A 72089-nucleotide genomic window follows, 5' to 3' on the forward strand; every position below is an offset into this window, starting at 1 on the left:
TATATATATATATATATCATACAAGCAAAGTACTTCGAAGGGTTGTAGTACTTGAACTTATTATCAACATACTAAAAGTCCACTAATATTGACCTTGAGCTTCGGCTGCCATATTGGAAAATGGCTGTCGATTTTCAGTTTTTCGCCGAGCTGAGATGGCGTAAACTATAAAGAGTGATGATATGTAGAGAATGAAAAAATACCCATTTCGGTATGCAATACATTTCTTTAGTTTTATTCGTTCAGGATTTTCAAAAAGTAAAGGCACATTTGAAAAAACTGTACTTATTCTAATGATAGAAAACTGAAACATAATTTATTTTCCTATGTAACGTCCCTGGACTTCTACTTTATTTTTCTATGTAACCTCCCTGGACTTCAATGCACTCTTCCCAACGTTTCACAGATGTTTTGATTCCGTCACAAAAAAGTTTTTTTTTTTCGGTTGCATCTAAAAAGTAATACACCGCAACAATGGCTAGCTGATGGTTGACGTTTAAATCTCTTAACTTCTAGTGATGATGGGCGTTTCCAAACAATGATCGCAGCCTGATTTTCCGGTTCGGGATGATGTACCCACGTACCTCAGTCGTTGAGTTCGATGGCCTTCCGGATCCTTCATCGTCACATGAAGAAGTTCTTCCCTGCTTGAAATGCTCTATCAATACGTAGATCTTTCTTCGCGATAAACAGTTGGTACCATACTGTGCTTGCATTCAACGAACAATGTCCGCAGGTTTCACACCTTCCGTATATAAAAAGCGAATCACTGCTCTCATTTCCTCTTTGGTGCAGATCGCCAATGGAGCTGATATGTTTAACGGTCTGCTACACTCCAACGACTGATGCATGAATACGAGCGACACGTTGTCTCGAAGTGTTGCCAACTACACTCACTCAGCGCAGGTTACTAGCAGTGTTGCCAATCCCTTGAAAGAAGAATTTCAAATGTGCCTTTGCTTTTTAATTCCCCTCGAGTGAAATTTTGTGTTATGGGAACTTTGTTATTTTGTGCAGATAATACGGTTTCACTTTCAGAAACTGATTTCTAAAGATTGCATACTTACTCAAATTGTGCAATAAAATGAAAAGGATAAAAATTCAAATTTTGGTGGATGATATGTTTATATAATTCTATCAGAAGCTTGTAAATCACACAGTAATAACACATTTATCCTAAAAGGCTCACCAAGCTCATTAGTAACTGAAATCGTCCAAGCCTGAGAATAACAGATGATGACCTCGACGGATCGTCTGTTTCCGTCGAGGTCACAATTTCACAACCCTTTACATATATAACTACTGGTAGAAAGTAACAAAACATGGTTTCTTCATGTCGTTGCATTCAGAAACAGCATAAGATAGAGCAAAATGCAGAGATACTAGTTTGCTTGGGTTTTCGTTAATAAATGGAACTGGCAAAACACGTAAAGTTTGAAATGTTCGTGTTTCTTTCTTAGCAGTTTGCATATACTCATTCCAGCTGGGAAGTGGTTTGCTTGAATATATGAATCCATACATTTTCACCGAGCTTGGTTATGACTCTCGTTCAGCAGTTGAACTTCGTTGGTGCACATGGCCACAAGAGACATTATGCCTCCCCACACGGGAATACTGAACCAAAAGGAAAACGATTATATTAGACAATGTTTCTCAATTAATTTGTGTTCTCACATTTCGACTTATGAGATGCGGGAGACCCGGGTTCGATTCCCGGCGGGAGCTCATGTGGTTCGGATTTCACGTTAATCAGTAGGTCCACGTCTCACATAGCCTCGCTGCTAAAAGAGACGCTAAACTGAAATTCAACTCAATTCAACTCATTTCGCCTTATGAGTGTACGTCCAGGATCACTACTCAAACTCAATCTGCTCTACTTGAAAAGAGAACATAACTCCGCTTCTGCTCGCTTCAGTCCTGATGTTTCTGAGACCACAGCAAAGAATATCGCCAATGTACAGGTTATGGTTGTCACGAAAAGAGAACACCTCAATGCAGTCGACGTGCTACTGTAAAGCGTGAGATTGAGCGTTTGCAGCGTGAGATTGAGCGTCTTAAATTTGTTTGCACTTTCATCTGCTGTTTGACGTCGGTCTCCTCTTTACAGTTGCATAATGCAGCGGTCGTCAGCTTCTGTAGTTGACTGCGTTTAACCACAACGTCTCCCTCGCACACCACTGCTTGCGAATCGGAACACTCCCCATGCACGTGGAAAAATGTTCAGGTCAATACCAATAAATTGAGCCAATCTCTTCACACATATTCTTCCAGTTTAGCACTTATTCTGTTCCATGGAGAATCATTCAAATGTTTTCCCGTGGCATGTTGTTCTAACACCATCAGAATGCACATTGAAAGCACTTTTACTGATACTCAGTTCATCGTCCCTTTCATTTAACTGTTTCGTGTTAGAGAGATTCATTCCCCTCTACTGTTAGACTGACGTTAAGCCGTGCACCGTCTTTTTCAGTGTGCATATGTAGAAGACACCTGGCAATTTGCTGCCAACATAGTTTACGTTACTTATGTCGTCCATTAGGTTTGTAGGTCTGCATATTTCAAGAGCAACAAAATGCAAATTATTATGCTTAAATGTTAGTTATTACAAATATATATATATATATATATATATATATATATATATATATATATATATAAAGCTATCTTGTTTGTGATCAACTCAAGAGACAGATTGATGAATCACTAAAATTAATTAATTAATTTCTGAGTTATAGTTACCAACTACCTCGAACTGGGTTTCTTTCATGCATATTCTAAGGGCATATCAGGGATCAGAGAGTATGCAAAACATTGAATATATCATGACCCTGTCAAGTTTGGAAGATGCAACATGATATATAATACGATATTAAATGCAAATAGACACATGTCCGTGAAGTTTCGAAAATTTCCATTTAAAGGGAAGGAATGAAGAGTTTAACCTTCTCAGACCTTCTCAGACCCATATGTGATACCTTAGATTTTGCGTTGTGTAATGAAACGTTGTAAACGAAGAAAGTTGTGTCTATGGTATCACCAACTATAAGACGTGCGCTCTGCAGTTGTGAGCCCTGCAAGAGGTATACGAATGGCAGGAAACGTTGGAAGAACACGTAAGGAGTTCTCGTGGTAAGTTTCATTTCTTTTATTACCTGTAGTAGATATTACTCAATAACATTTACGTTCTATAGCAATACAAGAAATGCAGTGTGTTTTTTGAGATGTCATATAAGTTATTAAATCATAATAGTAACGAATAGTGAAGGTACATAATATAATACCTTAGGTCACAACCGATACAAATGTAGTTACAGGAGGGTTTTTATTGCGTCACTTCTGTTTGCTCTTACGACACTTACTTGCACTGTGATTTTTCTTCACATAAAAAGACCCTAATTGAATGTTAGTAAGATATTGATAGCTAGTATGTTTTATGTTAGGTCCTTCTGAGAGCAAAAAAACAGTTACGGGGTCGGTGCTCAGGTGGAAAATGGGACAATACAACCACACTATTGTGTCCCAGTTAACAAAAGTAGGAAAGAGTACAGTTTTCAGTGCATTATTTAGTGTCTCTTCCTCAGTACACTCCTCAGTGCATTATGAACTGATATTGTAAAGACGCCAGTGTTGCTAATATTGGTTGGATAGTTATCTTACATGATACTAAATTGACACATACGTTTTCTTTATTGGGTGTATTTAATTTTGCTGGTGAATTAACAATTCTCATTACATACTCTAGCTTTTCATTTAATAGGAATACATGATTGAATTTGAATGTGTGCATGTGTAGCTTTGTACATGTGTAGCTTTGTGCATGTGTAGCATGTTCTTTCATGTAATACAAGTCGTACCTCAGCAATATTTTTTATTTTATGTAATCTATAAAAATATATTTACTGAGGGAATGGATTATAGGAATTCTAATGTACTGACATGAGTAATTTCTCTTTTACAGCACTCACAGGAGAAGATATAGGATTAGCACTGCGTTTGAACCCTTCTGACTCCAAATTTAGAAGCAGTGACGACGATAACAAATTTGAAGAGTAGGGTGTTCACAAAATCCAGAGACACTTGATGTTGGTGCACGTGTCGTTCTTAAATTGACAGTTTACAATATAACACAGAATTATCCCGTGACCTATACTTTACATCCATTCCGTTATTGGACATGTTATCTGACAGAAATAATCTGGCAAAATGAACAATAATGAAATCTCGGACTCCAGAATGTGTAAATTTGAAGGCGGACTCGCAACTAAAATTCGGGGGTAGAGGCAGCTATGACAAGGTGATTCGAAACGATGAAAAATTAGTAATAGTAAAATGGTTCGACAATCGATATTAGCTCTATGCTTCTTTCAATATTGGGATGAATCCTGTGACGAATGTCGCCGTTGGTGCAAGGACAAGAGAGAGTGTGTGCAGGTTCCAAGATCAGCAATTGTCAGAATTACAACCTTCATATGGGCGGTGTAATATCTAAGTACCGCATCAAATCAAGGACAAAACATGGACTGTAAGATGTATTTTTCACTTCGTCGATTTTGTGGCAGCAGCAACTTGGATTGAATACCGTGAAGAGGCTAAACACCAACACACGCCAAGAAAATACATTTTTCATTACTATGAGTTCAAGCCATCAATTGCACAAGATCTGATATTTGATACGTGGTCTTCCGCTGAAGCAAGTGCAAGTTCAACACAGGATTCCAGTGCTGAAGAAGACGTTAAAAGGAAAAGAAAACAGAGGCAAATTTTTCCTATACCTCCTAAGAAAACAAAAATATGTCATGCAGAACATATGCCAGAATATAATCCCGAAATACAGGCTAGTAAGTTGAATTTCAGAATTGAAAATTTCAAAGGGTTCACATTTGTACTATACTCATCTAGTCGCCTATACCTTTGTTTTACCAGTTGCTGCAATTTGCCAAATGTAAAACAGTATATTCACGAAGATAACTTGAAAATATAAGACAATAATTAAAATTATTCAGTGTGATCTGATTGAAATAAGAAAACTGCTTATTTTTTCTGGAATTATTATTGGAATACTATTGCAATACATGTATATTGTAATATTTAATTGTGTATTTTATTTCTTTAGAATTTAATCGAAATTAAAATGTTGTATAGATATGTATCCATAACATTGTTTCTTACCATTTTCATTATATACGTACATAACTGCTAACCTAAATTGGAGGCACGAAGCTCATGTATTTGCTTGATTGAGACCTAAGGTATGAAATATGATACCTTACTGTGTGACACACCCAGAGCGTTGATTCACCAAATGACCACATATTCTTACTTTTTTGTCATGAATTGATAATTTAATTACAGTCGTGTAAAGTTTTACCTGCTATCATATCCTCAGGTCTCAGGAGGTTAAATATAATACATCAATACCTGTATTAAATCCAACTCAATAATCTTCGGGATCGCTGATATAAATAATAACACATTCGATGCCATTGAAGTGGAAATTCGGCCATTATTACAAGAGGAGCTAGAAAATATTTTGCGTGGTGATGTGTCTTTGAAATGAAATCTTTGAGTTTTACGTCCCACGGTTATGCCGTTTAGGCTAAAGGAGACGGTGATTATGAATAATGAATGAAATGGTGGAATGAAGAAAGTGGGAGGAAACGGGAGAACCCCGAGAAAACCCACGCACACGGTGTTTGTCCACCACAAAGTTCACTTGGCGGGGGCGGGGATCGAACCCGGGAGCCGAAGCACCAGAGGTGAACGCTCTACCACTGAGCCACCGCGGCCCCCCATGTGGTATTGTGTCAATGTGTCATTTTATGTATATATATATATATATATATATATATATATATATATATATATATATATATATATATATATATATATATATATATATATATATATATATTACACTTTCATTGAAATGAATAGCCTAATTGTATTAAACGGTTAGAAAACCTTCCAGAAGCTTATTCTCCCCATTCAAAGGAATGCCATGTAAGCTAGTAGATAACATTAATGTCAAAGAAAAATGTAGTACTTTAGTAAAACATATTTGATTGATGAACAATAGTTATTGCTGGCAATATGCTAGTTATATTTCATAATATAGCCAATAATTACTGTAGAAATAGAAAAATCTCCGTTTAGCTATATAATATCTCCTGCATTCCACTTCCTGTTTTTCTTTCACTGGAAAATAAAATAAACGCAAACAAACATGGTTCATTTATTACATCCGATAATAAAATCCCCTTTACTGTCATTCTTCCCTTATCACTTCCCTTCCTTGTCAACCAGTTCGTAATTGCTGGACTTTGCCCTCCTAATGGTTTGCCTTTCAATGGCCACATAAGAATGTAGTGCAATTCCAAGAGCAGAAGCTACCAAATTCAGTTCGTACTTTTGAGCCTGACAACACGTTCCATTCATATACAAATCTGAACGTTTTCATCAATACAGTAAGATAGTACTCACCATATATATATATATATATATATATATATATATATATATATATATATATATATATCGATTACCATTTTTGTTTCAAAGCACATTTATTGTACTTGGTTTTACATAGGGGTCTTATCATTTTGCCGGTTGTAACTTGAGGTTTGGAAGGTAGAAAATGGAATGTCAACTGGAGAAACTGGAAAGTTTGCGACATATGCATTATTTATTATTTATTTATATATACCTTAAACAGTGTAAAACTGCAGTTATAGAAGGTTAACAATTAGTGTTTGTTTATGTTCAGTTAAGCAGTCAAAATAAAGATGATAAATGAGTTTAAATACATATTACCAGGACAAAACTAACTTACTAACTCTATAGCCTATGGAACCCGGAGGTAAAATAACGCGTTCACAAAAGCTCTCCACTGACTTGTATCCTTAGCCAATTGGATCCAGTTTCTACTTTGTATTCCTATCTCTGCTAGATCCATCTTACATTGTCCTCCCATCTGCACTTAGGTCTTCCTAACGGTCATTTTCCGACTGGTCTTTCAGTCAAGACTTTCAAAGCGATTCTACTTTCTTCCATTCTAGCTACATGACCTGCCCACCTAAGCCTCCTAGACTTGACGACCCTAACAATGTTGCGTAAACCGTATAAATTATGTAGTTCCTGATTATGAAGTTCCCGCCATTCCCCACTCCCGTTCCTCTTGGGAATGAATATTTGTCTCAGGATCTTGTTCTCAAATACTTTCAGTCTATGTCTTTCCCTGAGAGTAAGCAATCATGTTTCGCAACCATACAGAACAACAGGCATGATTATCGTTTTATATATTTTAAGCTTCAAATTTCTCGACAGAATTATCGACGACGACAGATTTTGAACCGAATAGTGACACGAATTCCCTGCTTTTAGTCGACATTTAATTTCTTCGTGAATATGATTTTCCTCTGTTAATATTGATCCTAGATATTTGGAACTATCCACTTTATCAAAAGTGTTATTTGATATTTTAACGCATCCATAAATTGCTGTACTACGGTCCCAACGCACTTCCATGTATTTAGTTTTCTCTGCATTTACTTCTAAACCCATGTCCCTGCAAGCGTTTAATAAGATCTCTGCACTTCTTTCTATTGTTCTCCTACCATCACCTATTAAATTTACATCATCAGCATATGCCATAATCTGGTGAATACCGTTGAATTCTCGGCCCTGGTTGCTATATTTGATTTTCCTTATAGTGTATTCCAGAACAAAGTTAAATAATAATGGAGACAACGCATTTCTTTGCTTTAGGCCATTTTCGACTTAAAAGCTCGTGGACAAAAATTTTCCTACCCGAATATTACTTTGGTATTTATTTAAATATATCTTAGTCAATCTAATTAGCTTTCTCGGTATTCCAAGTTCTGTAAGAACGTTGTATAATTTTTCTCTCGTAATCGAGTCGTACGCCTTTCTAAAATCAATAAACAATTTATCTACCGGGGTATTGTATTCTCACTTCTTTTCGAGCATTTGGCGAATGGTAAATATTTGGTCGATAGTTGATCGATTTCGTCTTAATCCCCACTGATAATCTCCAATCATTTCATCGGCGTATGGGGTAAATCTTGCTAATAGAATATTTGAAAGTAGTTTATAGGGTGTTGACAGAAGAGAATTGCCTCGATAATTATTACAGTCAGTTTTGTCGCCTTTGTTGTTAATTGGAGCAATGATTGATTCTTTCAACTCTTGTGGCAATTCTTCCTTGTTCCAGATAAGGAGCATGAGTTTGTGTATCTTGTTCCACAATTTTTCGCCTCCAGGTAAAATTAACTCAGCCGGAATTTCATCTATACCCGGAGATTCGCGTTTCTTTAATTTCGTTATAGAGGTTTCTACTTCTATTCGGTTTGGTTCCGGGATATACGGTTCTGCGGTGTTTATCTCCTTTTCTCTACGCAAATTAGTTTTTGTTGCGTGTTAAGCAAATAGTCAAAGAAATCTTTCTATCTATTTAAGATGCTATCCCTATCAGTAAGAACTGTACCGTGAGATTTCTTTAATATATAATCACGACGTTGATAGCATTACTTGAATTCGCTGATCTCCTTATACTTGTCTTGAATGTTTTTATTTTTACTATTGTCTTCAAGTTCCTTCAAAAAATCACGTTTCTTTGTTCTAAAAGTTTTAGAATTTTCCCGCCTGATATCTGTATTTTTTTTCATTCGAAATTTGTAGGCAGCGTAATTTTGCATGTTTTCTCTTCTCTGCTAGTTTAATGCATTCCTGTTCGAACCATGGTTTGTTCCTATGTATTTCCGCGTGACCCAACTTTTCTTTGCTGAAATTTTAATGCTATCTCTAATTTCAATCCAGGTAACCTCAACCCTAATGCACTCCGAATCTTCTAAAGCCGAGAATCTATTCGAAACTTCAATCTGGTATTCCTCTCTTATCTGGCTCTCTTCTAATTTCTTTAAATTAAATCTATCCGTTTTCGGATATTGAATATTACTTTTATTCAACGATAATCTCTCTCTGTTATCGCTGCTAGCAGGTAGTGATCAGTGTAACAATCAGCTCCTCTTAACGACCGGACATCAATTACGCTAGATTGCCTTCGTCTATCTACTAAAACGTGATCAATTTGATTATGTGTTTTTTCCGTCTAATGATGTCCAAGTGTATTTATGAACGTCGCGATGTGGTAATTTTTTACTCCTCACGATTCGTTTTTTGGATATTGCGAAGTTCACGGGTCTAACATCGTTGTCATTACTTTCCTTATGTAGACTTTCGTCCCCTATAATAGGTTTGAAAAATCCTCTCGTCCTACCCTCGCATTGAAATCCCCTAATAGAATTTTCATATGGTATCGCGGGAGTTGGTCAAATATCCGTTCCACTTTTTCGTAAAAACTGTCTCTTATATTGTCATCCTTATATTCAGTTGGGGCATGTACATTTAACACAATATCACACCACCGTCCCTTAAGCGTAATAAAAGAAAGTCTGTCAGTAACAAATTCATCCTGTTTAATTGCTGGTAATATTCGTTTGTGAACGTAAAACCCGGTTCCTAACTGGTGATTTTTATTTCCTTCCCCGTAAAAGAACGTAAAATTTCCGGAATTCACAGATCCATTTACTTCCCACCTAACGTCCTGAACTCCTACTAGGTCCATTCTGTATTTCTCTAACTCACTCGTTACGGATTTTAACGTACCTGCCCTATAAGGACTTCTAATATTTGATGTTCCAAATCTCATGTCCAATTTCTTTGCTGAGGTAGTGCCAAGATATCAGTCCTTGTCCGAGGCTTTTGTGAATATTTTTGAACAAATGCCTTTTTTTTTACAGAATGAGGTTTTTAGTCTTGCCCAAACCCCCAAGCTGGAAAACCAGTCCTAGTCGTCTGTCCGCGACTGCTTATTCAGTATATTCACAGCTAACCTCTATACCTAGAGGCCTTCTCTTCGATCCGCAACCTGAGGACGCTCCATGCCGTGGTGACAGGAACCTACGTTACACGCATAATACCAGGACAAAAGAAACAAAACACAATAAGTGTACAAATAAGCCATACATCATAGGACTTCCAGAACTTAGTTAATGAAGTGAGGTTCTTGGTAGCAAATATATCAAAACAAGAAATCTAAGAGCACTAATTCTCCAAATAGGTGACATATATAATATAATTATTCTCGCTTTCCTGCAAAATAATATATTATTGCTTTTGCACGCGTCTTGAAAGATGGGGCTTGGATAAATAGATTTTGTAACCACACGTGACAGTCAATTTTATTATGTAGGAGTCTAGAGAGAAAAATTAAGTCAGTTATTGACCTTCTTTTTTCCAACGTGCTGAATTTCAGATTTTCAATTAGATTGGTTAAGTGCTCAACATTTGGATTCAGACCAATCTTTTTGAAGGTAAAATATCTTAAGAATTTACTTTGTAATTGCTCAAACTTCTAGCATTTACGTGTGAATTCCAGATAAATGACGCATATTCTAGTTTAGCTATAACACACAAAAAGTAAAGGGTCTTCAATGTAGTATCATTTCTGGGTTTTCCGTGTCGTATCGGTTCTGGGTCTTCAATGTCGCATCATTTCAAGTTCATTATCCACACAGATTACGAATGTTGTTCCTGGAGGTTTAGTTAGTTATTGTTTCTACATGTTCACTGATGGCTAACCTATGACGAATACTACTCCCAATTTTTCCACTAAGTTTGATTTGCTTAAATGTGTCCACTAGTTGAATACGAATATTTACAAGAAAATTCTTTCGTATTGAACATGACAGACAGACGTTATCTACATTCATCTTAAGTTTGTTTGCTTTACACCAATACATTACATCAGTGGTTCTCAAACTTTCCGATTCCCCTTGTAATGCTATCTGAAATTTCACATGGAAATAATATATATGCATATTACATATTACTAATGCAATTAGTAATTTATGATACATGATACTTCCCGAGTGAATAGAATTTCAATTGAAAATACAATAAGTTTCAAGACTGAAAATCAAGCATTTTTATTTTAGGAAATCCACTTGATTAACAATGTTCTTAAATATGAGAAATGAAGTTCATTCTGTTTCTCTATACTTGCATTCAAACCCGAAATAAGTTTTGTCACCATCAATCTCAGGTCCGATTCCACTTTAAAGTTTTAATACTGCAAAGAGAAGAAAAGGTCTGCTCATATAAGTAAGTGGTAGGAAAAACATCAAATGCTGCAATGCCTTTTTAGACAACTCTTCACATTCACAACACACACTCAACCAAAAGCTACCTAGATAATTTTCTTTGAACTTTCAGGAGGGGTTGCCCATCGTTTTCTTTAGAAATCCCAGAACTGAGAGGAAGCTTAATGTTTGTAAGCATGGGAATGACAAACATTTACTTTTTTAATTATGTTTAAAAAAACAAAATCTTTGATTGGTGGTAGTAGTGGAAGTTACCGCCACTTCAAGAGGAAATCCATGAAATTCCGAGGCGTCATGCAGTTAATGTTCAACTGGGTTTGAAAAAGTACCCTATTACAGAATGAATTTCTCTCATTTGATGTAGTCCTATATAACGGTGGACCGGCTTCAGGGCAGAAATTAAATAAACTAGGAAAATATTTAAATTTACAAACGAAGGTATAATTTCTAATTGCTTTCTCTTTAGTAGCTGAAAAAAAATACTTCTTGCATAACAGGTGTAAGTTTCATTTTATTACAACATATTTAAAATTTTAGTCATCGGGGATACCCTGACGAAGTCTCATGGATGCCCATGGGTCCGCTGACCCTACTTTTGGAACCACTGCATTGCATTATGTAAGTCATGCTGTAATAAATGATAGTCTTCTGGTGTTTTGTTTTTTATGTGTTTTCTGATCGTCTGTAAACAACAATTTCTCTGCGTTTGTAATACGATGCGGAAGATCATAAATAAAAATAGGAAGAGAAGAGGACCTAAGTTCGATTGGTGCGGAACTCGTGAAATCGTGTCCACTTTTAAGAAAGAAATTATTTATAGAGATCGGGATGTTTAGGGTTATGGAAATAAGAGGAAAAGAAATTGATCATACCAGGACTAAAGTTAAATGAAGCTAATTTCTGTAATAGAGCACCATGTTGTACATTGTCCAAAGCCCTACTGAAATCAGTGTATATAGCATCTTCCTGATCATTGCTATCAAAAGAAGAAACTCTAAAATCTGTAATTATTCCTAAATTTGTAAATGTCGATCTGCTTTGTAAGAATTCATGTTGATGTGCCGACAGTGCAGAGCGTACGTGGTGTAGTATTCGATCATACAGGACACTTTCAAATATCTTTGACAACACGTACAAAATTGCAACAAAAAGAAAATTTTCAATATTGTTCTGCTATACTGATTTAGAAATCGGGCAAACAATTGAGTACTTCAATTTGTCAGGCAAAAATTGGTTTTCGTTGCAAGATTAAATATCATACTTAGAGGCTATTTAAAAATATTCGTACAATATATGAAGGAATGGTGTAATTTATATTAATTTATCATGATCGGTGTCAATAAAAATACCCTGAAACATATTTTACATTTTATCAACTTAACATCCCCAGTGAAAGTACATATTTGTGGGAAGTACCAGGAAGCAGTGAACCGTGACAACTTGGATATTATCACCCATGTTTCCATTATCTTTCTCATTGTCTTTTTTGGATACGCACTGGACTTTTGTATGATAAATTACCCTTTTGTTCGGGCTCAATATTGCCTTTATTTTATCTACATTTGCATCAAAACATCATTTCTCTGCACGAGTAATGCTATTAGACAGGAATGGTCGCTGTTGGTCACGACCTAATCGATAAGAAGTTTGCAAAGATGTGCATATGGCTGCCCACTAGCTTTTGTGCTTTTGGCTTAGAGCATATGGTACTCATACGTCTCCTAGACCCGATTTTTAATCCTTGCCCATTGAATATGAATATGGTACGATGGTACAATTGTCAAATTTAATCACATTTGTCAGTTCTCGGGTACACTGACGTGAATCGTTGTGGATTAATGCGTTTAAACGGTCTTTATCAAACTCTGAAGTTTTCCCTAAACATGGAGTGTCACTAAGTCAAAATGACCCTTCTTAAAACGAGAAAATCATTCTCTTGCTGCTCTTTCTCCGATTGCATTGGACATAGACGGCGCTATTGTTTCGCTCGCCTTCTCTACATTCGAACCTCTATTGAAATCAAAGGAAAGAGTGTGTCAGAAAGGTCCCGTTTTCTCCATTTGAAACTTCAGTTTCTGCCATCCATGTCACCACTCAGTATCTGAAAAAAAAAAACTATCTAAACTCAAGCATGAGAGTTTAAATTCAAAACTAAAATGAGAGTAGGTTAATAGATCCTGTGCAAATGGAGTACAAACATGCTATCAATTTATGCTCCAACCTAATATACAGGATGCTCCGTTCATTATATCCAGCCATGATAACAGAGAAACCAAAAGGGGGAACCAGCGAAACTTTGCACGAAGCAACTTTAAGGAGGGGACATCTATGCGCATATTACTAAAAAAACAGTATTGCCAACTCAATATAAAGTTATGTATTTTTTAACTGCACCAAGTTAGATTATTACATGTTTAAAACCAACATGTCACACACAAGCTTAAAATACCACATTTATTATTCAGTGTTGCAACCTAAGAATGTTATAGTATCACAAACATCCAAAGTTTAGAATCCTATATCACACATAAGAACAACGGAGATAGAAAGAATAATGCACATCAATTTCAGCTTTGGATACTATGACCATGATACGACTTGCTTCCAATCAATAGGAGCGAGGTTACCAAGACTTAAAAAAATGATTTTTGAATGGGCCTGTTAAAAAAAAAACTTACTTAGGTAAGTATAATTTCTAGTTACGTGTATGTTTCTTAATTTGCAAACAAATCATTTTGTCGTTTACAGCACTTTGATATCTCAAACCCTTGCGTAGATATGATAAAGTTCGCAACACTGCTGAAAATGACATATTTGTAGAAAGTATTTAAAATAATTGATGTTTACCAACTTTCTTATAGCATTACAGCAATATATTTATGTCCTGACCAGCGAACGAGTGTAGGTGACTCATTTTGTAACTAAACTGTAAATAGCAGTGTTTGTAACAGGATTATTTGCTATTAATCTATCATAGTTATTTTTGTCCTATTTGTAATAAGCCACTTTGTCCATATGTTGAAGTTCACACAAATAGTTTAAAAACTTGGGGAAGCTATTTGGGAACCCCGTGCACCAGAAGTAAGCGCTGATTAGGCCGCGTTTTACCATATATATAGCTCACTAGGAGTATCCGTCTCTAGAAAGCTTGGTAGCAACCCTTCAATTTACTTTTTCCCGTGCAGATTTAGCATACTCCTCCGAAACTTACCATTCTGCCCCAAATTTACTATTATCTTTGAGTTTTACGTCCTACCGTTATGTCGGCTATTCTAAAGCAGAAAATGGTGATGAATGAAATAGTCGAATGAATAAAGTGGAAGGAAACGGGAGAACTCCGAGAAAACACATTCACTCGGTGTGTTTCCACCGCAAAGTTTACATGGTTTAAGCGAAGATCGAACCAGTAACCTCATTCACAAGAGGTAAACTCTACATCTGAACCACCGCTGCCCTCCAGCATTTATTATTTTTTATGTTTGATTTGTACAATTTTCAACGAAAGACTATGCCTCGTAAATATTCTCTTTGACGAAACCACGAAGCCATAGAAACTGCCACCCCAGTAGCGTATATGGTTATAAAAAATAACGAAAAATGAAACCCAGAGTTAAGAAGAGAAGGATCATCATTAGAGGTGTTTTCGAAAGGAAATGAAACAACGTTTCCTAGAAAGCATTATTCAGATGTCTTTTTCATCTATTACGAAGTAGTCAAGTGTATTTCAAAGAACATGTAATGAAAATGCATAACCAATGCCAGTTAGGGTAAAACCCTCGATCACTGCTGCTAAATAAAATAATGCGTACAGGAACATTCTCCACTTAACTCAGAGGTAGTAATGTGAAGTGGAAAATTTTCCGTTCTAATAAAATGTCAGTAATCAAGTAACAATTCCTAAGCAATCATAAAATTGGTTAAATTCATGTATAGAAATGTTAAAAAATGAAAGATCGTTTAAAGAATCTGAAAATTTTCATGGCTCAGACAATTTTCAGTACAATGTAAGAACAAATATAACAGTTTTCCATGAATCGAAATATTTTCTCTTATATGGAAAAATTGAATTACTTTTTATAAGTCGGGAAATTTTCATCATTTTGAAGCAAAAAGTAAAACAACTTTTTGTGAATCGGAAAGTTTTGTTTCTCTGTAGAAACAAGTGAAAGAAAATTTTGATAGATCGGAAAATTTTCATCACGATGTAGAAACAAGTGGAAAAAAAATCATAAGCCAAAGAATTTTGGATATTATGTATAGTGATGTTAGGTGGAAATTTTTCCACTATATTTAACTGCACATAGAGCTACAAAATTGAATTTCTGTAGAGGAAAGTTAGTCAGCAACAGATTATAATTTTCCAATTAGCTTTTGGGAACCTGAAAATTTTCTAATATTTCAAGTTGAGAAGTAAAAGTTTAAACAGTGTTTCTCTTTCTTCTTCTTCTTCTGCGAGATCCTTCGTTGCTAAGCGGTTAGCATACGCGCCTTTGGCATGTAAGACCTGGCTTCGATTCCCAGTGGGAGCTCATGTAATTCGAATTCTACGTTAATTAGCTGGTCCCGTCTTATATAGTCTCGCTGTTGAGAGCGACGTTAAACTCAAAATCAATTCAATTTAACTTCTCTCTCTCTTTCTTTCTTTCTCTCTCTGTCTCTCTCTCACACACACGCACACACACATGCACACACACACACACACACAGGAAGTTCAATTTCTCCCTGAATTTTATCTCTTGTTTGTTATTTGCTGACAGCTATTGTATCAGTGTTGTCAGACAGTCTTAAACGTACAAATAGGGTAATTTGCTCTTCATTCGATACGCCTAACACATCAACCATATTAATCATATACGGTGTTGCTAAAATGTTGTAGCTAAATTTTATTTTTAAGCCAAATATGTTATCTTCTGTCAGGGTTTGCCTAAGTGGGCCCTAAGTGGGTATAAGATGGGTTGGACCCACCTGGAAAAACCCATCTTAAAACCCACTTGGGTTTTTGACTTTTTTGTTAGTGTATTATTGGTACAACTCCGGTGATCACATTGAAAGTTATTTTTATCAGATTTTAAACTTTCTTTGGGCGAATTATATGCTTTCATGTTAAGATAGACAACGATATTCAACATAAGACCTTTATAAAGCTCTAAATGCACTGAATGAATGAATGAGTAAATAAATAAATAAAACCCTCACCTTAGCTTGAGATAATTGTAGAACAAATTAATGTGTAGATTATGCTTATAGCCTATGTGAAGTAAAGTAAGCGATTGTATATTTTGGAAAATACTTTCCATGAATAGTATGTTTCCTGATTCGGCACCGCCGAGGGACGTTATCCCTCATACGTTGACGGGTTTAACACTAGAAGGACCGGATGGGTCAAAATGACCCATCACCATATTTTAATATTCCACTGTAAACGTACTTGAAATATTATTCACTTAATATTTCAAGTATGTTTACAGTGGAATATTAAAATATAGTGATGGGTCATTTTGACCCATCCGGTCCTTCTAGTGTTAAGGTCATAGGTGCCGCTACTAACATACAGTATATATACCGGTGATATACCGTCTTACCCGTCCCCCCAGTGATGAATACAAATTTGCGCCGCTGCTGATATCCACGCTACAAAGCGCAATTTTAGGTCTTTCAAGTTGAAATTTTCAAAGTAGAAGCACGAGAGACTAAATTAGCTGTATATATTTTGGCGGCATAAAATTTCAGAATGGCGGCCATTTTTCAAAATAGTGGGTATCCATGCTGTAATACAAGGTGCAATTTTCGGACTTTTTAAGTTGATATTTTGAGGGTAGAAGCACAAGACCTTCTAAATTTGCTGTATATATTTTTTCGGCGATCCAATATAAAATTTCAAAATGGCGGCAATTTTTTCAAAACAGCAGTGAACAGAAAGTTGTTGCAAGTTGTGACAATGACACTCACAAAATGTAAATCATAATTTAACATTTTTACCCCAAAGAGACTGAAATATTTCGAGAAAACCCAATTAAACCCAAAAAACCCAATAAAACCCGAAAATACCCGAAAAACCCACATGGGCCCAGGTGGGTTGGGTTTTTTCAAAAATACCCGGGTTTTTTCAAACCCTGTCTTCTGTCGTGTTTGCTTTCTCTTAATGGCCACTAGTTCACACATTGCCGTAATCAGATATGATGATGCTTTGGGCGCAAACGCCCCCTTTAGCGTTTCAGTAAAATAAATGTTAGTCAAATCAGTGGTGATTTCAGGTGGTTGTTCAGGAGGAATATTCCCCCACAAATATATCTCCAATCATGTTCACCGTGGCTTACCAGCATTTTTGCTACTTTCACCCTTCGTATATTCAAACCCCCCCGGGGTAGGATTACCATAATTTCTGGGTATTTTTAAGAATGATGTGTGTTTATTGAGAAGTTAAGAAAAGTGTAATATTAAGTTCCATAAATTCTTATGCTCATTTTCTATACTTAAAATATATATTTTATAGTATTGTCTTAATTATTTTCCTGAGTAAAGTATTCTTGCGAAGATCACCTTATCGCTATTGATTTTTCTCATAAATATCAGCACAAGACTGAATTGCAAGCCAAGCACTTGATCAAACACAGCGAAATTTCCCAGTCTTCCATTCTCTCTAAAATTGCGGGCATTAGTTAATCCCAGACAATTTTCAGGACCGGGCTTGAATCTAGGATGTATGGTAATCCTACCCGGGGGAAATCATCACTAAGTTTAATAAAGATGAAAAATGGAAATAAATCTATTTCCACGACAGTGAATATACAGTGTAGCATATGTGCTATACAGTCGGTTTGTAGATTATGATGAATCCACACACTAGCGGATCCAGAAGCGTCGTTTGGGGGAGGCAGATTGCTTCCTGGACGAATAATGTAGGCTTTAAAAACGTAAGAGTTTTGCACCAATTTAGAATAACGTGGTGCATTATTTTATACAGAGTGTTTCAAAACAACACCGACAACATTTGGGAGGCAATTACTGACATAGGGTTGCCATATTACCTTACTTTAGCGGATACCACCAGATTGTCTTATATTCGTCCCCCGCTTAATCATCTCTTAATCACGAAACACCAACCGCTTTTTTGGATTGGAGAAAAATATAAGACGACTTTGTTGATAAAGTGTTATTATATTCAAAGTAAACCACTACATTTCTGTGTCAATCTCAATCGCGAGTAGACAGATGACAAAAAAAAGATGAACGTAGAAACTGTCAAATTATTACTACTGGTTTTGTACAATATGAAAGACGTATCATGCGTAGAATTATATGATAAGATTTTATGCAATTTGAGATTTTTTAAAGAAAGTTAAAGGGAATGAAAAATGTAAAAAAAAAAATAAGAAATGGCACAATCATACACATTTTGGTTCAATCCATGAGTAGGGCTTACTAATGTATGATCTCATGGGTGCTTATTTCTTTGATAACATTCTGTCCAGTTCAACCGAACAAGTCTATGTTGTTACGTAATCTATATGTTTAACTAGTCTTTATATAGTCTAGTCTTTAACTAGTCTTCAACTAGTGTTGTACTTAATAAAGCATTAAAGGCAAAAATTAAATTTGCTTTACTTTAGTTTTGTTAGAAAAGTACATTGGAAGTGTCACTTAACAAAGAAATCGCTAAAAGAATGGTCAGAAGGATCATCAGTATTTGTAATAAACAAGTTCACATCAGTACTTACGGTTTAGAATCACCCGCTTTTCTAATTGCAAAATATGGCAACCCTATCCTGAGACCAAGATAAAACAAACAATATAGACCAACCTAGGTGCACAAATGCTTCATTTTGAAGTTAGAGGCTACCGAAAACATGAATAAATGAACTTTATAGGTTCATAGCTTCAATACTATAGGATCTACCGTAATCGGGTCAAGATTTTAATTAGGAACTAGTATGTGCCCTATCCAAATATCCAAGTTTCAGAATGTTCCAAATATCCCATATGATCTTTTCGCTGACATTTTCACTACAGTAACTTAAACACACTTTCCAGCACCGTTTCAGCTTCAATTAGCAGCATAACCATTTTTCCATAGAAAAATCAGCTTACACCAGAACTGCAATGTAATCGCAATCGGTTTCAAAGTCATTGGCTTCTTGTTTCGGAAAAGAAAGAAACAGTGATAAGTAGTGTATTGTACGCAGGACATGACAGGAGAGACAGGGTCTACTGTTTGCAACAATATACGAAACAGCTGAGAGAACTCTTGAGGAAATAATGTTTTTCTTTTTTTCCTTAAGAACTGATCGGAAGTTATTTTAATTTGATATGGAAATTGAATCAGAGCCATTGAAATGTAAGTCAGAGCAGGTGTGTTTTTCTCCGCTTTCCCCTTCATCCCTCTTTCCCCTTCCTGATTCAATTCCCGACCAAGTAAGTTTGTGGTGGACAACATCGTGTCCGTGGGTTTTCTCGGTGTACTCCAGTTTACTCCCACATTCTTATTCCACCAATTATTTCATCAGCATTCACTTGCCTTAATCATCCTTCTCTCTTAGTCTAACGGGCATATACGTGAGATGTTAAACTGGAAGAGTTCATTTCATTTCATTTCATTTTCAATTAGTCTCTGTTCTGTCATATGTAAAGTTCTCCCTTGTGCATAGTACCATGCCATGAGGGCATATAAGGAGTGTGGAGATAATTTTTCAGACCTTCTTGATCTCAGTCGTAGATGAATGTGGTGTTGTCGGCACCACGCTTCGGCCGCATCCCCCCCTCTCAGGTACGCATTGAATCTGATGTTTGTAATGCCCCAGAGCCGCACGGCATCTTATGTACAAAATCAAATATCGTAAAGTAACCAAGAGCGACAGATATCTAACATATGCATTTAGACCAATCCCCTTTAAAATCGGACAATTTATTCGAAAGTTATCGTAGCTTTTACACGCCTACTCTTAAAGTAAGAACAAATACTTGAATTCGGGAAAATTCCCCTTGCCTTATGGCAACCAAAACAATAGGTGTCTGGTGAAAGCAAACGAGAGCATTTTAAAATGAGTTCCATCAAAATCGGACAATCCGTTCGAAAGTTATGGTCGGGTGCCACATACAAACAGACAGACAGGACGGTCTGTAATAGGGAGCTTCGCACCCAAAATTCTCAAGGTTTGTTTCACGAGAATCTCAAACACTCGAAGGCATTCGAGCGCCGGATAGTAAATTTTCGAAACGGAAGTTTGGTAAGTCTTCAGCCTTATCGAATTTCCTTACTTCTACCTATATCAGTAGCTGTCCCTATACAGAACTTTAAATTAAGCCCTGGAAATCATATGTAAAATTATTTTTCTGACTGCCCCGTTAATGGCGCAATCGGTAAAGTGACTATTAGTAGACTAATAATGTCTTGGATTCCAATTCCATTCGGGTGATGCATGTTTCCTCTTCCTCTTTCTCTCTCCTGGCAGACTGCTTAAACCTTGTACAGATCTGTGGGGAAAAACTTTTCCTTCACTTCATTGCTAAGGAGAGAAGTTTTAAAATGTACACCCTGCATATCTGTAATAGATATTATATACAACTATGATAACCTCGAATACATTGTTTCTTTCGAACACTCCGATAATCCAGAACTTTTCAAAATATTCAAGGGACTTGACAAATGCGATCATATTGATATATTTCTGTATTGCTGCTTTCAAATAATTCGAGACTCTGGAACAGTTCGAGTGTCTCGAAGTTGTCTAATGTTTCTTACATTCCGAGTGCCTCGAACACTTCGAGAGTCCCGAATATTCCGGGAGTCTCGAACATTTCGAGAGTCTTGAACATTTCGGAAGTCTCGAAAGTTCGATAACTCAATAAAATTAAATTCTTTATTTATGAAACTGTTTTGAAATTTTAACGAATTGTTATCGGTTACTCGATTATCGGAACAACCTTAGGTGTGTGTTGAAAGTTGTCCACCAGATATTTCTCAGAAAAGTTGAAATCATCAATACAGCAACAATTCACTTTCAGCTGTATTCACTGAAGGTTTTTAAGGCGCTGAACTCACAAAATGCATGTTCTTATGCAGGACAAAACCACTCGTGCTCACATCGCGATATGAACTGTGCAAGCTCTCTATGAGTTGTAGTATGAAAGCCTTTCCCAACCATCATATTACGCCGCTTGCTCTCTCACACATAACCACCATTTCCGGCGACTTAATCACTTCTTGGAAGAGTGGGCGATGCGGGGCGATGAATGGGAGATGCAACGTGTGCGTTTTTTCTTAATAACAGCATCGCGGACAGTTTAGACTTCCACCGCACCATCATGGTGCCAAGAGCAGTGTGCACACCCTGAAATCGTGACATGTGTCTGTATGAATTTCTTCTCACGGGCGATCTGTGAAAGATGGTTGTTACTTTAATGAGACGTGGATTTACTTCACAGATTGTGGTAAAGTTTTTGCCACCTCATACAGAGTCGCATATCCTAACTGAAATATAGCAGCATGACATCCTAGCACTATACGGACAAGACGTAAATCAGATTGAACTGCATCAAGACAACGCATCCAGTCGCAAGGTGAACATATGACTAGAATTCTTACACCGTATGACACAGGAAGCTGGAATTGCGACAATTCCCTTATCTGTATCTCTGTCAAGAGTCCAAATGCCAGCCCAATGGCTCCTTGTATTTGCTGACTCTCCAAGCTACGCCTACACCTTTGTCAAGTCCATAATCTCTCTGCCCTGTAAAGGGGTATGGGATGCGTTACTCATGGTTCAGCCGCAACGCAGTCTCTTGCAATGAAAATTTTGATGCTGACCAATAGTCAGTAGATGTGGCCTGAAGATCGAACGCAATTGGTGGTGGAAACATGGTATTTACTTCTTAAGAGGCACACACAAAATCGGCTCAATGTAACTGAACCTCTGTAAATTTAGAGCATTTGACAGGTGAAAATATAAAATTAAAAATGCATTTATACTGTCGAAAAATTCCTTAGATCTATTTACTTTTAATCAAATATTTTTTGTAAGTTTAATGCATCGATTATGCATGGAATGATAGTGAATAAAATAGTGGAATGAAAAAGGTTAGAGGTAACGATAGAATATCCACGGGTACAATATTTGTCCTTCACAGAAATCACTTGGCGCAAACTGATGTTGAACTGAATACTTTAGCTACATAAGGTACGAATCTAACACTGAGCCAAAGCGGTTTTATATCAAATTAAGTTCGGTGTTTGACATAAGAAATAAAAATAAATAGTAAAATATAGCATGTAAATAATGAAATTTGCTTTTATTATACCATTCACCTGAGTATAATGTGGCTGTGCTCGTCCTATTTCAGCAATAATTAACTTAGTTTTGGCGACTACAACCTTAGCAGAGCGCAGTTTTAAATTTAGGGGTATGGTATATCGTTTTCATAGCAATATTTTGATAGAAGAGAAAATCGGATAAATACTTCCTAGTTCTAATTGTTATTCTAAACAGAAATGTACTGTTTCGTGCATTTCGATCTACATATTATTGTTCAATAATATTAATTTACCTTTATTTTTTACCGATTTGATTTTAGATTCTCCTACCGCAAGAGACAATTTACGTTATCACTGAACATACTTTAGGTTGGGCATTCCTTGATGTAAAATCTTCTGGTCTTCTCATTCCCAAAGCTGAAGAAAGAGGAATTACGAAGAGTATTATAATGGAGGTAGGTAAAAGCTAAAAAACTGAAAGATATTGACAAATGCTCTTGTAAGTCCTTGTTTAATATGCATTTTCAACGAACTTAAAAGTTTCCTTACTGAATTGTCTATGTCTGTGTGGGGAGGGAGGGTCTGTTATTTGCGAATCTTTTAATTTTGAGCCCTCCATTCGATAGAACATCAAAAACTATCTCAAAGAAGTTATGTAATTTTTCGCGTCACTCTTACCATTGCCGAGATATTGAAAAAAAAAGTTCCGATTTCAGGAGATATAAGAGGCCATATCTCGGAAACCATAAGATATAGAGAAATGATATTGGGGTTGATAAATACCTAATAGTGTAATTAGGGATTTATTGCAATTAGACCAAAAAAGGCAAAACCAGGACATTCAAATAAACAAGCTGAAACCTCTTCTAAAATCATTGTTACACTATTCAGTAACTCAGAGAAAGTCCCAAAAATCCCACGTCGGATTTAGTCATATTTCCAAAGACAAAAGTTTTCCTGGAAATCAGAGCATTTACTTAACTGACAATAATACAGGTTGCAAATACAGCAGAAATATAAAATATACCACTTTGAAAACATATTTAATAATTCTTATTATGTGAAAAGTGAGGAAATTTACACTTTCTCAAAAGAAAAAAGGAAATTCCACAAAATTTCTCAGAACAGATGTAAAAAATTCAGTTTTTGGAGCCTTATTGGTTATTACAATATTGTAGGGAGAACAAATATTAAATATGTACAAAATTATTGGCTGTAAACGTCTCAATAAAACATTGAAAATTCATATCAATATATTCTAAAGCTGGGATTTTTAAATATATATATCGTCTTAGCATATAGAAATAGTCGGAAGAAATTAGCATGTGTAAGCAATCATTGGTTAATTCTTCTTTAATCAGAAAGTCAATTCCAAGATTGGGTTTTTCTTCCAGTAGTTGCAATATTGATTAAATTTTTAAACAAGTATATTTATTCATTTAGTCATCATCATCATCCCGTTGATGTTAATGGCAAACCATAATAGGTTCATCTTGCCCAAGGACCTTCGGGTGAAAGACCTGCATTCGGGCAGAACACTACATCATCATAATCAATTCAGCTAATTATCCGCAAGAACTATAATCTATATTACCAATAGGAAAATTTAAGAAGTTTATAAATCAAGAGTACTTTACAATTAGACAAAGTGAGAAGTTCTGGAGCGGAATTTTGAGAGACCTAACCCCGGTAAGAAGAATTTTACCTTCAACATTTGTTACGTATTTTCACCCCATGTCTGCATCTCGAAGAATAGTGGAAACTGTGGAGAAATTCACTGCAATGCTTCCTCCGAACAGCGTTTTGATCTGCGAGAGTCTCCTGAAACTCGCGAATCCAAATATGTTCTCTGTTTCATCAACTGGTTCCTCGAATATAATCCATTCGAAAGATCATCCCAACTTGCATCAATATCTACTAGTTTGCGTGCTGATGAAAGTGTAAAGGCAATATAAGTTGGACTTGCTGCGATGAAGAAGATTGTCCGCAAGAAATTCACCTGAAAATTAAGTCAAGTGTGAAGTCATTGGGTAGCTTAACAAGATCGGTGACTGTGCGTAATGTAGCAATCTGCGTGAACCCAAAGCAGCTTCTGTATCGCATGGTATGCACAGTTAGGTTTGAAGATCAGTTGTCTGAGATTTTCATATACGAATCTACATATCTTCCCTCCTTAGTTGATTAAGTAAGTATCTCCAGAACTCAGGATGCAAGGTACTCCAGGCCAAGGGAGATGCTGATACGCTGATAGTAACCATGGTTATTGCAGAGGCCAAAATAAGGCTTGAAGTTATTCTGATTGGTGAGGTCACAGATTTGTTGGTTCTGCTAGTTTCCCATCCTTATACCATTTTTGAAGATGACTATGACGGGAACGAAGACTCGCGCAGACAAGATTCACCACATTGGGACTACATAAAATAGAATAGATGATATGAATGATTTTCTTTTAATTGTATACGGCTTTACAGAAAGCGATTCAGTTATGTCAATTTACTGAAAATGCAAAATTTCTGCTTAGAAAAAGTCAAAGTAATGAGGATCCAAAAGTCAAATTAAGCATTTTCAATAATCGTATCAATCTTTTCAATCAACTAAGTATCAGCTGAATAAGCAGATGAATATTTCTCTTTATCATTGTATGGCTGAAAAGAGATCAAGAATTTGGACATGTTACGCCACCAACTATACCTGAAGACAATTATTGTGAAACAGCCTATACATTTGCAGTTACACTTAGCTATACTTCCGACTACAATAGTAGCCTTTGGTGAACATTCACTCTGAGTCTTTCATTAGGTGTAGCAATGGTGTGGTGTTAGCATGGACCCTTTACACTGGTGTTGGAAGCTAGTCAGTGATTATTTAGGTTCTATATTGACTTCGAAGTCCGCTGCTCATGAAGTCCTTCCCTATCTTATCTTCTATTCATGTGCCAACGACTGTGAAGAAGTTGTGAGTGCGGGAAAGGTATATTAAGATGCTCAACCACGTGTATGTACTCGTAGGGTATGAATGTAACAACAGGAACATAGAAAATGAAGTGGAAGTGGATGGAGATTTGCTTATTCCTGAAAAGGAAGATGAGAGTAATATCAAAGAAGAGACACTCCAAGATCCCAAGCATTCTCATCCGGAACATACAAAGATTCAAGTAAGAGTAAGTTACTTTTAAATGAAAATTATTTAAGTTTGAAACCGTTTGTTTTAGAACTTTTCCTAGCTCAAACATTAAGAGTTATTATACGTTACTAAAATGATTTTTTTAAAACAATCTTTTATACATTGTCAAATTCCTCCGACTAATCTGGAATCCTAAGAACAAAGTATTTAAAAAATCACTCAAATATTTGGATCTTTCCCTTCTCGAAAAAGTCAATATCGAGATATGTAAGGGATATTGAAGACCTTTCAAATGCCTATTCATTGTAACTTGACTCAAAACTTGTGGGTGCACAGGTGAAAATTTTACAATATTTGGCCAAGAGAGAATTTAAAGCATTACGTGAATCTAATTTTAAAACCCTTGCTTTAGAAGATTTCAATATTATTTACTTTTAATGTTTTAGTGAGAAGTATTTAGCCAACAATTTGCACATATTTTACGTTTCTTCTCCCTACAGTATTGTAAAAAACTAATAAGGTTGAAAAATGAAACCTCTGTTCTGAGAAATGTTATTGAATGTCAATTTTTCCCTCTCGGAAATGTGTTAATTTCCCCAATTTTCACACAAGGACAACTAAATATCTTTTCAACGAGGTATAGTTTATGTCTCTACTGTGTTTACAACCTGTATTATAGTCAGCTGAAGTAAATGCTGTGGTTTCCATGAAAACGTTTGGAAGAGGAAATGTGCTATCCAATATGGCGGCCATAGTGGCCAAACCCGACGCGAGATTTTCTGGGACTTTCTCTGAGTTACTGAATAGAATGTCATGATCCTTTTAGAAAAGGTTTCGGCTTGTTTCTTGAATGTCCGGGTTTAAACCCAATTGCACTGTACTATAAGAGGATGGTAAACATTTTGGTACAAAATAGTAACCACTGGCCACTTGCCAACTGGCCACCGTTCCCCAGATATTGGCCAAGAAACTTCGGATTTCTGGAAACTTAGGGAGCCATATTTCGGAAACTGTAAGTCTTAGAAAGATGATATTTTGTATTTTTTTTTCAATTAAACCCTCCATTTTGAGCATGTCTTCGTAAAGCGACATATCGTAGAACGTTTTAACAGAATACCTGTACAAATCATGTGGGAAAAAAGAGTACTAAAGGAAATTATAAATGTATAGATATATTAGAAGAATTGTTTAGTGAGTATAATAATAAAGTACATAGAAGTATAAAGTAGGTAGAAGTTAATAAGAATAATTATTTTAAGTTCATTCTGGCAATGCTTTTGGAGCATTTTCAACTGGTTTAATTATGTCATATTCTAGGCTAAGGACATTTAAAAGTACAACTTTATGCTTAATATCCACGTTATCGTAGTGCATATCATAACAAATGGATTTCCTAAGTTGATATTTGCATCGATTATAGTTTCACCATTTTATTTATTAGTTTAAATGTTTCGAGAGAAATCGTACTGTATATACGGATGTATCAAAAATTTAGGCTCCATAGTCAAACTCAGCTCTAACACGGGAAGGTCCTACAAGTTGTAATTTCAAATCTGATTGTCACATAACACATGTGATAGAGCATCATGAGATAAGAAAATGAGCAAAATTTAAGATGCTATGGACCAGAAGGATAGGAGCTACGGAGCTTGAAAATTTGAATATCCAAAAAAATTATATCATAGAATCATGTAAGTTTAAAGTAAATATCTTGAAAAACATTAAGGTAATCAAAACAAAAGTTGTACAACGTAATGAGAGAACGAAATACCCTATCGAAAGCCACAAACATTGTTATCATAGGTGAAACAGTGTTACCAACTTAGCGTAAGAATATTTTGTTTGAAATAGCTCCATATACGAGTGTGCCGAGATTTAAAATGCACTATTATCACTAAATATAATAGTGAAGTATAGTTGTACAGTGTTGCACACTGTTGGAGCTACGTGTGCTGAAAATGTTCAACGGAGTAGTCCGATATATGGCGACAGATGGTAATAGAGGGATGCATTTAAAAAAATAAGAATTTTGCTTTATACTTCTGTAGTCCCGGTGAATAAGCAGACAACTCGCGAAAACAAAATGATACACGCGAGGAAATAAACACATGTTATCTAATTTTGTAAACTGGTTCCCCAGATTATCAATATTTGAAAGAGAACTTTCTTGGTTTATGTCTTTCGTGTTATGTGACATATTCGTTTACTTCCTCTCTTACATACTATATGCTTATTTTTGTACACTGTAATATTTCCATATTCACATTGGAATTACAATTATTTTATTACTACCTCATTTTGTTTATAGTCAACCCGGATAGTCGTGTGGTCTAGAAGGCTAGACAACCCACATAATAAGGATCTAGGCTTCCAATCCAGCATCAGACATGCTTTTGTTGCATTTTTCACCTCACATACCATTATTATCTTTCACTTTCATAGTGGTTCGGAACCCACTTTACACTATAGATCCCGTCCTATATAGCTTCGGAGCTGACACAGAACGTAAAAATCGCATCACTCAATGTCGTTCTTCAAATGCATCAATATTTTGTGATGCTGCTGACATTTTGCTATGTTATACTGTCGGTGTTATGCATTTGAATTAAATTCATAGTATAATTCCCAGGTTGCTTTATTACCATCTGTCGCCACATATCAGACTTTTCCCTTGAACATCTTCAGCACTTGTAGCTTCAGCAGTGTGCAATACTGTACTATTACACTTCACTGTTATGTTTAGTGATAATAGTACATTTTAAATCTGAGCACACTTGTATATGGTGCTATTTCAAACAAAATATTTTTATGATGAGTTGGCAGCACTGCTTCACATATGGTAACACTATTTGCGGTTTTGGATAGGGCGTTCTGTTCTCATTACTAGGCTTCGGATTTTTAGGTCCCAAAAAATTCAAATTAGGATTTTAAAAAGTGCATTTTAGGATTTTATAGGTTTTTAAAAACACCGTTTAGAATTTTTAGCGTTATATTACTGAAAATGGAATATTACTACACTTTAAACACTTTGTTATCTATTTCATACTTAAATGGTAACCTTAATTTAGTAAGCTTTATGCTAACCAGTTTTCTGCGTAATAAAAATAATAAAACTCTTCTTACCTTGGACTTTTTTTTTTGATAGATGAAATATAGTTTAACATATGAATGGCCTGTCGTACTATAGTAGTAGTGGTAGTAGTTTTTCTCAGTTTTCTTATATTTGAAATTTTATACAACACCACAAATATCACTTCACTTTTCTAACGATACGAATGTTCAAATATTGTTTTTCCAGCACTTTTCATGTTTTCTATAGAGCAAAAAGTGGCCACTTCACTCTCTGTAATGGCAATGAACAACAAAATATTTGGCAAGAACTTTTTCCTGTCGTCTGACAAAATTCTCTTGAATGCAGAAAAACTGCGTTCCACATCAGACGATGTAAGAGACGCATATTTCATAGTGGCTAATTCCTCGGGATTCCATAGCAAATTTTTTTAGACATTGTCTCCACGAAGAATTTGGCCCACTAGTTGTATTTGTGTGAAATCAGGACTGCGCTTCAAAACCGCCTCCATCTTGTCCGCAATTTTTGTTCCAACTTCCCCAGGTACTTTTTTCTCTTTCACTTCTTCAAGAATTTGAAGAGCTTCTGTTAGTGGAAAATACTTTTTCTGCAATTCAGTGATGGCTTGAGGCAGATGAGAAAAGTTGGCTTTAATGTAACTTAGTTGTTATACAGCAAACTGTAACTTCAGTGCTCTTTATGCAAACGTGATTGAAGCGGCTTCAATCTCGTCGAGCGAATCGATGACCTGAACAATGCTTTCAAAATTATCTGCATAGTACAGTATTTTTCAAGTTAAAAATAACTATAAAGAATCATTTAGGACGTTATAGGTTCTAAAAGCTAATTTAGGATATTTTAAGTCCTAACCCCCCAATTATGACATTTTAGGTCCTATACAACTAATATAGTTCTACTTATAGCAACTTCAAATGTAAATAAAACACGAATTTTTTGCATTCACTGTACAGGAATACAATAGGTTCGAACCTAAGAATCCGGAGCCTACTCATTACATTGTGCAACTTCTATTTTGATTGCTTTAACGATTTTCAAGATATTTACTTTAAACTTGCATAATTGCACGAAATTCAAATTTAGTAGACTAGTAGCTCATGTTCTTCTTGTCCATAGCACCTTAATTTTACTCATATTCATTTCTCTTGATGCTCTATCGGATGTGGTATGTGGCAATCAGATTTGAGCGATAACTTGTGGGACTTTCCCCTGTAAGTAAATAAGAAAAAATGGGAGGAGGCAAAGCCATTTTAGATTGAAATCAACAATTCTGAACAAATTTTGTGTATTTTTGATCTTTTTGGAATTTCTACCCATAACGGAGTTCTCCTATGACCCTAGACTATTGGTATACTCTGTATATCTACGCCTGATGAACCCCTTAAACTCTAACATACTCGTAGCGTTTAAAATAATATTTGATATGATAAAATTTTAAAACGTGAGTTCTTTAAATTTTGACTAAATAATATGGGGAATTTCTGACTGTTTGCAAAAGAATAGTAAATTGATTTTGTACATGTTTTTAGAAATAGGTATTTAGTTAACGACCATGTAATTTATTAATGAAGAAGCAACTGCTTAAAGAATAATACTCTATTTCCGATATGATATTTTCAGGTGCTTTTTTCCCAAAAAGAAATAAATATTAATAAATAAAATAAAATAAACACCTTTGATTATTTTTCCACTAATAAATCATTTATGGAGAACTCAACAACAAGACGTAAGTCATTTTGCATAAAAGTAACTTTCCTCATAACATATATTACACTTGGTAACGAATTCAGCCGCTAGGTGTCTGCACGCGTGTAGTTTGTTGTTGTGGATGGATCGAAATTATTTGAGTTGAGTTGATTTTGAGTTTGGTGTTCCTTTCAGCAGCGAGGCTATATGAGACGGAAACTATTGATTAACGTAGGATCGAAACCACATGAGCTCCCGTCAGGAATCGCGCCGGAGACTTCCACGCGAAAGGTGCGTATGTCAACCGCTTAGCCACGAAGGAATTAATGTTTTTTGTTTGTTTTTTTTTTTATTTGCAGAGAGGATGACCGTCGTTGTGTGAGCGATATAATTGCTCCAAACTTTAAGGCCTTTTGGGAGGGTTACTTTTTGTATCCTTTCAGACTTAACTTGAAGTAATTGCCAAATAAGTAAACAATGAATAAGAAAATGTTTCTGCGTGTCGAAGGAATGGATGAAAAGTGCTTCCAAACGCAGCAGAATGGGCACTTTCGTTCGTAACCTTTAGGACACGAAGTAACTATATTTAGTTACCTACCTTGCAGTTTGCCCACTAAACCTAATTGTTTTTTAACTTTCTGCGTATTAAATATATGCACTTGCATGTTTTATTCAGGGGACATACTAGGCAACTGCTGAATACAGAAATTATGTTGTTATTGTTTTTTAAAGTGAAAGAACGTGACTGTTTGTATTTGTCCTACAAGCTCTTTAAAACGCATTTAAATTTTTAAAGTGCGCAGTTCTGTTCTCAGAGGTTTAACCTTTTGTCACTCGCGCTGTTGGAAAAAAGCAAACAGGTGAATAAAAAGTAATGATTTTTACGAACGGTTGCATTACCGGAGTCACCCTCACTGCTATTCCTCAAGTGGTTCCTCCCCTTCTTCCACCTAAAAGCTCGCTGACGTGCTGCAATTGTAATAGCTTCCAGTACAGGTTGAAGAAATGGTTTCGTCTGTGTTTGCTTTTTGCAAACGCGCGAGTAGTTCCGTGATAAAAGTAGCAACAGTATATTTTTATGGAGTTTGAAATTTTCCAACGCGCGATCGTTAATGTGATAATTACTGTTTATGAGTGAAGTTTTGTTTTTCTAAGCAATATCTCGCTCCTTGAATACAAGTGAGATACAGTAGTGGCTTGACAATGTTAATGATGAGTCTGATGGTAACTATCGAAAATTAGTGGCTGCTGAAAGTGATGCGGATTTAAGTAATGTAAAAGTGAATGAAGATGATATTGATCATGGTAGTGAAGGATATAAGAACAGTGTAGATGCAGATTCAGATGCAAACGATATGGATGAGAGTTACAGTTACAGTAAAAATAGTGAAGATTGTTTCATTGGGAAACACAGGAAAACAAAATGGAAGAAGTAACTGGCAGCATCGGCAAAGACATAGTATAAAAACATTGTGAAAAAGACGCTAGGACCGAAACTTACTGCTAAGGGTATCACTGAGTAAATTGATGCTTTCTGTAATTTATCGATATAGCCATGATTGATGAAACTGTAAAGGATACTCATTAGTATTTGGACAAATTACGAACAAGTTTCGACGACGATCGCACTGCAACTGTACAGCAATTTCAAGAGCGGAATTAATGGCTTTATTTCGTTGACTTTATTTGATTGCCACAAAGAAGGGAGCACGTGATAATGTAAGATCACTCTGGGCATGTGACAGAACAAGAATTCCAATTGTAAGAGCAGCAATGAGTTACACTAGCTTTTTACTGCTACTCAGGGCCATTAGATTCGATGATTTCGAAACCCGACCTCAGAGAAAAGATATTGAGAAGCTATAGATATACCACATTGACTTGACACCTAGTCTTCTTTTCAAAGCGCTGCTCTCAGCCAAGGCTCTCTCGTTTAGCAACAGCTGAACCCTTATTTGCTCAACGCGTGGGTAAGTCGATGGTTTGAGATTTAGTTCGCATTTTTGCCACGGATCAAGACATTTTGACAGCTCTATAGCAGCAATTCGAAATGTTCTAAGTAATTTACTCAAAAATAGCATGCATTACTTCAAATAAATGTTATTAAATATATTGTTTGTATCTCAAAATGTCAATGTTGGAAAAAAGCAAACGCGCGAGTAGTTATGTTACTAAATTTGGCGCGAGTGACAAAAGGTTAACACAACAATAAATTAATTGTTATGAAAGAAAATATAAATAATCAGTCAGGAGACGTTTCCCTTCCAATCTTGGTGCCAGGGACGTAATTGGGAATAGAGGGTGTGGGAGGAGAGGTCTTGACCTGGCTGAGAAAGAAAGATTTATTTCTGCACGTGGTAACAACATAGAGTGATAAAAGTTTGTTTGGGTTTCTGGGTTCCTACAGCCCTTGTAAGACGTAGATATCGTTGTTTCTCTTTTCATATATGTGTTGTTAGTCTGAACTGAGTGTTGTGAGCGCTTTCTTTCCTGCATACGAATTTTAATTTAACATAGAGTAGAATCTACCTTTACGGACCCTAAAATTTGAAAATTTGTTACCATTGGTTTTACTTGTGAGACTTTGGTGTTTCGTGTATAGTAGAAATGGCATCGAGAGATGTTCTCGGTTCAGAAGATATTCGAGACGAGTTGGAAGCAATGGACACAGATTCGGAGTGGGATGAAGAACAAATTGAATTTCCTTCCTCAGACACTGACGAATTTAATTTTGATGACTTTGATGATGATTCTCCCACCCCCTAATCCTTGATTACAGTGATTGGGCGTAAACCATACTAATTATAAAACTTGCATGTATTCTCCGTAAAATGCTTTAACTTTCGTGAGTCTACTGCTATTAGAGCCTGAGCTATGATCATTTGAAAATAACCCTGCATTTTGTCATTTCTGTCCTAATCAGTGGCGTAGTTACATTATAATTTTGAGGTATTTCCTAATTATGCTGTATGTATCTTATGTTAACACTGCTGTTATATGTTATTGAGAATATATCAAAGAACATTTTGATGTACATTTTATACGCATCGTCAATTTCTAGAGCGGCAGAGGGGGGACAGAACTCAAAATTGTTGTTAGAAAAGTTGTAAAAATTGTTTTCCCCCACTCCGTAATCCTAGATTAGAGTGATCGGGAGTAAACCATACTAATTATAGAACTTTCATGTATTTTCTGTAAAATGATTCAACTTTCGTGAGGTTACGACTATTAGGGCCTGATCCACAGCCATTTGAAAATAACCCTACATTTTGTTCAAAATTGGCGTCGTATCCCAGGCTTTATTTTTAAAAAGGCTCAGTAATTAAAAGGTTAATGTTCCATTGAACATTTGAATTGATTTGAATTGAATTGAATTTCTCTTTATTTCAGCGGGCGAGGTTCAGCCGGAGGCTGCTCTGCCACCTAACCCCTGTCATCATTACAAAGAAAAGAAAGAAATAAAAATAAAGACAGAAATAGGATACAAGATACAAATAACAACATAACATGATACATTCAATAACACTAATGATAAATAAAACACTCAGTAAATGTAAATAAAAAAACTATACTCATACTGCTAGTCCAACTTCATACCAATTTCAAACTGTAGTAAACCTGTCATGTGTGCCAATGCTTTGTCTCTGATCTCTAAATAATAATGTTTGGAGTGATGATTTAAATAAATTATACGGTTTGTCAGTAATTGACTTTGGCAGGGAGTTCCAGATTCTTACTGCCGAGATTGAAAATGCCTTCTCTGTTATTTTTAAAGAATGCCGGGGCATATTCAGCTTATTACTTCCTCGGGTATTGTAACGGTGAATTTCTTATCTACATTTAAAATCTAAAAGATTTGAGACCTCCAAATATCTCCGATGGGCTTCAGAATTTGCGTTCGTTTCTGCTTCCTACAATTATACAGAGAAATAACAAGTACAGAGCAAAGCCTTCTAACAACCGTAAATGAGTTAGTGACACATAATATATATATATAGGGTGTAATAATCCGTTTACAAGGCCATCTCGGTAACTATTGAAGATACGAAAAAATGTTAAGAGAGCAATGTTGTTGGAAAGTATGTGTTTTCAATTTAAAGCGTTGGAACTTTCGAAATTAGACTAACCGTTGGGCTCTACACTAGCATAGCACCCAATGGCAAAGAAAAATGCAACGTTCCCATATTTTTGTTAAACAACAAGGAAGGTAATAGCGTGTGGTTCAAAGTATCATAAACCAAGGAGAACAGAATGGATGGCCACAATGAAGGCTATGAAGAAAGATCACACGCAACGTTAATCTAAACCAGTGGCGTCACCTTCAGAACGGGAGGGGCAGTTACAGAAAAGAAATTGAATTGAATTTATTCAAGACAAACTGGTATTAATTGCTTAGTTAAGTCAACGAGATGAGACAAAAGACAATTGAATAAAATCAGAAAGAGCTTAAGTGCCAAAACTCACAAACCAGAAAAAATCGATAAACACGAGTTATTTCAAAATGGGTACTGCGATCGTGTGAATGCTTTAAAAACAGAAGCAACAACTTTTAAGCTAGAAACACCTCACGAACGTATTCGGCTTGGCACTATAACAAATTTGAATGTTACAATTCAATTCTACTTATTCCGGCACTTAAATCCCCTCTCATTATTCAAATGTTGCCTCGTCTAAACCGAAGCGCCAGTTTCCAGACGAGTTCAAACGAGATAGATTAATTATATCCTTCCTCGTTTAACAAATGAATAACATCAAGAGTATGCAAGTCATGTAAGGGGTACCAGTGCTCATGATCTAGATGTTTAATAAATTAAGATCACAGGGGGAAAAGGAGGTAAGTGAAGAAATGGTCGAAAATGTGTTAACAACAGAATAACGTAGCCTGAAAGCTGTAGGTGCATGGACTAAATACCACAGTAAGAAGTAAGTTAGTTACTAAGAAATTGAATGCTAAAGAGTTTGCCTACAGGGGAAGAAATAGATAAATCATTGGAAAGCAGGGCAATTGTGTAAAATCATATAAAAAAAACTGACTTACCTCCGTTTTCATTTATAGTCTTCAAATGAAAGAACATATAAAGGGTATTGGTTCAAAAAACACTGTTACGCAATTTAATAGGAGGGTGAATTCACCTGTACCGCCAAACATTGGAGTGTAACTGAGGTTTGAACTGAGGTTTGAACCATCTCCGCATGAATAGTCTGTATTGTAGTCAGACGCGTTACCGGCTGAGCTACGTCGAACTGGGAAATAGTCGAAATGAAATGAAGAAAGGGAAAGAAATGCCTTAATTGGGACACAGTAACTGTTCGAATGTGCGTTATTTGATGGGAAATTTGTTGAAGGTAGGCAGAAGCAGGAGGGAAGAAAAGCGTCAAGTATTGCAGAAAGCGCCGCTGAACAATTTTCTTAAATGAACATGGTACGCCTATTTTGACCGAGTAGCAGTGTCTTACGTAATCAAGCGCAAGCAAAACGTCATATTTTACTTTGTTTGTACCGTTGTGTGTTGAATTGTATGTTACATTCAAGTGGTATTTTGAATTGGCGTCCGTACGTCTCCGTACCCAGGTAGCACACTGTCGTACAACGTACGAATTTTTAAGGGGTTGTTTGTAGAAACGACGTCTTTCAAGATATTCTGACATTATTTATACGCATCGAATATGGCAGAAGTATGACGTTAACCATAAGACAAAAATAAACGTACATTGTACGGACCATGATAGTGACAAAAATGACCTTAAAAGTGGGACAAAAAGTAAACGTGCACTATACGAATCATAATAGTGACAGAAGTGACGTCGTAAGAGAGATCAAACTAATTAATGGAACACGCATGCGTAAAAGCCCACCTTGGCGCCCGGCATTGGAACGGTCGTGTTTATTTGCGGGTTGTGTGTTTTTGTTGTCATTGAATTCTTATGAAAAGTTACTGTATATATTTTATTTTGAAGAAACATGTATGCTGTAGTTGAAGAAGAGACACCTATGGGAGACAGCAACCCATTGCAGTTATTAATGTGGGGTTGCTAACGCCGCCAAAAATTGGAAGCATTCTGGCCGCCTTACAAGTCGTCATCTAAATTCGAATCAGCTATACAAAACAGTGAACCTCCAAACGAAGAAACGTGGAAATTGTTTGCAGTAAAGAATATATGATACCAAACAGATAACTAATATATATTAACTATCTATATAATACTAGCAATAAAGTTGTTATGATTCAAGTTGCTGGTAAGCTATTAATACATTTCGGCGGGCAATGTCTGTAATGAAGAAATGGGCAATTGTACCCTTCGAGATAATATCGTTCCTAGATGACCATAATATGACGTCCAGATGACGTGATATTTGGTGACATCATGACGTACCATTTGACGTTATTCATGACCTTTAGAAGACGACATAAATGACGTCCGGTGCTACCTGGGTATGGATGAAGAATCTTCACTATGTGTCCACTTGCAAACAAAGCGGAAATGATCCTTCACGCATCCGGTTTGGGTATACGTGCGGCTGCGGAACAGTTTCATTGCCGCTATCCACAGCTCTCATTGTCATCACGTGCAGTGATTAGCAAGTTATTGACACGCTTCAAGGCTACTGGCAGTGTCTTGGACCGATCTCTATCTGGCAACCCGTAACCGACGATGACAAACTCATTGATATTCTGGCTAAAGTTACATGCAGTGAATGCGATCGATGCGAAGGGTGGCGCAAGATGGCAATACTAGCTGAATGGTAGTCCAAAGAATTCTACGCAAGCATCATTTTCATTCCTTCAAGATACACGCAAGACCGACGATGCGAATTATGTGAATGTTTTACATGCACAGAACATACAGAGTATGTCGAGAAAATAACGTAACTTTTTAAATTAAACAAAATGACTTAGGTATTTTACCAACTTTAGTTTTTTTTTAATAAATCCCTTCCGCATGAATATACCACTGGGCACAACCAGCCAATGCTACCCGGAGTTTTTAATGTCCTTTTGCGGAAGCACTTCAATGACCCTTGTATCGGCAGACTGGACGTGTGTAACATTGTCACAAAATGTTTCTTTCATGGTCAATTTTAATTTTTGGAATAGGAAATAGTCACACGGTGACAAATCAGGCGAATACGGAGGATATGGGAGCACACAGCTTCGTTTTCTAGTCAAATGTCACGAACTGCGACGATTCTCTGACATGGTGCATTGTTGCGCAATAAAGACCAATTGCCTGGCGCTCGATACTCGGACCTTACCTGAACGATTCGCTTCCACAAATGCTCCATAACACCCAGATAATATTCACCATTAACAGTTTGACCCTGTGAAACTAATTACCGAAATATAATACCTTTCAATCGCAAGAACAAATCAACATTGTCTTCTCACGTGACCTTTGAAAACGCAATTCTTTCCCTTCCGTAGAATATGAGGACCTCCTTGTAACACTTTGGCGTTTTGTTTGCGTGTAGTACTTGAAGCAACAAGTCTCATGATCAGTTACAAGCGATTCCAGGAATGTTCTGTTCCGTCTCGCTGTTTTAGTTAAGTCCTTGCAATGTTCAATTCGAGCAAGTTGTTGGTCCTCATTTAAGATGTGCGGAACAAATCGTGCACACACTTTCCGCTTCTTTAAATCCTTTGTCAAAATTTCGTGAACTATGTATTTCGTTATACTTAATTCCTCCGTCTTCCATCTCACAGTCGAAAACGCATCGTGGGCGATCATTTCACGTACTCGTATCATCAGCTGATAGCGATTTTTTTCGGTCTGCCTGGATTTGGGTCGTCTCCCAAGAACTCACTATCGTCCCGGAATCGTGTATACCACTCGAACACACGTGTACGAAATAAGCACTCATCACCATACACTTGTTTCATCATTTCCGATGCTTGTGCAAATGTTTTCTCTAGCTTGAAATGAAATTTAATATTAGCTTCTTACTCCATCGTGTTTTTGTGACGAGGTGATATCAGATAACCCTGACTTTTCTTATTATAACTTGACACTCCGTTAATTAATTCTCATGATTGTTGTCCCTATTTTGAGCAGATAACCAGCTTTGCGACGATACGTTACTTTAATAGATGGAGCTAGTGGTTATATGCAAAGAAAAAGAGTTCCGTTACTTTTCCGGCATCCTTTTCAAACAACTGAACCTTCCAATTAACATCATGTTTTCTGTTGAGGCCACATTTCATCTTACAAGCAATACTACTAGAAGCACCTACTACAAGAAATCCTGTAACCTTAGTTGGACAACTTGCCTCTCGCAAATCGCCAGCACTTTTACTTCCAACACAACAGTGTATCACCACATTTCAGTGTCAATGTTCGACAATGGTTACATGCAGCAGTTCGTAACATTGCGTAGGACATCGAGTCCGGTGGAATGGGCACAGAGATGGCCTGATTTAACACTGCTTGATATTTATGTATGGTCACTTAAAATCAATTGTTTACACGGATGGCCCGCGTACAATTGCTGCTCTACAACACAATATGCACGAGGCCTGCGCTGCTGTTCCACTGAGACTCTGCAATGGATTATCACCAGTTTGCGGCATTTTATAGCAACTTGTGCACAACAAGATGTACATCTCTTCGAACATCTTCTATGCTGAGCACAGTTGAATCATTGTTTGCATGTTTCAGGATCTTCCAACAACTAGGTGACATGAAGTAAATGGGTTAAGTTAGGTGCGGTATCCCTTCTGTGAATGTCGCAGTCCTTTCTTCTCATATCATTCATTTGTCAAGGGAACAAGGATGGTACGCCACTGTCACCCATCAGACAAACGCTGGGATGTAACATCTCAAATAGTTGGCTTCCTTTCCAACTATTTTTAATCCTTTCTAATAATATTGCTCACGAGACCTGAACATTCTCGTGCCTCGTCTCGTTTTGGATAGCTCATACACGATACTAGACAATTATTCAACGAAATGAGATGAGGCCACAAGCCGAGACTAGACCTGCAAAGAAATAATGACGCTCACCAGCCGAGAATCTGCATTTATTTATTTGTTCAAGGAAATGACACAAGGAGAGATCGTGCCTCTACTCCAAGGGCACATCGACCCTTTAGGTGAATCCATGACTGGAAAGGAAGCAGTCCTGGTCTAAAAGAAGGGACCATCTTGGCATGCAAACTAGGGAGACTAAATAAAACCAGGACAAACCTTAGTCAGTATAGTCTGACCGAACAGGTTTCGTACAAAGTTCGACCTACCCAAATGCCATATGGCAGGCAGGTACGCTACCCCTACACCAGCGTCAAAGTAGGATTTAATTAATCTATCGAGTTTGAACCCGTCTGGAAACTTGAGCTTCGGTTTCAGGACAAGACAACAATTGATTAATAAGACAGGGTTTGAGTGCCGGAATAAGTTGAATTGAATTGAAACATTCAAGTTTGTCTTAGTACCTAGCAGAATACGTTCGTTCAATTCAATTTATTTTTCGTACTTGCCGCCTCCCCTTCTGATGGTGAAGCCATGCCTTGGATTAACATTGCGTGTGATTCTTCTTCATATCCTTCATTGTGGCCATCCATTCTATTCTCCTTGGTTTAGGATACTTAACACCACACGCACTTACCTTTCTTGTTGTCCAACAAAGATGTGGCAACGTTGCATTTTTCTTTACCATGGGCGCTATGCCAGTGTAGAGTCCAAACGGTTAGTCTAATTCCGATAATCTCAACGTTTTAGATTGAAAACACATACTTTCCAACAGCATTGCTCTCTTATAATTTTTTTCGTATTTTCATTAGTTACCGAGATGGCCGATGTAAACGGACTTACGGAACACCCTATATATATATATATATATATATATATATATATATATATATATATATATATATATATATATATATATATATATTCTTAAAAACTAGGTTATGCATAATACACGGGTCTCAGAACGGATTTGTCCTCCATCTGTCAGTTAGTCTGTCGACAGGAACAGAGCAGAAGCGATAAGACATATCGTGAAGTGGTTTACGCAATCTATAGGTTCAATCTCCTCTGTTAACACTCTATTTAAACCAGAAATTACTAACGTTAATAATGTTCTGTTTCAGCGGTTATAACCGCAGAACTTAAACTGTAACAGATAGGGAGAAGTGAGGTTCTGCAAACGATTCAGCGTCTCTAGACAATATTTAAGACAATCTACAATACTCTATCAGTATCTCAAGTGGTTCAAATTTACTATTACTAAATGTTGCATTACCGGTTTCAACTTGTATTACTAAACAACGAAAATTCTAACAGATAGCGATAATGGGTTTCTCACAATCGATTTAACGTCTCAAGGCAACATACCATTGCAATCGATTATAGCCTTGGAAAACTAGAAATGATTTAAGTTTAATACTACTTCCAGGCTCAACAATGATTTCCGTAGATCAAAAACGGTAAATTATATCTAGATTCGTTTTATTGTTTTCAATTCATTGTCCGAAGAAAACGTTCCATCTGCACCGTTAACCCTCTACTCAATGTGGAAGTGGTTCAAATCAATAATTTTCTGTTTCATCATTTATCGTTCGCCATAGAACAAATAAAAACTAAAATGTATACCGCAAGAAGCATTTTTATGCAAAAGATTCAGGGTCTTAAGGTAGCATATCATTACTATATTTTTAAAAATGCTGAACCTAGAAGTGCTTTATTTTTAGTATTACTTCTGATTTCAATACTGATTTCCGTACAGACAAATACTAATCTTTTCAAGCGATGTAGAGACCCAAGAATAGGTTTAATTTGCTTCATTAACAATTTATTCAAAACGGAAATAGTTAAGATTAGCATTGCTAGTTTGAAAGATTATATATATATATATATATATATATATATATATATATATATATATATATATATTCGAACGATTCAGTGTCCCAATAATACGCTTTAGCAGCCAAGTATACCATAAATTTAAATTGGGAGTGTTTAAATTTTACTGTTTCCAGTTTCAATGATTATCGTCGTAGAACACAGTCCTTAACAGACAGGAAGTTTCTTTTTTTCCACACTATTCAGTGTCTGAAGACAGCATAACGTAACTATCTAGAAAACCGTTCCAAATCCGAAGTTATTCAAATTTACTATTATTTTTGGTCTCAGTAAAGCATTTAATGTTTATAGCCAGAGAATTGAAATGTTAACAGATAGCGAGAAGATTTTCCGTAAACCCTTTAGTGTCTCAAGGCAATACAACATGGCATTTCGCGGCACTCTTCCGCAACGAAAGTGGTTCATATTTACTATTACTTCCGGTTTGATACTGATTTCCGTAGAGCAAAAACGGTATAAGTTATCAAGATTCAGCTTTTTGCAATCGATTCAGCGTTCCAAGAATAGCTTTCGTCTCCAGTGTTGATGCTAAAAATAAACCGGGATTGATTAAACTTATACATCTTTTTCGTTTCAACATTTATTGCCTCATAAGAGGCGATGAAACAGCGATAAACCTTTTCTGCTAACGATCCAATGTTTAAGGACAACAAATCATGACTATTTACAACATCACCCAAATCGGAAGTGTTTCACATTGATTATTATTTCCGGTCTCAACACAAGCTGCTATTAGAGATAAATTCAGTGTCACAATGATATGTTCCATCTTCTCCTTTAGCCCTTTATTCAAACCCAAAGTCGTTGAATAAATCATTTTTGGTTCTAATCTTATATCACAATTACAGTCTTATCGTCATGAAATAAATCAGCAACAAATATCTCTTTGTTTTTGTGTGGATTCAATCCAAGGAACAGGTTATATATTTAGCCTTATTGCTCTATTGTAAACAGTATTCATAGATGCACTACCTTAACTTTAAGTGGTCAATTCGTACAGTTTAGGACGTCTGGCTGGATAGCGCCCCCGACTTTAGAAAATGGAAACAATGGCCAGGTCATTCGTTTATACTACGTTTGTACCTCTTGTACCGAAAATAAAATATTTTCGTTTGTACCATTTTTCTTATAGGGTTACTTGAGAGGTCAACTGGGGGGATCTATTTTGGCGTCAACATAGTCACCTCTATCACAGCACAAAAAATTGAAATACACCATTCGAAAGTAAATCGTTTTTACCGAAAAATTTGGTACCCTGATAGTTTTTCTGAGAAAAATGGGAAAACATTTGGAGGGCTATCTTGGCACCAAGATAGCCAACGTATCACAGCACAGAAAACTAAAATACACAATTAGAAAGCAAAAAAAATCTACCCCTCAAAAAATTGTTTTTAGCCTAATAGTTTTCGAGAAAGAGAGGGTGATATTTGGAGAGCTATCTTTGCGCCAAGATATCCTCTCCGTATCACAGCACAAAAAATTGAAATACACCATTCGAGAGCAAATCGTTTGTACCGTTTGTACCGAAAAAAAGTTTTTTGTTACCCTAATAGTTTTTGAGAAAGAGGGTAAAACATTTCGGGGAGCTATCTTGGCGTCAAGGTAGCCCCCGTATGCCAGCACAAAAAATTAAAATACACCATTGGAAAGCAAACCGTTTGTACCGAAAAAAGTTTTGTTTGTTTCCAGAAAGAATAGATTACATTTGGGGGAAGTATCTTGGCGCTACGGCAAATCTCCCCGTTAGACAGCACCGTAATTGATGAGTACGTTTCGGCTCATATAGATTAATTGAATAAGTTGGTTAATTAATTATGTTGTTGATAATAATGTGGCAAATTAAATTGAATCGGTGAGTGAAAAAAATACTACCAGTCCACAAAACGTATTTTGAGATATTTGAAGAAAGAACTTTCGTTTCTTAATGCGGCAAATGTACAGTAAACATTATAGCATTCTGCTATAGCGTGCGAGGTCTTGCAAATTATACTGCTCCTCATTACAACTTGTTGTTTTACAACCTTAGTGTTATTTTTGCCCTTAGCTCAAAATGGCTTATTTTGAACTCACACTGTTTCTCCACTCGCCGATTCAATTTAAACGTTTAGTTATTGTCAAAAAGTTATTTTCTTTTTTTTTTTTTTTTTTTTGGATATACACAACCAGAGTTCTAAATACGCATACATTCACATGAATAAACACATAACTTATAAATGGGCATGGAAAAAGTACACATTACGTACCTTCCTTGCGTACAAGATGTCATCCCCTCTCTCTAGGTCATCGAATAAATGAATTTCGTTGTGTACTTAGGTGCAAATAACCTTACAGGAAGAAGCTTGTTTGTTTCAATGATCAAGGCTAAAGTAAGTAATATTTGGGCTCTAATTTCAAATGGCATGATAGTGTAGCGGTAAAGTAATGAAGTTGAAAGTAATACAGCTGTCCAGCGTAGGCTCGAATCATGTTTACGCCAAAATTTCATTTTTTACAAAGTAATAGTGAAGAATCGATTTCTCATATTAGACGTGCAAAGCTTAAGAATGTGGAAGCAAACACCTTTATCATGATAGAGACGATTTACGAATGTTGGTTGGGAAAGGGCAAGGGATTTAGCAGTACATTCGAAACACTTCATTGATCTGCAGTAAATATTTTTCGTGTTATCGTTCTCAGAAAGAAATATTACAGCATTTGTTGGACAAAGTTTGATTAAAGCAATCAGTGGTTTAGTGGTAATGTGCTAGACTTCCAAGCGATAAATCGGGGTTCCATTCCCAGTAAGATAGTACAACTTTTTCGCATAAAATAATGACTGCAAACTGAGATTTATCTTCTGTTGGAGAACTTACAAAGCATCGCTGGCAAGAATTCGAATAAATAGTGTGTGTGTTCTTCATCATACACTGTAATGTAAAGTATTTTTCATATTTATATTCGTCTCCCTCTCTTTCTTGACGTTTCCCTATCCTGTCTTTGCAACTTTCACTTCTCCCCCCTCTCTCACATACACACGCACTTCATGTGCGGTTGCATGTTCCAAAGTTAAAACGGAGAAAGAGACTGATAGACCTGGTCTGGAAAATTTAATTAACTGGCAACTTCAGCATCGAGTTTTTAGGGATAACATCTCCAGTCCTGGTCATCTCTGAAATAAATACTGTTTAAACGCAAGGGAATACGCAAAATATCTTTTTTATCATCTGGGTTACCGAGTCTCAGTCAAATTATCGGTCACTACGGCTTTGAATCCTCGACCAAGTGGTGGTCCATAAGCTAACCAACATCATCCGACTGACAGTATGATCAGTTTGAGCTCTAGCGTGTTCATTCTATCTGTGCAAATTACAACGTATATCCGCTAGAGATGAAAGTGATGCTGGATGTTCGGAACATAAATCTTCGGAAAAGGCTAGAAAATGGCAACCTCTTTGGTTATATGAAAACAAAATTTTATTTATACTAATTCGACACAAATTTTTTTCCATCCTATAATTCAATGCGATTTATTCATGTTGAAGTTCGAAACATGCAAGGTCTGCTACATCTATAAGGAACATCCAATGTTCCATTTGAAAATTTGCAACATTTCATTATGATACGGTTTGGACTTTTAATATGGGATATTTCTGATAAATATTTACCAGTAAAGTAGTACTCATTCAATTTTACCTTTCTTTCTTCCTTCCTTTTTCTTTTCGTTTTTTTTCCTTTTTGTTCTCTTTGCATTAGTAGTCTGGAATGGAAGATATGATCTACGCTACCTACTGGGCTTATTAGAATGTGGTTTGCATCAGTACGTCCAAAGAACACTACCGAATTTACAACCAAACCATGCGAAACAAAGGATGTGTTAAACTGTTGACATTATCTTAGATATGTCTGTGAGATCTACAGTTCTACTGGAAATTGAGTATGCTATCCTTTATGAAAAGGACATAATGAATTTCAAGCATCGTCTACATATTCGAATAGTCCTGAAAAATATATAACAACAAACGTTATTTCTATATTACTTTTGGATTTCTGGTAAGGGAACCTTATAATGTTAGGTTGTTTTCTTACTAAAGTATAAAATTCCTCATTTTTATCTGTTTTCCCTTTACTTTTTCTTCTACTCTCGCCATCTCTCTCTCTCTCTCTCTCTCTTTCTGTATCTTCCTGATTTCTGAACCTCTGTCTAATAGACATCCATTGGTTTCAATTTTTCATTGTGTGTGTTTCAGTTTCTCCCCAAATCAACTTATGAATCTTGTTTCGTCTCGGTTTTGTTATTTCATTTTATCGATACTAATACATGTCTAGTTTGAAATTAGAATTTCGTTCATGATGTTAGCTAATTTTAGTATTGGAGAGAAGAAAATAGGAGAGAGGGGGTCTCTTTACCAGACACGATTATGGGATAAAAAGGTGTATATTGGGTGGCCTAGCTGCACGGCGTTATCTGTCGTTTTTTTATGCAAAGTGTACGTACCTTTGACCTTATTTAAGGGTGATGTGACCTGTTTAAATGTAATGAAACACATCTTCAAACTAGTTCACTCATGTATACTAAAATTATTGTAAACATTGTAACATTAATCTTATTTGCAGGATGGTCCGGAAAAATTCAGTACATCACCAGACATTCGAACGACTGCCATAATACCAGACGGTGTGGAAGTAAAGATCACTCTGCCTATGTATACTTTGCGGGAGTTGGCAGAACAAGTTAGTATTGCATGTAGATTCGTTTTCTGTGTGTTCTTGGAGAGTCCGTTATTAGATAACGCATAACAAAATTAACACTATTGCCAAATATATGGAAGAAATTAATAACAAGAAGCCCATGCGCAATCCACTTTGAAACATGCTACTGCCTTTACAAAATGAATATTTATAAATGTGTACAAACAAAGGATTTAAATCTCGTTTTCTTTGAAACTTAAATTAGCATAAAGCCAAAGTGTTCGCGTAATAAATGAAGCTAACAACATCAGTAATTGATAGAAGACATTTCTTGGAAATTGAATAACACTCATAAAATTCCAAAGTATTCAAACAGCAGCGTAATGCGTGATATATTGGAGAATGTGTCCTTCAATGATCTTCCACTGATTACATATTCCTTCTGGTATTAGCTTTGCAGAATATCTTCAAATTTCTCAATGTCATTTCACTAGTTTTGTTAGTGGTCTTAAGCGTCGTCAGATGAACATTAAATAAGCAAATACATGTGTTAAGTAACGCATACATATTGTTATTAAAATGAAGGAACTGCATACATTTTCAAGCATGTAAGAATTGTGTGGTACTAATACTGAGATAACTTGTGCAGAACATCCCTTTTTATAGCTCCCGAAGTAAATATACAGCAGATTGTATTTAAACTACAGGTGCACATGCATGTGTGCTCATGTGTGTGTGTTGTGAGTGTGTATGTGTGTGTTATACTATATTTCTCGCCAGTACGTAGCAGATTTCATCCACCTATGGCCGAAAATGCTATATATGGCGCCCGGGATCGGTAAAGGACAAACTCGGCGAGGATCAACTTGGTTCAACTCGCCTCTTATGTTGTATTTTATTTTTCAATAACAATTGACCGGGTATAATTCAAACTTGATGAGCAAATAGCGGATGGACACAGAAATAAAAATTGCTATATTTGATGTCATGTTCAGCTACGGACGGACTTGGTGTGGCTCGAGTCAGATTGAATACTATATTTTATTTCCCTATAACTAGTTCTCTGGTCTAAACTAAATTTAGTGGGCGAGTAGTCCATCGACTATGGAATTTAAACCGCTATAGTTGGTGACTGAGCCTGTTTAGGGATAAGTTCGACTTGGGTCAGTTGCCTTCTACGTGGTACTTTATTCTCGTTAGCCACTGTCAAGATTTAAAGCAAATTTTGTGGCAAATATTCCATGACAAATGAAATAATATTGCTATGTATGTGATTATTCTCTGCTAGCGGTAGGCTCGTTTCTTATTATTATGTGGTACTTTATTGTTCAGTAACTATTCAACGGATCAGAACGATGTTAAATGGAAAAGTAGCTCATCGTCTAGGACTGAAAACGCTATATTTGGTAGCCAAGCTCGACCAGGAACAGGTTTCGATTGACAACAGATAATGTATTTTACAATTTTACACATCGATAGCTTTTCAGTTCGGTTCACTTGGCTTGTTATTAATATATTAGGTGATCCTTTGTAGTACGCTATGAGACGTGAGATGACGTGGATCAACGCGAAATCAAAGACCTCATTGTATTTCACACAGGTGAAACGATGGTGAGCATAGTTAGCACAATACTATCTAATAAGATCAGTGTGCCATATAAGTTGCAATGAATATTGTTCAGGGCGATAGTGGTTTAAATAAGGCATGACGAAACGATCCTGTTGTAGAGTAATAGAGAACAGAATGAAAGGATCACTGACGCTGATTTTTAATAATTTAGATTGATTGTCAGTAAGATCAGCGAATGTGGAAAATTTAACTAATGAACCTAACTAGCACTCCGGATAGTTCACTATGGCAAAAGTCCGAGAGGAGTTGCATAACTTGATATCCGTTGTCGGATAACAATTTTCCTACCTTTTCCCTCTGCCAATTATGGTTTGGCAGTACTGAGGTCCTTCTGAAAGATCATATGTTTGCGAATGAGAAATACGTTTCAATAAATTATATTACAAGGACAGATCAAATCTCAGTGTACTGCATTCCTAAACAAATTTAAGTTCTGACTGAGTTATTTTCTTCATTCCTTGTAACATTATCGTGATTCTCTGAGCATGGGAACTTAACCTTCTGTTATGAAATGTGTCCAGCGTTTAGTTTTACAAAACATATTACTACCAGCATTTGTAAAGTAAATATTTTGGATTGCAATGTAAATCTTATGTTACATATACTCATTCTGACTAATGACAGTATTTTATAAGATAACCGTGCACTAACTCATACACCTGTGGTTATTAACGCTTGTATTCATAAAAACGAAAATCACTGCAAAACCTCCTGCTCTAGAACAATTTTCACACAGCGTCATTCTTGAACATTTCAATTCATTTTTTGAGCTCGAACCAATCTCCTCATTTATCCTTATTGACGGGACTGAGTGCTGTTCTGCATGGAGGATGGTACAGTATTGGCAAAGCATTCATAAATTGTTTGCATTTATTCCACGAAGAGTTAAATGTATCCTACACGAAGATGATGACTCTATGCCATAGTAAATAACAAGTAACAATTTTTGTATGTGTTACCATTATTACTTTGACACTTCTATCCTAGGCTCGAACATTATTCTGGTTAATTTATTAATGCAAATGTATAAGCTTGGTGTACAAGGCGCATATCATAAAATGGGCTGATATTATTTTACGCAAGGTTTTGAACACCTATGAATTGAGTACGCCCAGAGGCATTCTGTAGTATGTTGTATAGTATACAGTATGTTGTACTTGCAACAGGGATAGAATCATTCGTCTGGAGTTGCATACGTACGATTAGCAGTAAGGTGAAATAGTTTCCATGATACAAAATCCTCTTAAACATGAAGTGAGATCTGTTATACGATTTCTGAACACCAAATAACAGAGTGAATCTGACTTCCATCGAAAATTTTTTGCATTTACGGACCGACAGTAATCACTGATCAGATGAGGCAATGGTGCTGCGAGTTTTGAAAAGGATGTTCAAATGTTCATCAAGATGGGCGTAGCGCAAGATGTAGTGTTCAGATGGAAAATCTGGTGGATCCATGAAAAAGTGCGATCCAATAGCCATTTCCAAACAGCTGAACTATCCAAAGAATTTCAAGAAGTGTTTGAGAAATCATTGCATCGAATTGAGACTGATAAGCTACGTTATCACGAACTGTGTGCATGGTGGGTGGTAAAATGCTGAGAGACGCTCATAAATAGCAAATAATAATACATGTACGTGATTGTTTTGCCCAATAGGGGGGGGGATGAGGACGACCTTTTTTCTCACATAGTGACAGCCAATGAAGCCTGGATATCGTACGCCACTTGGGAATCGAAGCAGCAGGCAATGCGAAGCCGGTTCTCTGATTCTCACAAGGTGAAGGACTTCAAATGAAAAACAATCAGTTCAGAAAGTCATTTAAACTGTGATTTGGAATCAAAAGGATGTGAATCTTGTGGAATGTTTAGAACCAGGACAAACAATTACATCAGATGTGTATTTTCAAACACTAAATTATCTGCGACAAGCAGTCCAAAATTGGCAGAGAGGAATCATAAGATCTTGAATTGTTCCGATCTAGGACACGTCCCCCCACACACGACTGCTCGTACTGTTGAGACAATTCAAAGATTTCGTTTGGAACCATTCAAGCCTCCTCCTTGCTGTCCGGATCTTGCTTTTAGGGAATTTTTCATTTTCTTCACCTGAGAATAAGCCTTGCATCGAGTTTCAACGACAGTTAAGTACTCAGGACATCAGCTTTGGAGTGACTGCACTCTCAGGCGGCAGAAGGTTTACGGAAGGTTGTGTCACGCCACGTGAAACGTCTGGGGGTTTATGGTAAGAAAATTTGTCAATGTGTGTAATTGCACATTATTCACAACAAATTTCTTCTCCTTTCATTTTTTAAAAGAGATATCGTCTCTTTTTGACATGAGCATTTCATCATTTCCATCCTACAATAGCAATAAAACTTGTACTCTTCATAAACCAAAATGCTTAATGCATCATTGCTATCTCATTTGTACGCCTACTATTTTCTTCTACCTGATATACACACCTTCAACTAACATTAATTTACCGTATGTTCAGGACCGAAAATTTAATAGCATATATGTATATGTATGCGTATATTTCAAGTATGGCCATTTGTTGATGAATCATACGTTTAACAATTTAGAAAGTGCTACCAACAATTCAAAGTATGAGGTGATTATTGAATATATAATTGTAATGCTCACTTAGAGCGACCTACCTGGTTGGAAAAATAATTGTGGATATTTATCTTATAATACAATTAAATATAATTCATTTATATATCAACAAATCCTTCAACGTTTGGAATTATGAATTAACTACATCTTTAAAAAAACATTGTACCTAACACAATTTTAGTGGTTTATTCAAATGTACTTATTTAGTTTAATAGAGCAATTCTTATTTAAATCTTCACTTTCAAAGCAAAATCTAAAATTGTTTATGAATGAACGGAAGCTATCAAAATTTTAATAGAAATTGACAAACTAGCTTCGAATTTATCAAGCATTGAGTTTATTTTGAAGTTTAACGCCCATTTCAGCAGCGAGGCTATATGAGACGGAACCTACTGATTAACGTGGAATCCTAAGCATAGCCGGGTCAGCCACGCCAAAAGTGTGTACGCTAACCCCTTAGTCACGACGGGGCTAGAATTTATATAAGACTTTTAAAAAATACAGTACACAAAATAAGATTTTTCCACAAATATACTGTATTTAATACAAAATAAAATAAAAATGTCTGGAAACAAGGTGTGACTCGAACTGTTATATTGCAAATTACGGTAAAGTTAAAAGATGGAACATGGGAGTTTAGGACTTTTCTCGGTCGTCTTTTATTATAAGTTTCTTCTTGTATACAGTAGTAATAAATATTATAGATAAAATATAAGTTCCTTCTAGATATTATTAAAATTCGTAGGTGATATTGTAGAAACACAACGGCCAAGTGCCTTAGGGAAAATGGAACCAAGGCTCTTTGGACCAAGGTGTGTGTAAGTACTTGTCAGAAACCCGGCGTCCTAGAGAAGAGAAAATATTCAAAGACCAAGGGGTGAGATATTTGCAGTTGCCAGGTGTCCTAGCAAAAGGGGCTCTTAGAGACCAAGTGTGCTAGAAAGTGATAGGGATAAAGGAGATATTCGTCGTAGAGAGTGGAGATGATAATCAATCGGCGGTGATTGATGCCCTCAGCGATGTGTGGGCTTATTTTATCCGTAAACGAAGCACTTCAATCTTCTTCGTTACTTGGCGATCGTCAACGATGACTGATGCCGTCTCTTTGTGGTTATCGTCTGAACTTTGTTTGCAGCCAGCACGTGATGTTGAGATCACGTGTAGAACGTTGCAATTTCATCGAGAAAAGCGAAACACTAATAATCAAATTAGAATATGGAGTATTAAGTTAGTGACTTATAAACTAATATATTGTAATAGAAATATCTAACTTGTCTTACAGTTAAGTAGTTGTTAATGCTATTTATTTATTTATTTATTTATTAACATATACATTTTGGATTACTGTATGTATGTAACATAGTATTCCATTTCTTAACATTTATATATATGTACTCTATGTTTATTCTGTAATTAATTTGTGTACAGGCTATCATAAATTATGCAAAAACAAAGGAAAATATGGAACAACTTGAACTTCCACATTTGATTATAAAGCGACTCGGTGAAAGAGCGGACTGGTTGTATGAAAGCAGCGATGGAAATTTCTCAAATTCTAGTCAGTATGTATTCTTACCCTTATTCTTATTTGATTTTCAAAGATTGTTTCTAATAAAAAACGTGGTATTCAGTGATACAGAAGTGTAGAAGTGTACATTTTATGTTTGTACAATGTAGAAAGTGTGAAAGCAATTTCTGTGTATGAAAAGGATGTACTACGCTCTTAAAGAATGTACTACAAATAATAATAATAATAATAATTTTTTTTTGTAGTTTCCATTTTAATATTTTTGGCTCAGACCCATCATAGACGGTTTCAAGATGTCTCCTGAATTTTTTATGTGTTCTTTTATTTCCTCCCACTTCTTATCAAGAAGTGGATTCGAAGCATTTACGTGGCTGAACATGTGAATGTGTTGCTTTTATATAATATCAAATCGTTATACTAATTACCTATCAGGTTTCAAGTCTCAACTTTATAATCTCTGCTTTGAAGAAATAAAAAGTGTAGAAGTGACGTCATAACACATATAGCAGATTACAAAAATGTATCAAAGCTCCTTCAGACGAATTGTTTAAGCTCACAACGCCGTCATACGTTTTGTTTTGAAGATGAATGTGGCGTCAGAATATTTTCCTGTTAAATAATTATGCAATATGGGTCAACCTATTGATTTGTTCCTGAATGTTAATTGTTGAAGTTCAATAATAAATTTGTTTGCAAAATTTTGGGAAGTAGTATTGATAAGGTATCGCCTAATCTAAATGTATCTCTAGCACTATCCTCCGGGGATCTAACATTCAATCTACCGTAAACTATAATACGGTGTCAAACTTACAATTATTTTTGGTATTTTTTATACTCGAGAATAGAAAGATGAACCACGCAATTTGCAAATGTATATACCTAAATTCTATGAACATTTTTCTGTTTTCTGACAACTGACAAATTTAACTCACTTGTATGCCTAACGTTTTGTTTATGATTTTGGTCCCAGATGGTCTCAAATTTTAATCCCAGATGTTTCCAAATTTTCTTCCGAATAAAATATGACAAATCCTGTACTATTCTAAACAATTCATACATAAAATACTAACAGTGCAAAATTATTTCTCATCAACATACAATTAAAAAAATGCTCAACTAAATGTATAAAGAAGAAACATAATAATAATATTCAATACATGTACAATGACAATAGGGGAAGGCGTTGTACCTTTGAAACAATGTACCTTTGAACATTTGTACCTTTCTCGAATTTACAGCTATCATTTACAGCTATTCATTAAATTTTGTTTGAAAGAGGAAGGGGAAAAGGGCACTACAAACGTGATTGACAGTTGTTTACTGACTGCTGTGCCGAATAGTGTTCGTTTTAGTTTTTTCATCCCCAAAACGAAGATTTTCCGTAGTTACTTTTTGAGTTTGCGCAACGTTTGATACTCATTTGCCCAAACTTGAGATAGAATCATTGATGAGTGCAGCAGTAATTTTAATTTTCTGTGTAATATTTAAGCTAATGGAGAACTTTTTTCGTAATGGTGACCCTCTTGTACCTATGAACATTAATGCATCGTGTACCTTTGAACGATAAACAATACTATTGAAAGGTACAATCCTGGCATTTGGCATTTATGGAATTGCATAGATTGTAGGAAAAGAATATAACAGAGCATACAGTACTAGTAATATAACTAGTGGATTATAATCAACTGGAATTTTCCCATTGGAAACTAGTATTTAAACCCATGATGATTTTCTGTTTTTCTTTGTTACTGATCGACCTCCTCCAGAAAAACCAGCTACAAGCACTCGACCTAATTCAGCATCAATTCTGTCTGAACAGAAATCCGGAGACCGCAAGGAATGGAAGGTAAAACTTCATCTGCTACAGAGAGATATACATATATAGCGTTATGTCAGTTAAATTCTTTACCAGATCTTCTTATGACTACTATTGGAACTGTCATAGTCAGCTTTTATAAGAGCAAGTACGACCTTAACAAAAAGCAGCACCACTGAAGACAGGAACGACAGGAAGAAAACCTGGAAGAACAAGAATTACTACAAGCAGCCCCGAAAAGGAAGCTCTCAAAAAACGGAAACCAGAAATAGACAAGAAAACAGAACGTAGTTGTAGGATCCAGAAACCGTTGTCCAAACCTCGATTTTTACAAGAATTATTGCAAAGTAATTCAGAAGATGATCTTCTAGTTTGCAGGATAGCACTAGTGATGAAGACTTCGAAGTCTTGAGGGAAGTTATCTTTAATTCAGAAAATGTTTAGAAGAAATAGAGACATTCCAAACGAGCAGTTGTGCCGTTGGTGATTTTGTGTTAGTGCTGTTTTTAAAGAAGAAAGCAGACCCTGAACATTTTGTTGGTGAAATTGTAGATGCTGAAGTCACAGATTTTCAAATTAAGTTCCTCAAAGGTGTTAAAGATACTAAAAAGTTGTGTACAGTAGTAAAGAAGTATTTGATATTATGGAATCTGAAAGTATTTCGAAGTTGCTTCCACCGACGGAATTTGGATCAACTACAAGGCAGAGTAACCCACTGATTTTTGAGATTAACTTCAGTGGTAGCAACTACAGTGTTAAGTAAATCCAAAGTGAATCGGAATTTTTAGGTTTTTCTCTCCTTTCATGGCCTAGATAGTTATATAAGAATATAGGGTTTTGAATAATTATTAAAATATAAGTTAGAGACTAATATGAACCAACTGAACTTTTATAACTTCCACAATAAAGAAACAATGTTAGGTTTACTAGTTTGCATCCGTTGTTCTCCTGGGCTAATTTTACGTTCGACTTCACAGTGCAAACATGAATACTGATATCCACAATTAGATTTAGCCAATTTTTAGAGGTATTTTCCGATTTCATGTATTGGGTTTAAAGAAGCAAGGTTATGTGAAAAGTTGTATATGCTCAAGTTTATTGTTCACAAGTTTTTGTTAGAACTTCTCTTCCTTTTTGAATTAAAATTAATAAAATTTCAATTCTGGGGAACTTTTATAGCTACACCTATTATTGTAATTTATAACTGTTAATATTTGTGGTTTCTTTTTATATTATTGCCGAAGAAAAGTTGAAAACTATCACTTTGTTCAAAGGTACAAGAGGGTCTGTTCAATGGTATATGACCATAGTGTACCTGTGAACAAATAGATAGGTTCTTATTTTATATTATATAACACGTATAAAAATATCCTGTCTGATAGCGAAAAGATGGCACTTCAAACATACGACAAAAATTGGGGGAAACTGCTGAATATTAGCACCAAAATTTTGAAAACTCTAAAAGTGTTCACAGGTACAACGCCTTCCCCTACCCAAAACATCAAATTTAAATCTGCAATTTTCTTACAATAGTGACAAAGGAAACAATATTCAATCACGACCTATCAATTGTTCATATAAGCCACTAATTTAATATTTGGCGCTGTGTATAAGTATATTCCCGTTATCCTTATAACTATTTAAATTTTCGAACCAACAAATGCCAATTTCTATGCAAGGAATCAAAGCGCATATGACATAAATCCATTTTACATTTCTTGCATAATGTTGTTGCTTTGAATAACACACGTGCAACACCTTCCGTTTTGTCTTGTAAGTTTAAGGATGCCAGAATTTGAAAACTGCACTATATTCGGACAATTTGTATCTCTCTTTGAAAACCTACTTGGTTCAGAATTCTTGTCAAAATCAGAAGCGTAATCATTTTCTTATCTTATTAGCACCTCTATGTTTGCCAAGTTTCGCATTTCTACCTCGTCTCCTTCTGTATGTTGGAATTTTAATGGCTGTAGTGTATCTGGTCAAATCTGCATTTTTGATTGATGTAGTTCCCAATTACTATACATTACTATTTGACTCTTTTGCTGCTCTCATTCTTTAGTTCTCTATTTTACTCATATGACTTTAGACTTTCTTAATGATTCTTTCTTTTCCTGCTATTTCTTTTTCATAATCCTTTATTTCAGTCGCGGTATCAAGTAGACCAGTTTCCATATGACCACTCATCTCGAAACAAGCAATCCCAAATGGAATCAAACCTATTGCAACGGGAAGAGAACCCAAGTCCTCTGGTCACAAATGGAAACAAGAATTAATTACTGACCTCCATTTTCAGTAAAGTGAATGGATATTTAAATTTTCAAACAACAACATATCAAAAGATAAACAATAAATAAGTAAGTAACTAAATAAAAATATAAGTAAACTGAGGTTTTAGTGATTAATACTTTTGGTGTAATTTTGCCACGTGGTTGACTCGATTTATCACCAATAGTAGAAGTAAATAAACACATGTTTAATTTCATTGTGTGTATAATATACTCTTTCAAGCGCATAGAAAGGTGTAACAATATGGTACTTTCTTAGGTTGAAGATGGACAGCCGGAAGGAAACCTCAGGATGCATAAAGTATTTATGGTGAGTAAAAATACAAACATACAAAATTTTATATATTGGAGTTATGTACAATGGCATTTGCAAGGCATGATCATATATTCAGTATCATTATAAAACTTTCAAACTGTGCTAAGCATAAGTGTCACAAGTTTTATAGGGTGGTTAAACCTGTCAGTCTTCCTGTGAACAAGCATCAGAGCTAAAACGGTGAAATATAAGGTAAGTGCAGGTAAATACGCCAGGTTAAGGGTATTTGATTTTTTATGGCCATAATTTTCATGAAAAACAAAGAACAAGACATGTGCGTTGCAGAGTAGTCTTTTCCGAATGTAGAAAAAAGTGTGACAATGACGCGAATCACTTTTGTTTTATACCCAAAGAAAAAGAAAAAAGTGTTAAAAGTGGTGTACTTACCAACACGTGCAGGTAATAATGCCAAACAGTGGCATAAATACACCGCGGCTGTCGGGGTGGTGCCCCAGGCACTCGGAGGTTTGGGGGGCTTCCGGCTCCGTCGAAGTAAATGGAAAACGCAAATACGAGATTCAGTGATAGAAAGAGACGCTATTTTATGATTTGTTGCCTTCCAGATTGATTTTTATCAAAGATTTTCTCGTTCCACCCTCCGGCAGAGGAGGGGGTTCTTGTCAGCACACACCTGTAATCTCAGAATCTACAACCAGTTTTATCATGTCGAGGTCAATGATTCCTGCAGTCTGCACACTCTGACCGCGGGACTTATGAGTCTGCTAAATTCATCTTTTTTTTTTCGTTTTTCTGAAACTTGTAGATATTAAAGAGTGCTGCAAAATGTGCTGGAGTTTGTAATTCAGCAAATAGTTTTTATGTGTTTTCCACAAGATGCCACGCATCGCTCTACCCTAGGTGGGTAGTAAATGTTAACGACGCATTTCGTGGTTCAATTCTCACGTTTAGATGGTACGAAATTATTGCTAAACGATGGGTAAACTAAGTGGCACAGCAAAGCGAAGAAAGAAGAAAGAAAGAGAAGAGATGAAGAGAAAGCATATGAATATTGATTCATTTCTTACGAATGTTCCAGAAAATACGAGGATTGATTTTTCATTAGCTTCTGATAAGTAAAAAATATATACAAAGCAGCGCGTGACTGTGTTAGAAAAAGAGTAAATACTTAATATCGATGACGATGCACTGTTCTGGCCGAAGAAAGGTATCAAATAAGGAGAAACGTCCTCATGAACTTTGGTTAAATGCAACTAGTTTCGGAGTTTTGCAGGTGTCCAAAGTGTGGAACAATGAATTTTAGAGACATATATTTCCAAGGGACTCTTCAAATTGACTGTCAAGTTGACAGTAAATTGATTGTTGGTTCGTCAGTCCCTTTGAAAAATCCCTTACCCATCATGCATTGCAGAGCTTTCAAACACGCATTTACAAGAAGACCAGGTACTACTTTCAGTGTGACGTTTTAAGCTCTAGTCACTACACTTTATAGTTTTTTGAAATATACGCTCTGAAATTCATTTTACCACGCTCTCGGCACCGTATATTTCCAAAACTAGTGGCATCAATCTGACCAGCATCAAGTTTCCACTCTGACGTTTTCTAATATGGTCGCGCGTTCACCCTATCCTTTCAATTGAGATAGCCCATAGTTTTTTTAACCCACAAATCCCCAGTGTATCACAGGTGTAACATTGATTTACTGTTGACCTTATAAAGTTAGTTTCAAATGTTTTACACAAATACCCATTGTACTTTATAAGTCACACATAAACCTTTGTAGCAAGCTTCGTTTCGTTTCTTTTCTTCAGGTTTTAGCAATGTTATTTACATTTCTTGTTACTAGCTGCATGTTGCTCATGGAGTTCTCGAGCGCCTTTAGCTTCCGAACATATTTTATTTATTCCTATGATAACTAAGTATTTAACTCCCTAATAATTTATTTTTCCTGTATCTAAAATGGTCAAAAATTACTCTAGTAAAATAGTAATTATTCATGTATTAAATTAAAGTTGTAAACTACGTCTGTTCCTCGCTGAGTCACAGGTGTCACTTTGGGTCTCCAATTCATTCAAAAACATTTTTTTGACATTTCTGTTATCTAAGACCCCCATTTAGTGAACCATGAAAGTGTTGTTCAAAAATTTTTACTTGAACAATGTTTGGGTTTTTGTGGGTTAAAGAATTTTAGGTGAAAGACAAAAGATCGAAAAACATCAGAAAAGTGAAGTTTTAATTGTTAATGTAACATGAAACCATGGTTTAATCATGAATATTAAGCTCTGACTTACATACGTCAAAAGTCTATATACAAAAGCCATAAAAAATATTGTGACTTACCTTGTTTCTGAAACTTATGACGGAGTACGAGAAATGTATTTGCCCAGTTCATATCGTGAAAAAGAAAGTAGATTGCGTTAAAACACTCTAATGTATCTATAGTGAAATAGCTCAGTTGGTAGAGTATATGGGGTGATTGTTAAACAAATACATTTATACTTCATTTGTGATAACTTTGCGTCAAAATTTCGTGCAAGGATAATAATTTCTATGCGTAATAGGATCAAGTTTTTTTTGACAGATCAACGTTCGAAGACGAAAAATCAACTTCGAAGCATCATTTCTAAATATAGGGTAAAAATAATTAGTTAAATTAAAATTAGTCTGGTTAGAAAATATAATTCTACAAACAATATGCAACCTAAAAACTATAAATGCTTTTCAAATATGTACCTCAAAAAGGTATTGCTAAATGATGTGATTGTATGTAAAAAGTAAAAATGTGATTATATAGTGGGTGGACAGCGAATTAGGAATTTTGAAGTTTGAATTATTTTCAGGAGTTTGTATCAATTGTATACTTGCGTAGGCTATTTTTCTGAGTGAAAATGAATGTGAGGCTCTTCTGGTGACTTGTCGGGGATAGTACTTTAATGCTGCCCCGTTAGAGGTCGCTAAGACTCAAGTGTTTCCGTTTTGATAGTGTACGTTCTGTCATTAAGAGTGTGCGTATAGGTTTGTGTCGTTTAGTTTATTCACAAGAGTGAGAAAGGAAGATGCTTTGTGGAACTGAATTAGGTGAGTGAGCAGTCACCAGAGTTTTCCAAGTGAATATAGTATTAATTTGGTATATATGGTGTGATTAATAAGGCAACAATAGGAATAGGTAAAAGAAGACAATTGAGTCCGAGTAAGGAAAAGGAAATTGCTCTTACGGAGAAACGTTTAAACTATAAGAGTGTGAAATAGCCGTGAAATGTAATGTTTCTTCACAAAGTATTGGAAGAATTAAAAGACAGTTATATTTAGGTGCACCAGTTACAATAGCAAACTGACAAAGCAGTAGGAGACTGAGAAAAACGACGCCAAGCCAGGACCGAATGCTTAAGATCATTGCTTTGTTCAACCGAAAATGTACTGTTCAGAATACTCGTGATCGCTTGAGTCATGGAGGTTGTCATATAAAAAGAAAGACAGGAGTTCGTAGGAGACTTCACGAGTCTGGTTGACGATCCTGTCATCCAACAAGAAAGCCGAAGTTAACACCAGCCATGATCAAAAATTGCTTATCTTGGGGTTTGATACATAAAGATTGGACTGCCAATGATTTGTGAAAGTTAAGTTTATTTGTTTTATTGCTTTGTGAAAGGATTCAGTGCATTGACCACACTCTTTTGTAGGGTAGTCAATATTTTATTACGGTTAAAAATAATTGCAATTACTGTTTTTTAAATAAAATTTACTCCATTCATTTCGTTGTTGCAGGCGTGTTTCTCCGACGAGTCGACGATGGAGATCATGCAAAATCGACAGCAACTTGTATAGAAAATCTTTAAGTTTTACGTCCCACGGTTATGCCGGTTAGGCTAAAGGAGGCAACTTGTATAGAGACACGTTAGAGAGCAGTTGCTCTCTAAGTGCGTTAAGGAAACTGTGAAGCACTCCGATAAACTTATGGATTGGAGTGTGATATCTGAGAATGCCACTGAGTCATTGTATTTTGTCAAGGGTACTATGAGGAAGAAAGATTACAAACGTGTCCTGGATACGTGTCTAATTCTTCAAATAACTAACGAGGAAGGTCCATAAACCGTGAGAGTTGAATTTTGATGAAAATTTGTGACAAGATTCAGTTCGAGTTGCTAAGTAACGTAGTAATAGTCACTCGATGCGCAAATGCTTCCTTGAGCTGCTACACCTACGCCATCTTGAAATCCAATAGGCAATGTCCAAGAATACCCTTTTGGCACAAAAATGAAAAAGCTTTTGATAGATCTGACTTCAGTATTGTAAACCAAGGTAGAGCATCTATATGTGGGAGTACTTCCAGTGCATGATCGCCATCTTGTAAGGCGCCATCTTAAATCGCGGTCAAATATGATAAATGGCAAGGGGGTCATGTAAGGTATCAAATAGAACTGGAATTTACTTCTAAATCCATTTCCGGTACCGAAGCTTACATATCTGTTTTCACTTCAGAGTTAAGAGCTCTCTCAGCTCACAGGAACATATAAAACCTGTGCAAGTAAAATTTGTGTAATGAAATGCAGTCGTGCGAGCACTTGCAGGATTTTAACTAATGCAGTACTTGATGTACAGTAGCCACTACACCAATCAGATCTTGAAACTAGTGAGAGAAATCGTTAATTAAATTGAAATTCCTGTAGTGAAAAATGGAATAGCAGCACTGTAACAAATTATACCTATTTCAAAGAGTGCTATATATATGAGTCTATGTGTGTTGCGACTATGCATAGCATTTAAATGCTGTAATATAAGTTAGGTGCAACGACACATATGACTTTACAAGAATATGTCTTGAAGTTACTACAAAATTAATAGAAAAAATATTAGAAAAATAATATAAACTCATGCACATAAGCAAATATTAACCTACCAACCTTTTGCTTTTCAGTTGTGATGATGGAGATCCAAAACGAAGTGATTAGCACACAGTATCGTGGAGCAGTACAAACAATTAACAAATGCACTTTCGTCACAATCTTCATGACCACAGACACTATTTTCTACTAGGCTCCAGAGCTGGATTTAGGTTTGGTGGGGCCCTTTATGTGTCCAGAAGAACGTAGGACCCTATATATAGAAATGAAGAAACCAATGATATTTTACGAAGCAGACTAGCAGAAGGGGCCCCATTACTTACATCATAGGGCCCTACACAAACGAAGCACTGTTCCTTTATGTAGATGTTATTTTATTTATTGTTTTTCTTATATTTTGAAAATGTACATTCAGTTTTTTCCTTGAACTTTTTTGTCCACCTAAAGTATGGGGCCCTAAGCTGTAGCTTGTTTAGCTTATACGTAAATCCGGCACTGCTCCAAAACATTTGTAAATGAACCAACTATTGTTCCTGTGACGTACCCACATTTCTGCCATGCATATGCAAGCATGTCCTTTAGGACTGGCGCACAAAATTGATTATATCCAACAGAATACATCTTTATTATGAAAATTCTGCCATATAACTTGTACACCGAACAAGCGAACACCTGCTACAATTATTTATCACAGTTATTTATCACAGTTTTGATATGAAAACTAGTCTTGCCCTTATTATAAACAAGTGTTTTATCGTTGAAGGTGGAAAGTTGCAGATATTTAATATTGAAGGAAAAGACAAGGAAGAGGCTTATTTTATGGATTGCAACTTGGTATTGAATCTTGTAATAATCTTTCTTGTCATCTATTCTTAGCAGGTGTGTATGCATTCTCTTATCACTAATAGCAGAGCAGACACAAGAAAAGTGAATTCTAAGTTTCCAAGTGTATCTTCTTCGAAGAACTGTGAACTGATAATTTAAATCCCCTTAATTGTTCAATGCGTCAGCAATAAATCGATTGTATTTAGACAAACTGGCAATAAATACATTAAAGTATTTTAACTTCGTAATATGGACGGTAAATTATAGGTTGTCAAGTATAAGTATTGGAAAAGAACGCAATATTCTGCAACAATGATGGTCTTTGCCTAAGGTTTCAAGATTGGAGAAGAAAACTTAACACACTATAACGGACCACGTAAAATTGCCTAAAATAGATTTTTGGTTTGATTCAGTCCAACGTCCCTAACTTATGCCTGCTACGCTAAACGAGACGTGGACCTACTGATTATAGTGGAATCCGAACCATTTTGGTCGTTCAACTAATATTCACCAGTTTATATCATTTTTCTAATATATATCCAAACAACCCCTTTGGTATTCTCTGTTCGTCAGTACTATTAGGCATGTGTTTCATCGACGAGCAATCTATTCCGTGGCACATTAAAATAGGTATAACTTGTAGCATGCTGCTATTCCATTTTTCACTACAGGAATTTCAATTTAATTAACGATTTCTCTCACTAGTCTCAAGACCTGATTGGTATAGTGGCTATTGTAGATCAAGTGCCTACTAGTGCATTAATTAATATCCTGCAAGTGCTCGCACGACTGCATTTCATTACACAAATTTTACTTGCACAGGTTTTATATGTTCCTGTGAGCGAGAGAGTTCTTAACTCTGAAGTGAAAACAGATATGTAAACTTTGGTTCCGGAAATGGATTTAGGAGTAAATTCCAGTGCTATTTGATACCCCACATGACCCCCTTGCTATTTATCATATTTGACCGCGATTCAAGATGGCGCCTTACAAGATAGCGATCATGCACTGGAAGTACTCCCACATGTAGATGTTCTACCTTGGTTTACAATACTGAGACAGATCTATCAAAAGCTTTTTCATTTTTGTGCCAAAAGGATATTCTTGGACATTGCCTATTGGATTTCAAGATGGCGTCGGTGTAGCAGCTCAACGAAGCATTTGCGCATCGAGTGACTATTACTACGTTACTTAGCAACTCGAACTGAATCTTGTCACAAATTTTCATCAAAATTCAACTCTCAAGGTTTATGGACCTAACCTCGTAAGTGGTACCGAGAAAATGAAATCTTTATGCAGGTTGGGACACCCTGTCATGCTTCAAAACTTCTCATGAGTCATCTGCAGCAGCTTGGCATCAAAGTAATTGGACTAGCCACGGAACAGCCCAGACCTCAATTCAATTGAAGGGATATGGAATACTATGAAGAATAAGGTCATCAGTTCAGTGTGCACTAATATTCTTGAACTAAAACAGCGTGTACAGAAAGTATAGGAACATGACGCGGCTGTTACCGAAATGGTGTCAAGGAGTATCGATAACATTCCAAAACATATTACGGCTTTAATTAGAGCAAAAGTTGGAACTATCAAGTACTGACTCTCTCAGTAGATGTGCAAATATGTGCATAAAGTATACACTTTTGACATATGGTTAAGCGCATTGTAAATATAGTCTACAAAGTGCAATATAATTATAAAATATACATTTTGTTGCAATTCCTAACTCGTTGTCCACCCACTGTATGACCAATATTTTACTTTTTGTGAGAGGGCCCCTTGGCCAATGTCTGCCTTGGGGCTTCGCCTGGCCTTGTTACGCCACTGATGCCAAGTCTAGGGTACTACTAGAAACCTGTAAAAAAATTTGGACTGCTCCCATCGTCTGTGTTATATAATTCAAATATTACTGCAGAATATGGCTGAAGCAAAAAATAGAATAACCACATTGCAAGACAAAGATAAAAATATAAAATATAAAAACGATAATCTTCAAAGTTGAAATGAAGTTCCAAACTGAAAAGGTTTAGTCCATAAGAAGATAAACAAACCGTATCACTCTACTGTGAGTTAATTAAATAAAACTACATCGACATGACACAGAACATGTGGGACAAGTGAAGACATCTTTGTCTTCTGCAGTCAATTCTGCACAAGCCCCTCGCGTATTTCGCTGCACCATGCTTGGTATTGATTTAGTAGCCATGAAATCACAAACACTGAAATTACACTTCTAAAACAAAGTATTCCTAGACGGACACAAAATAAAGCTACATTGCTGTAAACCATCGATAATGTTCGAGTTAGCACAGTACTAATAACGGATTTTTAACTCTATTTTAATAATAACGTCCTTTAACGGAACCTACCCAAGGCAAACAACACTGCACGGTGTGGCAGTTCCAGCGCTGTCTCCAGAAGTATTCGTCAAATCGGTACATATTAGAGGCGCATATTATGGGATTTTCATCGGAAAGGTCCCAGCACTGAATACTTGGCTTATTTAGCTTCATTGGCGTATATACCTGCAGTTACCTTATATGTAGAAGCAAATTTTCGCAGTTGATGCAATGTCACAAAAATAGGTTATATATATATATATATATATATATATATATATATATATATATATATATATATATATATAGTTTACCTATTATTAATACAGGAAGTAGTTTAAATTAGCCATTTCGCATTTCAACATTTTTACTGTATAACAACAACGGCAATTTGTAACGACAAACAACATTTTTGTAATCTATTTAGCGCATAAACAGAACAATATTGTTACCAATGTAATATATTACAGAGATGAGGAATAACTGAAATTTACTAGTAACTTCTTTCTTTTTTCCAAAAAAAGAAACAAATACTTCCATTGAGAAAAAGCAGTAAGTACTTCCAATTTGCTAGCATTTCCGATTTATATACTGAATTCGAGACAGCAGAAACGGTAAATGATTTCGAGAAGCGGTTTTCTGCAATTGAATTATCGTCCCCAATAATAGATCCCACAATTTATGTTAACTATGTTTAAACATGATAGAGTACACATAAAATATTTCTGGTTTCTACGTTTGTTGTTATAGAGCACCAAAGTCACTAAATAGCAACAATATTTAAACAAATCAATTCAGCATTTTAAAACAACGTATCATGACCACTCAAAACACTCTACGAAAACTGGATAAGACTGATAGTTACAAGTAATTCTGATTTTATTCTTATATTAAAACGGGAATATACGTACATACATTAATTTCTACTTCTAGTTTAATGTTAATCTTCATGGAGCATTAACACTAAGAGATAGCGAGAAATGACTTTGATATGGAATCAAAATCCGAAGAACCGGCTCCATCTTTCATCATATTCCTCTTTGTAACAAGCAGTACTACTTCAGTTTTGAGTATTGAATACATATAACTTATTCCATAGCTTTATACTGTGAAATGATAAACACACTTATTTCAGTTCAGATTCCCCCGAATGGAGTTTTGGTAAAATAGAGGGACAATTTGAAATATTTGTAGGGGTATAGTCAAAATACTGTTGGAAGCACAATGGAGTAGTGCTTCTGGGTAAACACAGTGGGGTGGAGTGAATTGTTCTGCATTTAGTAAGACTACGACATTTTCTCATTGTGCACGTGGAAGCTTCTTGTTGTGTGGTATATGTTTTTATGTTATTTTTGTATTGTTGAACGATAGATAATAGTGTATATTACCCTTTATAATAGCCATTCCTAAAATCTTTTTAAAAGAAACGCACAAAAGAAATTCATGACACGTTTGTTGTTTAAAAAGAACACAAAATTACTCTATCACACAAGAAAATCTTCAGGCACACACTGAACAAATGTCTAAATCTAACTGAGCGGAGAAAAACGTGTCTTGGTTATATCCAGGAACACACACACTATTTCAGAATTCCTGTTTCAAAACTTGGAAATGAGATGAAATCTTTAAGTTTTACGTCCTACAGTTATGCCGGTTAGGCTAAAGGAGACAATGATGATAAGAGATGAATGAAATGGTGCAATTAAGAAAGTGGAAGGAAACGGAAGAACCCCGAGAAAACTCAATAGTACGGTGCTTGTCCACCAGAAAGTCCACATGGCGCAAGCTGGGATACAACCAGGGACCCCAAGCACCGGAGGTGAACGCTCTACCACTGAGCCGCCGCGATATTTGACTTTTCAAGGTTTACGTTATCCACTACATCATTCTACACAATCAAAATGTGCATAAATATAATTTGACAATTCAATATAATAATTATTCACACGAAATAATTTGAAAAACGGTCTGTGAACAATCTTAAACAGACAAATAAAAACCAGTTGCATATTATAAGAAAAAAACCTTCACCATTACAATAGTCTAAAGATTGATATCTGAATCACGAAAACTTGTATTTATAAGCTCATTGTATGTAACTTGTGATACTTAAATTGCTAAACAAAATCGAACTTCTAGTGTAAGAATGCATTATAAGACTGTCGACTGTGTCTTCTAAACCGAAAAAAAAAGTTCCATGACTACAGATCCACACTACCTACATAGGCTATACGTATCTCAAAGTTATTATGAAATAAGTTCAAATTTAAAGCTTAGAAAATCATATTGGAAACAAAGCTAAGAAAAATAAAAAAGAGGCTCAATGGTTATTCTCCAAAATGGTGATTGCCCGAACGTGAATTCCGTGGACTTTCCCCCCCACAAGGAGAATATTGTCATTTTTTTCTCCTAAAAAAGAATTAGTTTTGCTCATGGGCACAAAATTAATCACAGAACAATGAAATGAATAGTTTTTCGTATGCATAATACTAATCTTCACTGTAGTCATATAGCCAGCAAAAGTATAAATATCATTGATAATTATAACTTAATGTAATCTTGTTTTTAATAACATTTTAATACAGTAAGAATTCATAGCAAATCCTTCTGCCAGCATCTAAGAACAATAACAAAGATGAAGACTCAAGTAGAAGAATCGTTTATAGGAAAGTTAACACAGCGCATGGTAGACACACGTCAGAGATATAAACGAATACTTGTTTGTGATTGCTTAAAACTAGAAAATGTAAATACATCGTTATCCCTGATCAATAGGACGCCGGTCTACGATATTTAAAGGAAACTTCGAAAAACATTTATATCTTTACTTTCTTTTACATACATTTGTTTCCATAACAGTTTTCCAATAAATATTTGAGAATTGTTACTTACAGTTGAAATATAATATTTTTCTTCGTTAGTAACGCATTAACATATTTGTATTTAGAACTATAGAATTACCTGAATAGTAACCTGGCAGTAGCGTGATACTTATCTATTGTTATGACCAACATTAGTTTATTTTTCTTGTTAGTTCTTCAACGGAATGTTTACAAAGCTCACATGTATTAAAATTATTTAGAATCATAATATATATATATATATATATATATATATATATATATATATATATATATATATATATATATATATATATATATATATATATATATATATATATATATATATATATATATATATATATGTGTGTGTGTGTGTATATTAAATAATTCATAAATGGTAAAAAATCAACAAATAAACAAAATTTTGAAACGGAAACTAAATTATCTGAATAATTAGGAAAATCTACAATAACATCCGCATTTAGGGGAGAACGAAACACAAATAGAAATGCAAATTACAAATGATATATCTCTTTATATTCCATGCAAACTGCAATCTCTTTAACATACCGACTAGCGGTATTATTTGGCAATATCAGATATTTAGAAAGGAATAAAAGTTATTTTGAAAAAACTCACTTTTAAGCGAAATTACCAAAAGGAAAGAACTACATATAATTAAGGTTTTTCTCTCTTCTCTAATATATATATATATATATATATATATATATATATATATATATTTCTTAAAATATTATTATACTGAATTTCAAAACCTTTTTTCGAGTTCATTCATCTTTCTTGGATTTTTTTTTTTGCGATTTAGATAGATCCAAGAAGTTCAATTTTAGACAAGGCTTTATGATTTTCAGGAAATGACTATCAGTAGAAAATAATTTAATGCAAGAAACAAGACTTGAAAGCTGCTAGTTGCTCGAAATCCATGTATCGAGACTATATTTTATTTCATTACAAATAAGACTGTACATAATTCTCTAAATTTTGCAATATGGTTTAAATTAACAGAAAGCGTCCAATTAAGTTGACAGTAAAGAACGCAATTTTCATGGAATGCCATGCAGACCATTGAGCGGTCTGTCGGTATGTGTCCAGTTCAAAATATCGTCTTAGGACTGCCAATCATGCAGCCGTAGACCGTTGTCGCGAAAGATGATGTCGCGTTATCTCTTTTACTGGTCTGTTCTCTGCCAAGTTCCAGAAAACGAATTTTTCTCAAGCCGTTGTCATAATTGCTCACCAAATCATTTATAAAACGTGCTCCGGATATATAAATAGTCACGTCAAGCAGAGAAAATGAAACTTAGTAATAAAAGGTGAAGCTTCCGAAAGGGAACCTTGTCGAGAAACTGTGTCATATAAAACGAAAGATAAAAGTTTCACAACTATGAATGCATTATATGTAAGTAAAAGTGGTTTTTAAATTATCAAATGCAATCAAAGTCACTATATTAAATTAAATGTGCATATTCGCAGAGTAAATTGAGAAAATAAGAATTATTTGTGATTTCAGTTATTAATCGTCTAATTCTCTAAACGTATGCAATGTGCTACAGCATCAACATAGCGGTTCAAGTCAATGTAACAACTACGAAGTCTAGTCTTGAGTACTTTAAACCGTTCATTTATAAGCTTCCCTCTCATCTTTTATGGTTACAATAACTTTCAACTTCCAACATCGACGTTAATGCATCGTTTTCTACTTGTTCCTGTTGCATCAAGGTAGTAAATCTGAATATATATGGATGATCAGTAAGTGACTTTCTTCTCATCTTCGAATACCATCTTTCCTAATTATTATTTCTTCTCTCAGTTTCCTTCTGAAACTAGTTCCGTATGGATCTCATTGAAAAACAAAATTATATTCAAATCATTGTAGACATACAACATAAACATGTATGAAGTAGGGATGGCCAAAAATTTTCGGATCCGGATATCCCAGATCCAGTGAGATCCGGATCCGGATCTTGCCGGATCCGGATCCGAAATTCGGATCTCGGATCTGGGTCCGGATCTCGGATCTGGATCCGAAACTCGGATCTCGGATCTGGGTCCGGATCTCGGATCTGGATCCGAATCTCAGATATTGATTCGTATCCAAACCTACATCTGAAATTGTGATGATAAAATTGAATATCTAAAATTCGTCAAAACTTTTTTCGGATTCACTAATATAGTAGGATGCTGTGCTTTTAAATGTTTCCATAACACGTTTGTGCTACCTTTGTTCTTTATGTTATTTTAACCTTCCAATATTTACTTTCTTATATAAATTTTCTTATTTTCTCATATACAAATGAAGTATCTTTTAGATAAGACCCTTCTAATTGCAGGAATACTGGACAAAACAAACTCTTTATTAATAGTAGTTTCTGACTCACTAGAGTCCAACCATCAACAAATCTTTCACTTCGAAGGTACAACAAAAAATATAGACTGGTTGGCGTGGAACAACAGTAGATCTTTAAAAATACTCACTAGAATTTCAGGAGAGCGTATGGTTGTGTAGTTTTATTAGTATTAATAAAAGTGTTCGTTGTACGACTTTATTACCTAACTTATGGCTTTCCCTTCTGAGGTCAGGAGTTTGTTGAAGGAGTAAATATAAAAGAGATTTCTGTTATTTCTTCTTCACCCTCCAGGTTTCTTTAATCATACATTGCAGGACGTAACCAAAACATATCCATGCATCGTATCATTGAAGCGTTTTGTGTTTTGTGTTCAAAAATATTTAATATATTCGCATTTGTTCATGTGATCTCAGGTTCAATTCTCGGTGGAACATACATGAGATAATTCAAAGCTGAAACAATATGAAAATAGTATTTAAAAGTCAGGAAATTAATATTAAAACTTTAGCTATCTATTGGGACTGTAAGGCTATAGTTAAATTAACCCACACGTTTCGTGAAGATATATTAAGTCGTTATTGTTTATTTACTATAAGCTACCAGATACATCCTCAGAGTCCACATTACACTGTAATAATCAACAGATGAAAACATTGGAAAAGGAATGGAAGGAAGGTCTCCAGAGCCTTAGATCAAGGTACTAACCTAGCATTTGCCCAGTATAACTGAAAAAATGAAATGAAATCTTTGAGTTTTACGTCCCACGGTTATGCCGGTTAGGCTAAAGGAGACGGTGATTATGAGAGATGAGTGAAATGAAGAAAGTGGGAGGAAACGGGAGAACCCCGAGAAAACCCACGAGCACGGTGTTTGTCCACCACAAAGTTCACTTTGGCGGGGGCTGGGATCGAACCCGGGACCCCAAGCACCAGAGGTGAACGCTCTACCACTGAGCCACCGCGCCCCCCACCCAGTATAACTGAGGAACAACCCTGGAAAATCCCCAGGATAGCTGGTCTCCGAATTCGAACTCGGTATAATCCAATTGCGAAGCAAGAATCCTAACAAGTAGCCTGAGCTCACTCCGTATTATTATTATTATTTAATTAACGTAATGTTCTAAATTAGTGCAAATTAAACCCTACTTTCTTTATTGCTGATGATATAGTTAATAAGCCTACATGAGACATCAGTCTCCCATTACATAGGCCTTGCTCAAGAAAGAATACCAGAACTGGAATTCAGGAAGCGGGGGTGAAGAGATTAATGAGGATGAGGAAACTATGTGCGATGCAAAAACTGAGAAATTATGACTTCATCACAGATATCACTTACATACGTCAATTAATATTTCTCTGATACAGGGCACTCTACTTTCTATAGTGGCAGGAAAATGGCCCGCTTTTATAAACCAACACATTAAGCACGTGCATATAGGCACAATATCCGTGCAAAGAAACATAGGTAAAACTAGAAAAAAATAGGGAAAGCGAGGGAAAAATAGGGAAAAATAGGAGAACAGTAGAAATAAATGCAGAGATCTTATTAAACGCTTGCAGGGACATGGGTTTAGAAGTAAATGCAGAGAAAACTAAATACATGGAAGTGCGTTGGGACCGTAATACGGCAAATTGTGGAGGCATTAAAATATTAAATAATATTTTGATAAAGTAGATACTTTCAAATATTTAGGATCAATATTAACAGACGAAAATCATATTCACGAAGAAATTAAATGTCGACTAAAAGCAGGGAATTCGTGTTACTATTCGGTTCAAAATCTCTTGTCATCGCGAATTCTGTCGAGGAATTTGAAGCTTAAAATATATAAAACGATAGTCATGCCTGTTGTTCTGTATGGTTGCGAAACATGGTCTCTTACTCTGAGGGAAGAACATAGACTGAAAGTATTTGAGAACAGGATCCTGAGAAGAATATTCGGACCCAAGAGGAACGAGAATGGGGAATGGCGGAAGCTTCATAACGAGTAACTACATAGTTTATACGGTTTACCCAACATTGTTAGGGTTGTCAAGTCTAGGAGGCTTAGGTGGGCAGGTCATGTAGCTAGAATGGAAGAAAGTAGAAACGCTTTCAAAGTCTTGACAGGAAGACCCATAGGAAAACGACCATTAGGAAGACCTAGGCGCAGATGGGAGAATAATATTAAGATGGATCTCGCAGAAATAGGAATACAAAGTAGAAACTGGATGAAATTAGCTAAGGATAGAAGTCAGTGGAGAGCTTTTCTGAACGCGGCACTGAACCTCCGGGTTCCATAGGCCATAGAGTTAGTTAGTTAGTTAGTTAGGGAAAGCGAATGGAAAGTGATAAAACGCCATTCAGCTTTAAAAAAAAAGCTGAAAATAACTTAGAGCTACGAAAGACGCGAGGCGAATTTTATTGAAATGATTGTTTTTCCTTAGTGATTAGTTGTGCTAACTATGAACATGAATTAAAAAGAAAACAAGTAGCTAGCTCTGAGTTTCGCAAACTGGTTGAAAAGAAAATATTGGATAAAATTTAATAATAAAGAAGGCATTTATGATAATTGAAACAAATTAAATTCTTGGCACGACAGTCCTTTGGTTCCTACCATCGGGCTTACGTTCATTTGAAGCGGGATTTGAATGCAAGGCATTTACAGTAAAAGGATCCACAGCCTAATGCCGCAGACCACTCGACTATGGCTGTCGGGTTTTCTCGGCTAATCTGTAGCACATTTACAGTAACTGATTATTTTAAAAGTTGCTCCTAAATACTGACAATCTAAGTTTTATGTATCAAATATTTCCTGCGATAATACCATACACTCTCCGACTTCTATAGACGAAAAGCTATAGTTACCCACATTATCTAATA

The sequence above is a fragment of the Thermobia domestica genome, chromosome 17 (assembly GCF_964235325.1).
Source record: "Thermobia domestica chromosome 17, izTheDome1.hap1.1, whole genome shotgun sequence".
In the NCBI taxonomy this organism is placed as follows: domain Eukaryota; kingdom Metazoa; phylum Arthropoda; class Insecta; order Zygentoma; family Lepismatidae; genus Thermobia; species Thermobia domestica.